The 72,089-nt window shown below is 44.7% G+C and overlaps 3 protein-coding genes and 1 long non-coding RNA gene across 7 annotated transcripts; 2 read left to right on the plus strand and 2 right to left on the minus strand.

The window, feature by feature from the left end:
* Window positions 1–1,134: 1,134 nt before the first annotated feature.
* Window positions 1,135–11,194, plus strand: LOC120639567 (UNC93-like protein 1). Of its 4 annotated transcripts, none has more exons than XM_039915433.1 (3): window positions 2,180–3,560; window positions 3,689–3,937; window positions 10,901–11,194. In XM_039915433.1, exons 1-2 carry the CDS (start codon window positions 2,353–2,355, stop codon window positions 3,918–3,920), a joined length of 1,440 nt encoding a protein of 479 aa, XP_039771367.1. In that variant the 5' UTR covers window positions 2,180–2,352; the 3' UTR covers window positions 3,921–3,937; window positions 10,901–11,194. The 4 variants fall into 4 exon arrangements, with proteins under 4 accessions (XP_039771364.1, XP_039771367.1, XP_039771366.1 ...); XM_039915432.1 differs by lacking the exon at window positions 10,901–11,194 and adding an exon at window positions 6,030–6,417; XM_039915431.1 differs by lacking the exon at window positions 10,901–11,194 and adding an exon at window positions 4,518–4,945.
* Window positions 11,195–14,345: 3,151 nt separating this feature from the next.
* On the plus strand, window positions 14,346–17,600 carry LOC120639568 (aluminum-activated malate transporter 1-like). The gene is made up of 5 exons (XM_039915434.1): window positions 14,346–15,163; window positions 15,249–15,521; window positions 16,517–16,629; window positions 16,748–16,897; window positions 16,986–17,600. Exons 1-5 carry the CDS (start codon window positions 14,707–14,709, stop codon window positions 17,343–17,345), a joined length of 1,353 nt encoding a protein of 450 aa, XP_039771368.1. The 5' UTR covers window positions 14,346–14,706; the 3' UTR covers window positions 17,346–17,600.
* Window positions 17,601–21,608: 4,008 nt separating this feature from the next.
* LOC120639569 lies at window positions 21,609–22,493 on the minus strand. The gene is made up of 2 exons (XR_005661490.1): window positions 22,152–22,493; window positions 21,609–21,989 (listed from the first exon to the last, which is right to left on the minus strand). It is a non-coding gene; the product is annotated as an uncharacterized LOC120639569 (long non-coding RNA).
* Window positions 22,494–30,450: 7,957 nt separating this feature from the next.
* On the minus strand, window positions 30,451–31,579 carry LOC120639570 (21 kDa protein-like). The gene has a single exon (XM_039915435.1). The coding sequence runs from the start codon at window positions 31,326–31,328 to the stop codon at window positions 30,720–30,722; it is 609 nt and encodes a 202-aa protein (XP_039771369.1). The 5' UTR covers window positions 31,329–31,579; the 3' UTR covers window positions 30,451–30,719.
* Window positions 31,580–72,089: the final 40,510 nt, after the last annotated feature.

The following is a 72,089-nucleotide window of genomic DNA, read 5'->3' on the forward strand; positions in this document are numbered from 1 at the left end:
CGGCGGCAGTGGAGTAGAAGCATGGGGGAATGTTAATCACATATCTTCCTCCGTCACAGTAGGAGCTGATGGTGGCACTAGCGGATACAAGATGACCACCAAGGCATCAAAGTACACAAATCGATCTCCACCACTAATAAACCTCTGAACGAAGAAATTGATTATCTGAAAAAGAAAATAAACTTGAAATATTTGGCTGTTCAGATCATTTATGTCACAAGCAAGACTGAAAGTTGTTGAGGGTCTGACTGAGTGTCCCAAATACATCCAGTGCCACTACTTAGAAAGGTTCATTCGGTTCAACAAGGCATACCTGGCTCTGCTCCCGAAGAAGGACCCTGCCTTGCACCCTAGCTAAGGATTACCGGCCAATCTCCCTACAAAACTGCATCATGAAGATCTGCACAAAAGGCATGACCTTCAGATTGCAACTGTGCTGTTCCCTCTCTAGTCCACTGTGACCAAATAAGTTCCTTGAAAGGGAGAAGCATAGCTGAAAACTTCATTTATGCTGCTGACATTGTGCAAGCATGACATAAACAGGCCCCGGCCATAGCTCCTAAGCTTGATTTCAGAAAGGCCTTTGATTCAGTCAGCTGGCAAGCTCTTGATGATATTTTGGTAGCCAAGGGTTTTTCCGAGTGTGCTCCGATCCCCAAACATCACAAAACTTTGCATTGACAACCTTGCATCAATATATTGTTATTTTAACCGATGCATAATATATGTCCAGGCCGGCACCTTGCCTGCCGTATTTTCTCATAAAAAAAGAAAGCTTCATTCACGAAATTATATATGGTACTGTCTTCACCATCGTGAATGATGCATTATCACAAACAGTTTTTTTTTTTTGAAATGACCCAATTTGTGACAACCACACACGTGCAATAATCTTGAGGGTTCGATTCCAAATAAACCATCAGCGGTGCATTACAAATGACTATAAATATCTAAATGTTAGTGGTAACTCCAACAGTTTCCCATCTCACTTCCTTATCCTTATTTTTTTGGAAAAAGTGAAAAAAACATTCTCCAATAATTTTCTATCTCAATTTCCCATCTTCTAACAATTGGCAAATCCAGCTCTCCCGTGCGTAAAAATACGCATGCCATCGCACCTCCCGATCCCGTTTTTCGTCGCGAACTTCTTTCTGCGCCCAGGTGCCGCTCGCGCCGCACTTCTCCTTCACCGGCCGGGATCTCGGCCAGATGAGCCCCGCGAGCGCCGCGAAGGTCCGCTGCACCTGCAGGCTTCTTAATCCTGTCGGCGTCGGCGCTGACCCTGTCGACTCCGGGGAGTAGCGCGGCATCGTCGGGGAGATGGCGGCCTACCGGAAGGGCGAGGTGGCGTACGCCATGACGCTAGCGTGGACAGCCGTCTCGTGGGCTCGTGGCAGCTCTACACGATGGGGTTCATGGGGCTGGTCCTGGCACCAACGGGATCAGGCAGCAGGGGCATCGCCGCCTCCCCTTTTGGGCTTCCGCCCTCCGCACGGACCGCGACCTCACCCCGGGCGGCGCCGTGCGCAGGAACGCCAGCAGCAGGCACGCGGCGGCCGCAAGGTTCACGGAGAAGGCCGCGGGCCCCTCCTGGCTCCTGCTCGAGGAGGAGGACATGGCCGTGGTGGTGGCGGCGGCCTCTACAGAAAGCGCTCCCCTTTCTCCGACGCTGCCAATCTCTACTTCCGGAGCTCTACGTCGTGCACTTCCGTGGCCGACTTTCTCGTCTCCTACGTCGCCTCCGCCGGCCGCGCGTGGGCGCTGCACTGGGGACACCACCTCGCCACATCCTTCCGGGACCTCCACGCTGAGCTCGCCGCCATGGTTGCCTGCGCAAGGGACATATAGTGCCGGCCACATTTTTTTATTGTTGGGGAAATAAAATGAGAAACTGTTGGAAATAGATATTTTTTTCCTCTCCCCATATTTATTTGCGGAGTTGGCAAATATTAAATTTTAGAGAGAAAATATAAGGAACTCTTGGAGATACTGGTAGTAGTTATTATCATCAATAGCTTTATAGACAAATAGTCAATTCCAGGCACTCTTGATCTGTACACAAAACCCATATATTAATAGTTTTTTGTGGATGTGGTATCTTCGATGACAATGCAATGCAACTTTTAGTCCCATTCATGTGCTTCCACAGATTAGACTATTTTCGTCCCTTCCTAGCAGCTAGCTAGTCTGCTGAATTTTTGACGGCCGGCGTGCCTAACTCTATATGTATAGTATTATTATATATAGGTGTGCTAGGATATGATCCTTTCACAGACTGTAGAGGAGCATTGTAACAGTAAAGCTCCAGGCCGGTTTGATCAATAATAATTAAGAGTAGTGAATAATCAATATATGATGCAACCGCCGCAGGTGGAGGCGGCGGAGGGACTGTCGGCGTCGTCACCGGCGCCGGCGGCGAAGCCAGGAGGGCTCCTCCGCTGCAACTCCCCACTGGCGCAGGTGTGCCTAATAGGCCTGGTATGCTTCTGCTTGCCCGGCATGTACAGCGCGCTCAACGGCCTTGGCGGCGGCGGGCAGGCGGACCACACCGTCGCCGATAACGCCAACACCGCCCTCTACTCCTGCTTCGCCGTCTTCGGCGTCCTCGGCGGCGCGATCCACAACCTCCTGGGCCCGCGCACGACGCTCTTCCTGGGCTCCCTCACCTACCCGCTCTACGTGGCATCCTTCCTCTACTACAACCACCGGCCCGGGTCCCAGGTGTTCCCCGTCGTCGCCGGCGCGCTCCTCGGCGTGGGCGCGGGGCTCCTCTGGGCGGCGCAGGGCGCCATCATGACCTCCTACCCGCCGCCCAGCCGCCGGGGCACCTACATCTCCCTCTTCTGGTGCCTCTTCAGCCTCGGCAGCGCCCTCGGCGGGCTCCTCCCCCTGTCGCTCAACTACCGCCGCGGGAGCAAGCAGGTCGCCGCCGCCGCCAGCGTCAACGACGGCACCTACATCGCCTTCATGGCCGTGATGTTCGTCGGCGTGGCGCTCACCCTCCTCTTCCTGCCGCCGCACAAGATCGTCCGCGACGACGGCAGCAGGCCGGCTACCGGGGACGCCACCCACTCCTCCTCCGCGGCCACCGAGGCCGGCGAGGTCCTCCGGCTCTTCGCCGACTGGAAGATGCTGCTGGTGGTCGTCCCGGCATGGGGCAGCAACTTCTTCTACACCTACCAGTTCAACAACGTGAACGGCCTCCTCTTCACGCTCCGCACCAGGGGCCTCAACAACGTCGTCTACTGGGCAGCGCAGATGCTGGGCTCCCTCGGCCTCGGATGCCTCCTCGACTTCGGCTTCGCCAGCCGCAGGAAGAGGGGGCTCGTCGGCGTCGCCGTCTTCGCCGCGCTCGGCACCGCCGTCTGGGGAGGGGGATTCGCCAACCAGCTCAGGTACACGGACGGCGAGTGGCCCGACCTCATCGATTTCAAGGACGGCCGCCGCTACGCCGGGCCGTTCCTGCTCTACTGCAGCTACGGCCTGCTGGATGCCATGTTCCAGAGCCTCATCTACTGGATCATCGGCGCACTCACAAACGACTCACAGGTCCTCAGCAGGTATTAATTAATTGTACACATCGCCTTTATTATTAATTTGTTTCATCTATCTACTGTATCGATCGATCTTGTATTCTTGTTCATGATCATGACTACTTCTACTTCATGTGTGTTTGCGGCCGGCGAAGGTATTCCGGGTTCTACAAGGGCGTGCAGAGTGCTGGAGCGGCTGTGTCATGGCAAGTCGACGTCCACAAGACGCCCCTGATGACGCAGCTGATTCTGAACTGGGGGCTCATCACTGTCAGCTACCCCTTGCTTGCCCTGCTGGTGCTCTTGGCTGTCAAGGACGAGGACGGTTCGGCATCATCCTCGATCGAGGACTGCAAGGATAACGAACCGCCAACCACCTTCCACTGATCCTGGATCAAAAACCTGTGAGTAGGGGTGGCCCTAGTGCTCACAATCCAACATTTTTTTAGGAAAACCAGCAATTTATAATCCAACATAGCCAAGGAGGCCTAATCTGCGAGCTGAAATCTTTGCAGTCGTCGAGCTTCTCTTCAGTTTCTATTTATTATGCTCCAAGATCTTGTAGTAAGGTAGCACATGTCCTTGCAGTTTTTGGTTGTAAGTGTCCTCAGGGTGCTGATCTCCTATGGGAGGGCGCACCGACTTCGGTCGAGGATTTGGTGGTCAACTAGTGTGAAACCCTCATCCTAAAAGAGTTTTACAACCTATAGCCAATTCTAGCAAAATACTACTCTAAGAATGTAAAGTGACACAAGTTGCAATATGAAATGCGGAAACGTAAAGAGGGGATGAGAGAAAGCAAACTCTTGACACAATGATGTATCCTGTGGTATTGGTAAGAAAATGCCACCCCTAGTCCACGTTGTTGAAGCACTCAATCAAGAGTATTGCTTCTTGGACACTAAGTCTCTTTCGGGGACATCTTGACTTGTCACAAAGGCAATGCCATCAAAGCTTACCCAAGTTTCTGGTCACCTTGGCCAGATTTTCCACCAAGGAGCTTCTCCATGAAGGATGGGGTCTTCACGTACCCCGCACACAGTCGTCAACGCCACTTCACACCAAGCCAGAGGACCGAAGAAGTGCCGGAGAGCCACGAAGACTCCAAGGATAGCCGGCGCACCAAGATAAAAGTGTTGTTCACTCTAGAACTAGTGCACGAGGCAGCAACACCTTGCTCTCTCACTCACTTAATAAGAGTTAACCTATCACTAACACTCTTAAAGGTGTGCTAAGGACTAAAGATGTGATCACTAATCACTTGGATGGCTTGGAGGTGTTCTTCAATGTGTATGAGACTTCTCTCGACTCTAGCAACTCCAAAATGGCCGGGGAAGGCATATAACTAGGCCACCACTCGAAGTAGCCATACTACAAGACGTGATACCTTCTATAACGATTTGGTTACGTCACAAGTAGGAGTTGTTTTGTCGTGATCCATGATCCGTGATGTCTTCATGACGAAAAATGCATTGTCACAAAAGGTCTGTGTCTAAGCACCTTATGTGATGAAACACTTAAAAAACATCATAAACTCAGTAACAAATACTTCGTCGTCACAAACAATTATGATGATCCAAACTGTCATAATATCAAACCAAAAATGTCACAAACTATTTATCTGCGGAGTTGCCATGTGTCTGCTGATGTGGCAGAATGACATGGCATGTGACGTGGCAGATGACGCTCCCAGAATTTTGTCTTGATTTGCTTTGTCATAGAATGAAATAACGTGGCATGTTACATGGCAGCTGATGTGGCATGTGACATGGCAGCTGACTTGGCAAAAAGGTTGTGACAAATTAGTTCGTCGTAAAATGTTTTGTGGCCTAATTAGGCCAACATAATTAATAGTTTTGATTTGCGCTACACCCAATGGCAGTCCCGATTTATTTATAGGTTCAATCCTACACATTTTTACTGATCCATCTATAGAACAAGCCATCCATTTTTTAGCACCGCTCTAAAATTTATCGGAGGCAATTGAGAAGAAATTAAGTTGTGGCCATAGCCCAATTTAAAACAAGCAATGAAAGGTTCAATCATCAAGTTGCTGGTCCATTAATCCATTCAACACAAGTACAGGTTCCATCATCAACAAAATCTCATGAAATAAAGAAACAAATTTAACCAGTAGCCAATGGTTTAAAGCAATGAATAAATATGGAACTCCTTTAACTCTAATCAAAGAAAGAAAATAGTTGAAGTTGCAGACCTAACCAAGTCCAAGTTCAAGTAGGTCACAAAAGTAGCAAAGCCCCATTTGATGCACGACAGCACGAGAACCATGATGACAAGCAGTCTCAGGGAGGAGGCACTTGGCCTTGGAAGGTTATAATTTGAGGAAGGATCCCACTACAATCTTGGACTGTCTTTTTCAAACTCTCAATCTCTTCCGATTGCTTTGCCATTGCTGCCTCAGATTGCTATGCCTGAGACTTTATGGTATCCTTCAACCTATCAACCTCTTGTGGTTGACTCAGATTCTTGTGCCAGCAACTTCAAGCTATCCATCTCCAGCTGGAGTTTAGCCTTTTCCTGCTTCTCCATCTCAAGCTGAGCTTGAAGTTCTTGCACCTTTGAAGACACGCCAACTCTGGTGCTTGACTTGGAGGAGGACGGAATGCCTACATTTTGTAAGAATTTACTTGACTGCGGCAAGACTTTGGAAACAGCATTACTAGAAGACTTGACATGTTGTCCATCATGTTCTGATTCATCAACAATTACTTCCATATCTTCCTAGCAAAATGAATAAATCAATGTCTTGCATATTGGACTCATGTTTATTATCACTAGGACTTTGCTGAGGATAGGGAAAAAAAGAATACAAGGACTTACAATTGCTTTCTTCACAGATTCAGTAAAACCAATTTTTCTACTACAATGCGTGTTGTATTTATTTTGTTTTCTGAAATGATGTGAACAAAATTAGTAGTACCATATAACTCCTAAATTTAAAGGAAGTACTTGCACCCAAACATCATAACCCTATCGGATCAAAGGATGTCTACAAATATCACATTTGAAGCAAATAAAAAATTATTAAAATATCTACTAAAACCTGCATGATAGAATGGACAGAAAGTAGACATATCGTAGACAACTCTACTAATAACTGGATGCAAGGATGTGAATAATCAATCACAAATGAAGGACAATTTCTAAAGAAAATAGTTTATGTCAACAGCTTAGGATCTGGTTGGCCCAAAAGGTTAGTGAGTTTGCTCATCTTTGTCAAAACATGCTAGTTTTTCTCTGAAAAGTGCAATGCTAGTTACTAGCCGTTATACCTTTTCTGCGTACAACATCGGTTCAACCGGTCAATAATAGCTTCTGCTATAGCTGTTGAGCTTCTGACAGGGTCTGCTGCTGACATAGAGGCCGTCGGTTAAACCGAGACATGGGTAGCAGTTTAACCGGTCACTCATGGCCTGCTTTATTCAGTCTTCATCTGCTGACTTATTCCGACATACCATCGGTTCAACCGGTGCTGAAGACATAGCTCCTGGGCACTTGACATGCTCTCTAGGCAATGCCAAGGTCAATGCACAGACACTTGTTTTGTGACCATTGGTTAAACCGGTGCTATAGGAATTTCTTCACTTGATCTTCATCTCCACAGTCCAATGCACCGGTGCATTCTTTCTCTATACCGTCGGTTTAACCGGCGCTTAATCTTGCTGGCACTTATCCAAATCGTCGCGCCGGTCAATTGGACACATTTGATTATATCCATGGGACCTAGAAATTCTATAAATATGATCTCACAAACTTGTTAGTCTCACTAATTATGTTGTCACACAATCATCAAATCACAAACAATGGCCTAATGAGGCCATGTTTCTTACACAATGTCGCTGTAGAGCAGAAATCAGGCAAGTTCCAAGAATTTATTACTGCTTAATTTGGTAAAATGTGATTGCTAATAATTTACTACTGCTGCTTTTGTGGGAATGGATCAAGCAGACAAAACTGCGTTCGGTTTGGAGATTAATTATATTATCCTCCGGGGCACGATGTTCTCCTCTCAGCTTGACCCGTGTCATTCAGATTTTGCCGGTTCTCATTCATGCAATTAATTAATAATTGCTTAAGTCGATTTTGTTACAACCTGTATGCATAAGCAAAATAACGTACAGTAGTATCCATGTTATATATGTCGTTATGATTTGGAGGAAATTTAATTGATACAAATTGCTTGAGTTCCCCCCTACTACGTTAATCTCCATGAGGTGCTACCGAATCTATTGTAACCACTAGACTATAAGACCTTTCACCGTTTAAGTTTATTTAGATCAATCAAAAAATATTCTTCCTCCCAAGTTATCCAATATTCATTTTCTTAAACATGCAAGATACTACTATTTTTTTTACCAAATTTGCTCATTTTTCCTATGGTGGACCAAAATTTGATTATCATAGATGACAATATACATTGACTCGTTATTTAGATATTTTGCTTTGCAATCCGGATGCCATTTAAACACAATTTTCCATAATTTCTTTATTCTACAAGTGAAATATTAGTTAATTTAACCCTTTTTTATGTACTTCGCTTTTGATACAAATAACAGTGAAACTATCATCACTTATTATTTTATCTTGAATTGAGCTATCTATGAGTTGTATGCGACAATGCAAGGACTCTAAGCCTTTTCTTACCAATTCTTATAAAATTCAAACTGTTAATTGTCCTTAGTTTTAAATCTGAATGTAACTAGGAATTGATTATATTTGATATATATATTCTTTGATTTAAATCAAATATAGACCATTACATTATATAATTAATCTAACTGGTAGATCATTTTACTTTTTCTAATTAACGTTGTAATTTCGAGGCTCTAAGTGGATTAACATGGTCCCCAAAAGCAGCCATGTCATTAATTAACTCTTGCTTCGCCGGCCCGGCCCAGCCCAATTTGCTGTCCCTACGTAGCTAGCTATGGCAGCCCCAACCCAATGGCCAAACCTCAATTGCTAGTTTTTTTCCACGGTATGCTAGTGATGCTCAAAAAATTAGGTTAAAGGAAAATAAGCATCAAGCCAAAATTCAAACCCATGAAAAATCCACAGTTTTGGAGGCCACAATCCAGTGGGCCTTAGGTGCACAATGACTCTGAGCCACCACCACTTGCCTCCCGAATCTGTCGCGTGGTGATGAGCTGCCCATTGTCATTAGGGGTGTATATTAGTGATCTTTAGATGCACCTCCAACTCTCTTTAGTTTAAAGATTTGTGTTACTTGTCCAAAATAGGATCTTAATTTAAAACTTCAGCACAAATATTTGAACTAAAAAGATTTGGAGATGCATCGAAGGAGGGTCACCAATTTACACAATGCAACTAAGTGTCACGGACCTTCTTCCGCAAGCTATCCCGCATATTTTGCCTCCCCATACTCAAAGAGCAAGACCTCTGCGAGATACGTCTTCCGATCCACCACTTTGAGAAATTGAGCGGGTCATGTTTCTTTAGCCAGTATATATGCTTGCTGGCGTTGCTTTTGGCACAAAGTTGCAGCTAAAGTAAGGCATCGGTTGTCTCCATGTCTGGCAAGGTAGTGTCCAATATAATGATCGTTTTTTTATAACATTATAATGATCGTTAGGTAAAGCCTGTTCGTTAAGAGATGCGCGGGAAGGCCGATCAAAGCGGCTGTCTGTCTCTTGTGCCGCAAAAAAAAATGCTTGTTCTCCATCTTCCATGTGTTACTTCATCGACGTTTTCCCCAAATCTCACCTAGACAATGCAATTCAGGTTGTTTAATTTGGAGCGGATGCGGACGTGAAACAGAGCTGTAGATGGACCGATATAGGCCTTCCAGTCCAGGCTTCCTTTGTAATAATCGGTGGTTTGTAAACTTCATATTATATCGATAAATACCAATCCTATTTCCTCAAAAAAATACCATAAGTCTATTTGCATCTTCACAAACATTGATTCAGACATCCACCTTAGGCTACTTCGTCTCCTACCTAGGAATCTAGGATTTGCCTCTCCCTGACTCCCCCACATAAGCTCCTTGTTTCTGACTGCAGGCAGCCACAATTTTTTTTTTGAAGCAACAGGAGGAGTTCAAGACTCCTACTGAATATATATATATTAAAACAAAGGGAAAAAGTCTTTACAACGCGAACTTCAGGAAACAAAGAAAGAAAGAGAAAAAAAATCAAAACTAAAACTAGGCTCAACCAAAGGAACTTATCCATTCTTCTAACTGTGGTTTGTGTTTCGCCTTGACTCGATGCATAAGCAACGCGAGTTCTTTTTTGAAAGTAGCCCGGCACTGCCCCAATGACGGTTGAATTCCTTGAAATATCAGTTCATTTCTTGCTGTCCATATGGTCCAACATAACAAGATGATTAAACTCATGAACATGGGTGAGCTGATTTTAGCCTTGATGCTTTCTATGTTTCCAAAAAATGAATCTGAATCCACCGGAGTTACTTGCAACATATTCCAGCAAGTTAAAGCTAGCGGGCATTGGAAGAACAGATGTTGCGAGGTTTCCTCAATGCCGTTATTACAGATAGCACAATCATACGATGGTAGAACCATATTCTTCCTTCTGAGAATATTTCGAGTACTTAATATGTCCACAATTAGAAGCTAGAAGAAGACCTTGTGCTTGTTTTGACAGCAAGATTTCCATAGCCACTTGAACTTCCTTTAACCAGTATCTTTCCGCTTCTGTTTGGCACACCAAACTCATCCAGAGTGGGCTGCCGGTTCTTATACAGAGATATTTTTTTGACCCGAAAACCGTGGGGAACAAGACCCCCCGGCAACATATATTAGAAAACCAGAGTACAAAAGTTTTAAAGAAACACTTACAAGGAAGATCTAATCAGGAGAGAGCTATACAGGAACTTTATACCGCAAGAGCAAAATGAGATTGAAACCAAGAAAGGAACTAACAAACTACCAAACTGAGAGGACTACAAGGAATCAAGCCAGGAGTGGATGCTTGATGCCATGCCGTTTTGATCTTTTGAGTGTGTAACTTCTCTTCTGAAAGAAACTTTCCACGCCACCACACTGGGAATCTTTCCATCAAAAATAATTATATAGAGATCTTTTATGTTACACAATACTGGTCCATACTAATATGTGTAACAGTTAGTATCCAACGGCTCAGATTAACTGTATACTACTGAAAAGTTAAACACTAGTATAGCTAGTATATGTGAGTAGTATAGGTCACTACTAGAAAACTGGACATTCATCCATTGCTGCCTACACCAACAAGAACATTCGTAAGACCATGCGACAAACGGCGATAATGCAGTTGGTTCAGGAGATGAGCTGCCAGTTAATCCACTACGTAAATGTCAAGACAATGAATTGTTGATTTGTGCAGGGACAAGAGGCCGAGGATGGGCTGGGATGCCGGCAGCCGATGGCCAGTCAGAAGAGGCCGAGGATGGACGCTGCCCCTCGCGGGAGGGCAAGACACGCGAGACTTCGAGAGGCACGCGACTTAAAGGAGAAAATAACGGACACGCGCGGGCATACAAGAAATAAGGAGGAAGTTAGGATTTTTTTCACAACATATGGGATGCTTGGGGCCGGGTCGCTGGATCGCAGGATATGCTGTGGCCCACCCGGCATACCCTGTAGATCTGCCTCTACATAGACCGCGCCTGCACATATTACTCGTGAAATGAGCGTGTGTGGGTTGGGGTGGGGGGGGGGGGAGGGGGTTTCACCCAACAATTCCGGTCGGTGTTAGTTATAGACTGGTACTAATTAAGCGGCACCTGTAGTATTGACCAAACAGTAGCCGCTTTGTATTAAAGAAGGATTACTTACTGGTACTAAAGTTCTCTAGCTGTATGTAGACTAACGGTATCATGAGAAAAAATACTAATGATGTTAGGATTTATTTTATTTGGAATTCTAATCCCATATCTTCATTTTCATTTATAACTGAAAAATAATGACAAAATTATTCTTACTAATAAATTGTTAGATCTCTGCTAGGCTATACTAAGTGGTGGTGTTGTGCAGTACTATATCATTTTTCGAGGCGGGCAAAAGGCATTAAGCGATACAATTTTTGCAACCACCTCGGACCGATGATTACGATTAATCGTGACATTAACCCAGGTGGTTTCTTGTCTGCCTCGGTGAGTAGAATTAAAAAAAAGAAAAAAACCCAATTGAAAAGGCTCGGCGAGCCCATCCACAGGCTCGGTGAGCCCATCTTTCACGCCACCGTTGTGTCTGCCCGCTGGAGGAGGCCATTGCTCACTGAATCCACCCGCGGCTTGCCCAATCTGGCCACCACGGGCGTGGATCCGGCCTCCAGCGATGGATCAGGCCACCACGCCGCGTATCCGGTCCGTCGGCGGCGAATCCGTGGTGGCCTCTCATTGTCCTCGCGCCATAGCCGGAGGAACTCCACGCCGCCCACTGGAGGAGCCTTGACCTGCGCTCTGGAGAAGAGGAGAGGGTGGGGTCGGGGTTGCCGCCACGCCGCCGTCGGGGCGCGTGACCTCGCCATCAATCCTCCCCGAGCACGGCAAGGCCCGCCGGCGCCCTAGCTTCCTCTCTCCCTCCGTGAGCGCGGCAAGGCCCGCCGGTGCCCTGGCTTCCTCCCACCCTCCGTGAGCGCGGCAAGGCCCGCCGGCACCCTGGCACGTCTCCGTGCCGAGCGGCTGGAGCCACATCCCCGAGAAGTACCGCATGGGCTGGGAGGGAGGGAGGAGAGAGCAAGTAGAGGAGAGGGCTGCGGGGTGGCTACGGGGGTGAAGGAGAGGGTTGAGTCCCCAAACTTGTCTCCAGATTTCGGTTGGGTCCCTAAACTCTCAAATTGTACATTTGAGTCCCTAAACTCTGTTAAGTGTTCCATTTGATGTCCCAAACGCGTCACGCAAGCGTCTGAAGCCGACATGGCCAGCCATGTGGCGCCACGGTGGCAATTATTTGCAAAAAAACTTGCATAGACTTGTCTTATCCTATTTACTTCTTTCCTCCTCCCTCTCCAATCTTCTCTCCTCTAGCTCACGCCGAGCCGAGCTCCCTCCACGCTGGTCGTGCCGGCCCCACGGCCCCGCCTTGCCCGCGGCAGCCGTGGTGGTCGTGCCGGCCGCCACCGCGCCTTCTCCCCCATTTGCAAGTCAGCCCGTTCATAGCCGTCGACTTGCTGCTCCCCCTGCTCTTCCCAGTGCAGGCATTCGCCTACTTCTTGAGAACGCTCTATCCTCCACTCAATGCCTGTGCCACACTTAGCTTTCCTCCTTGATGTAGTCCGGGTTGGCTAACGTGGCTCCGGCCGCGAGCACGGAGTTGTGGAGCACGAGCTCTCCCCTTGCTCCATGGGCCGCACGCCGTCCGTCGACCGCCACCGGCGTGTGATCCCAAGCAAGGTCCTCCCTTTGCCCCCATGGTCACGGCATGCGCCCCCGTAGCAGGATGTCAGGACTCATGCTTTGTTCGAGTCGTGCAGAGAAGAGGGGAGAGGGAGAGGGATAGGAAGAGGGAGGGGAATAGCGCCAGGGAGAGAGGAGCACTGGCTCGAGGCGGCTGCGCCCCCGGTGGTGGCGCCCCCGCCAAATCAAACTCCATCGCCATCGGAAGGCACCGCCGCCACCAAATCAAGCAGCAAAATCGATAGAGAAATCAGTGAAATCGCGCTCAAATCGAAGGAGGTGGAACAGGGGATAAAATAATAAGGTGGTGGATGCGGAGAAGATGACGAGCTCCACGCTGGTCGTGACAGCCCGCCACCGGACCACACTGCACATCGAGTTTCGGGGTGTTCGATGGCAAGGCGGCGGTGCCCCGTGGCCAACCCCGATGCGGTGCTCGATGTACTACTGCTCAAAGCCGACCGGTGCTTCGACTCGCTCTGGCGCGCCGGGTGTAGCTCCTAGGCATGGACGCGCTCGGGCTCGACTGCCGCCGCTGCAAGGAGCGGCCGCAGCCCGCCGTGAGGATACCGCCATCAAGGTAGATCGGCTCGTGCAGTCGGTGGCAACTGGCTTGGCGCGGCGTCGGCCGTGGGCAAGGCGCGGGGCGGCCGGCATGGACCAGCGCGGAGGGTGCTTGGCTCGGACCAAGCTAGAGAGATTGGAGAGGGATTGAGAAAAGGATCAAATGGGAGAAGACAAAAATATGCAGGGGTATTTTTGCAAATATTTGCCACCGTGGTGCCATATGGCATGCCACGTCAGCTTCAGACGCTTGCATGGCGCGTTTGGGACTTGAGATGAAACAATTACCAGAGTTTAGGGACCCATATGCATAATTTGAGAGTTCAGAGACCCAACCGAAATCTCGGGACAAGTTTGGGGACCTGAGATGCCATTTACTCTTGCTTGTATATGCCGGAGGTTATAGTGGGCTGGCGGCTATGTGTAGGCTGGGCGTTTGGGCCTGATTTACCGAGACGATTGTATTATAATGCCTGCCTTAGTTAATGATTTTGCGAAGCGGTTGTTTATAAACATCTCGGTAAATAAAAAGTGACCGACTTGGTTAATGCCTACCATTAATCGAGGCGGTTAAAATCTTTACCCGCCTCGGAAGTATTAAAAAAAGGTTGCAGTAAATTATATATATTTTATAGTAGTGTTGTTTACTACAATAAATCCGCTCTCCTCTTCATTCCCAAGACGGTTCCAGATGCTCTCAGTCACCATCGCTGGTCCTTGATTTAATTTGGACCGCTGAGAAAGGGCAGGCCGCGATCTCAGGCAGGTGCTACCTCAGCGCGGCTCTGGCCGCAACCGTACCGTACGGCGTATCTGATAACGTGTAGCCTGCTCGCCGCCCGGGTTGTTTCTGTTGATGATGCATGGCTAGCTTAGCTACTCCTAGCTCTAGCAGGCGTCCCCGGCCGACCACATGCACCTCAGGCACAGGGATTTTTAATTCCTCTCCGTCCAAAGGCGAGGCGAGGCCAGCTGGCAGCTAGCCTACCGGCCAGTACTAGGATACAATTACCTGATCAGTGTAGTCGCAGCAAGTCAGGAAGTCGGGCAGGTCCGATCTTGGGAAGGCACCTCCCATCACTCATCATCGATCTTTGCCATTTGCCGCCCACGCCTGCGGACGAGATCATCGGAGCCAAGCCTTTTTATAAGGACGCACTGATCGAGCTCAGGTTCCCATCATCGATCGCTTCATCAGTAGTTCTTCCCGCGAGCTAGCTAGCTGTCCATGGAAGCTCCGGCGGCGGAGAGCAGCAACAATCCTAATACCAATAATGGCGGTGGTGCTGAAGATGAGGGCGACGCCGGTGGCCGCTTCTCCTGGCGGCTGGTCTGGCTCTTGGCCGTCCGGTCCGCAGCAGAGAAGGTGGCCCAGATCGCGAGGGACGACCCCAGGCGGGTGGCGCACTCGCTCAAGGTCGGGCTGGCTCTCACGCTCGTCTCCGTGGTCTACTACGTCACGCCGCTCTTCAACGGCTTCGGCGGCTCCGCCATGTGGGCCGTGCTCACGGTCGTCATCGTCATGGAGTTCACCGTTGGTGCGACGCTGAGTAAAGGCCTGAACCGAGCTCTGGCGACGCTGGTGGCCAGCTCCCTCGTCATCGGAGCTCATGAGGTAGCCAGCCTCGTCGTCCCGAGTGAGAAGGCAGAGTCCATACTACTCGTCGTCTTCGTCTTCTTTGTAGGTAATTATTCCATGGTCACTACAACATCAGCAATTAATGTTGCATGCTTATCAACCTTGATGGTATGGCCGGTGCGGCGCTGCAGCGTCGGCAGCGACCTTCTCACGGTTCATCCCGGAGATCAAGGCGAGGTTCGACTACGGTGTCAGTATATTCATACTCACCTTCAGCCTCGTCGCCGTCTCCAGCTGCCGCGTCGAGGAGCTCATGCCCCTCGCGCTCCAGCGCACCACCACCATCTTGGCCGGCGTCGCCATCTGCCTCTGCACCACAATCTTGATCTGCCCGGTCTGGGCCGGCGAGGACCTGCACAAGCTCGCAGCCAACAACCTGGACAAGCTGGCCGAGTTCCTCGAAGGTACGATGCATTATTTATCAGACTAAACAAGATGGCTTCAAACTAATTTTTTATATTATCTCACTCTAAAGCAAATAATTAACACTCATTTTGAACCATCCAGAGAATATGTAGTATATACCTTATTTGCGGACCGAATGAGCATGGATATTTTTGAGAAAGGTGACTAAGGATAACTGAAATGCGCTAACCAGCTCAGCTAGCATCAGAGTGGGACAGCTCTGATTTATGTGCACGTGGATGAGAGAGAGAGAGAGTACTGTTTGCATTATTGGCGGATTTGTTCCCCTGGATGGTCACCACATGTCACCATGACAGATGGAGTAAATGCAGGAAGAGAGAAATGGTGGATTCCATGGCTTGTTGTTCCAGTGGCGGAGCTAGAATTAAAATCTACCTATGGCGGAGACGCGAAGCAGTGAAGGGCAGAGAACCGCGAAGGCAGCCGAGGGCGACTAACCAACGGGCGATGGCAACATGTACGCCAATTTTTGGCAGTTCTGCTTCGGGAAAATGGGTTGGTCATGGACTAACAGCTCAAAAGTCTAAATGTTTTATCTTCTTCTTCCTCCAGTTTCCAACCTAACAGACCTCTGTTTTCATGACGGTTGAGAAGTGGTTCGGGGAGATTCGTCGGCTACTAAGTGTGGCGGCAGCCATGGCTAGCCATTGTAGGTGGCTCCGCCATTGGCTTGTTCTTTTCCTACTTATTATTACATAATATATGATGGTGTGAATCTCGGTGGAAGTTGAACTCAAGCACGTTGAGGATGAGCGTAGTGGGAGTGGAATGATCTTTCTAAGTTGGAAAAATAATTACGTGGTAGTAGGATGAGAAATTAATTATAGTTAGCAACTGTAAATTGTCTTGAGAAAATATAGAAACTAGAACAGATCTGAGTTGGATTGGAGTGGCTAAAACGATCCAACATATATATGTATGTGCCGAAAGTTCCTTTTAGATAACAGATCCCTCTTTTTAATAATGTATACAGGAATGGAAACTGAATGCTTTGGAGAGAATGCTAGAAGCGAGAATCTGGAGGGCAAGGATTTCCTTCACGCGTACAAGAGCGTCCTCAGCTCCAAGGAGAAAGAGGACTCTTTGGTAAGCTCCTCTCACTTAGCAGAATGTGTGCAGTTGCTTTATATAAGTTAAAATACCGGAGCTCCTATTGCACAGCAATATATTCCACCAATAATAAATACAACTGCAAACATCGCAGTGCACAGTAGCCAAGTGGGAACCTATGCACGGCAAATTCCGCTTCCGCCACCCATGGAGTCAATACCAGAAACTTGGTAGTCTTTGTCGCCAATGTGCTTCTAAAATGGAGGCTCTTGCTTCCTATGTCGTCATCCTGACAAAATCTCAGGTAATTGCTAATGCCCGCAGTTCATAATCAAAAGACTATGGGACCAAGTTTGATGATCGACAACCTTTTATTTCCTGATAATATATAGTATCCCGAAGCCAGTCCAGAGCTATGCTTGAAGGTTCGGACAACATGCGGTCAAATGAGCTTGCACTCTGCTTGGGCTCTCAGAGAACTCTCATCAGCAGTTAGGTCAATGACTACACCATCTTCAGCAAACAATGACTTGTCTGCAGCCATGAAAGTGGCAAATAGCTGCGGAAATGAATTACTGGAAGATGCGGCACTATTGCAAGTGATGCATATAGCAGTTGTTGGATCCCTTCTATCAGACTTGGTCATGCAGGTAAACAAAATAACAGAATCAGTTCACAACCTAGCACGACTTGCACGCTTCAAAGACCCGGAAAAGACAGGAAATGATGTAGTTATCAATGTAAAAACTTGATAAACAGATGTTCTTATTATGTGATACAAATATGAGCATAATGACTTTTACAATTTGTTTTTCGCACTGGCACATGATTGTGACCTCAGGCCTGCCATTTGAGTTGATAGGTCTACAACAGAATCAGTTGATGAAGCGAAGCAACAAAGTAAACATGTAGGTTTATTCACCCGCACCAACTTGACGAGATGGTTCTCCCGAAGGCAATTCGTTGTATTTATTACCATAATAATATTGAGTTGAAGTCCACTTGAAGACATATAAGATGTCTTGGAAGTCTTTTGGTAGCCTTTTTTTTTTTGAGTGGAAGTCTTTTTTTTTCACAGTCACGGGGAAGCATCCCCACCTGAATTTCAATGATAGGGCTTTTGGCAGCCAAAATCCACAATACATTCTTAGAGTTTACAGCTAAAAACTATCACAACACACAAGAGGGAGAAGGTACAACACACCACAAAGCTACAAGGTCATGGATTGCTCCTCTAAAAAAAACAGAGGCATGTCATCTCCGAAGTAGCTACACACTAGTGATCTCAATTCCACGGGCGTCCGTAAAGCTCAAAGTCGAAATCTGACAGATGACAGCCGTGACTTGCATCATCTATGAGGCATATCCAGGATCCAAAATGACGAGACGCCAACGCCTTTTGAGGGGAGGAAACCTCTAAGGGTGAGAGTCGACGAGAGGACAACAAGGAGATCCAAGAGAGGGGGTCATAATCTCCGACCCGGCATTTAATGAGATGATGCAATCAAGAAGCATGGACGACCAGGAGGTATAGAGACTCATAGAAGACATTCACTAGCTACTGGCTTATGCAACCATCAGAGGGGGATGTTAGCGGAGGACCAAAGTAGAGCACTTGGTGTTGATGCCGGGAAGAATTTCTCCACGACTACGTCTACAGGTAGGACGCGATGTCACGCCGCTGGTCTAGTAGACTAGAGCTGAGCTTTCGCCCAGAGGGACATCATGGCTGCAGGGCAGAAAGCAATCATAACGCTTCCAGGAAGGTAAGTGACGCCCTCGGACGTTGCCATCATCAACACCGACAATGTGTCGGGCACGGCTTTTCGCACGGGCATGGCTTCAGGTGCAGGTGGATTATAGCAGCCTGAGCACCGTAGATGATGCATCACCGGAGAAGCACGAGCAAGACCCTCTAACCGCCAGAGCACCGAAGGTCACGCCGGCGCACACGCGGGGCTACCGGGCATTGCCATGGAGCACCCGTATGAGCTGTCGCAGATGCTGCGGCGTCCGCCTGGGCCTACATCGAGGTCGCGTGGCCACGCCAGCACGCACACCATCGCCAAGCGCCGATGCACGGTGAGCCGCCACCGCCGAGCCCGCGCGGCCGAACCAGTGCGCCCACAATGCCGCTAGGCACCACCGCACTGTTTGGCATGGGGCATTAGCAGATCCGGATGCCGACTATGTAGATCCTGTCGGCACCGATGAAGATCTAGCCGCCGGCCAAGTTGTCGCCCCACCTGTGGAGTCGCATGCTCCGCCCATTTGCCGAACGCAACATTGTCTGGGATCTCGAGATCTGGCCATGAAAAGGACGGTTCTGGGACCGGTGCTCCATGGACGACAGCAGGTCCAGGACGGAGCATGGCGAGGCTATGGGCAGAGACAAAGGAGGGAAACGGTGGGATGACGGAGAGGCCCCGCCGCCGCTGTCCTGGCACCCGCATGGGCTTCCGGCGGCGGCGAGGGGCAGAGAGGGTGCCGGAAGGCTGCGCGCCGGCAGCACGGTTTCCACCCGAGTCATCCTTGGGGGCTACGCGGGGGCATGGGTTCTCCCCAAGTTGGCTCTGTCTTGGAAGTATAGACATGACAGTGTACATCTTTGTGCAAAGAAGACAAGCATGCAAAATTTTCAAACTCCTAGAGCTACTCAAAAGCTAAGAAAAATAGCAAGCTACTTGAACTGGAGGAGCAGATAAGGGCAGGGCAGTGGAAGTAACAATAGTAGTGGGTGCACTACTACAGAACTGGTCATAGCAAACGGTCTATCACCAACGGTTCGAAACGAACCGGCGGTGATGTCCATCATCACCGCCGGTTGGTAACACGAACTGGCGGTGATGAGGTCACCGACCATCACCGCCTGTTCCATCCACGAGCCGGCGGTGATGAGGCACATCACCACAGGCCACGCCTGCCCCGCTCGCGTCCGCCCATAGCCCTCTTTTTTTTTAGCAGTAAAGGGCAGATGGCCCTCCCTCACCCTCACTCACGGCGCCGTCCACCTCCCCGTCCTCCCTCCTCCCGCGCCCTCCCATGGCAGCGGCGGCCGGCCCTTTGCCTCATCCTCCGCCCGCGCCCTCCCATGGCGCCGGCGGTGGTAGAGGCCTTTGCGGCGGCCATGGCGGCCGGATCCGCACAGAGCATGGCAGATTTGCAGCGGCCGGCCCTCCGTCGCCTCGTCCTCCCTCCTCTCGCAACGTCCCATGGCGGTGGCGCCGGCCCTCCTCCCTCCCTCGCCGTGGCGCTCCGAGCTCAGGTGGCGGCCGGATCCGGGCGCGCCTTGGTGCTCCGAGCTTCGGCGGCGGCCGGATCCGGGTGCTCCTAGCTCCGTGCGTGCAGGCGGCTCGGAGGAGCAGGGCTCACGGCGGCGCGGGCGCTTTGACGTTGGCCTCCCTCTGCGGCATCGCGCAGTGGGACAATGGTTCCAGCGAGCTCCGCAGGCTTTGAGTGTATTCTGTCATGTTTTGTTTCCATGATCAGTCTGTTATGTTATTCATTCCCGATTCAATCCTTGAGTTCATGGCTATATCAATTTTCTTAATATATGTTTGTGAAGTTTAAACCAATCTCATAGGTCATCCTTTTGGTCTTAGTATGTCTGCCTACTTGAAAATTCTGCTGCTATAATTATATATTATATATGTTATACAAATGATGCAATATTATTATATGAAAATATTTTTTTGATGGGAAAAAGGTCTTCACCAACGGTTCCAGATACGAACCGGCGGTGATGGGTGCACATCACCAACGGTTGGCGCACGCATCACCGCCGGTTTATGAAGAACCGGCGGTGATGAACCCCCTCCATCACCACTGGTTCTGGAACCGGCGGTGATGGCCCCGCTATCACCATCGACTTAAATCCAACGGTACCCAAAACCATTGGTGATGCACTTTTAGAACCGGCGGTGATAGGGGTGGCTGTAGTAGTGGTGATTACCTGAAAAATTGGGGTCTGGAATGGATTGATGGCTCTCAACAGGTATAGAGCTGAAACTTGTTACTCAATTTTATTTTCCTGCTAGATGTAGGAATTTAGTCTCTGATTGTCCTTTGAGCAAAACATCGTTTTAAGCATCTGATAACTCAATGGCTAGAAACAATTATGTAACTTTTTTATTTTCTTCATCGATTTCTTTATTTCCTGAGCTCTTCTTGTAAAACTTGCTCTTTTTATCATAATCGGTAGGGGGCAATCCTCCTCAAAAGAAATATGATTTTACTTCAGAATTCATATGTATGATATTGCTAGTTGATATGATTGTAGTAATAACAAATCGTTTTCACTAGATTTCAACTCAGACAGCAGTGATATCTTGGAGGACTCGTTCACAGTATGACTCAGCCTTTTTAGACCCAACAATTTATTTAATGTGTGCTCTTCTCAAGTACCTATGAAATTCCCATGTTCCTAAAGAATCTTTCTTAATGCATCGAGAGTAAATTTGAGAAGTTTTTAGCATGTTTATGCACCTTCTATACATTGAGGATGTTAACATTGAGCTAGACAGAAGAAATTAACGCGCTTTTTTCATTTTTATATTTTAAAAAAACAAAATTTCAAAAATATATGCCGAATAGGGAAATTTTCAAAAATGGGTGTCTGTCGCCCATCCAGTTGGCGGCAGGACCTAAATGTTAAAAAAAATTATATTTATGTCCTAGCGCCCAGGGCGCATTAAATAGTGAACTTGTAAAATTAATATAAAATCGTAGAAAAATTATAAAAATACAAAATAAACTGTTCTGGATTCTATGAAACAATATATACAACTTTTGTTACATAAAGTTTTTCATTTTATCAATGTATCTTGCTCTATTTTAAATACCAGTTTAATACATTTTTATTTAAATCTCAAGATCCATCCTTTGTGTTATGAAGAAATTAGTATTAGTAATCAATTTATATAATAGTTAATTAGTTTAGTCATTAGGCGGTTACCTTTCTCGAAAGGGCCAACTCACGAGGGGGCCATTCATGAAGGGGCATGTCCCTTCGAGAATAAGCACCATTTCCCTCTTGTACATATATAAGAAGTGGTCTAAACCATCAATAAAGACAATCAATCATTCCAATCACTTTTACTTCTAACACGTTATCAGCACGAACTGCTCTCCGCTGAGATTGAGAAACGAAAAGAAGAAGCAAGCAATGACGCCGGCGACGAGCGGTTACCAACATGCGCTGCGTCCAAGACGACCAGATTTCCTTCGATGTCTTCGTCACCAACGGCGGCCACTTGCCGGCGGCAACAACATGAACGTCCACTCCGACATCGATATGCCTGTGTCACCAACTCACCATGACAGGAAGAACGGCCGGCTGCTCGCTGGCGACATGCTCTGACCAACAAGCCACGGAGATAACTGGACTCCATCACAATCTGATTATTTACATTTTGTTTACTCTTCTTGCATCGTTAATTAAGTACATGCAGGAAAATCATGAGACGACGGAGAATGAATAACAGACGCGTCGTCTTCGTTGGAATTGGCAATCACGTCGTCCGGCCTCAATCAGATTAATGTGGAAAAGAGGAACGCACCGTCGATCTTGAACGAAGACGGCGCATCCGTGCCAATACAGCCGACAGGGAGGACATGCGAGTCCCTCCATCAGACAACCTCGGCGATTCCCGGCGATTCCCGCAGGGCACCCTCACCATCGGTGGCCGGCACCACCAGAGAACCGGTGACGCTCGGCACGCCGTAGAGACGCAGACAGGGGCACACACGACGCCGGCGGCGGCACCAAAAGGCGGCGGCATTCGTGCGTGGCGCACGAGGGCGCTGGGCGCGGCCCGCGGCGGCGCTCACTTGCGCAAGCGGAAGGGCGAAGCGGCGCACTCGGCAACAGGCGGCAGCGGCAGCATCAAGGGGCGGCGGTGGCGCCCCCATAGGAGGCGGCGACGGTTCCAGGGAGCAGGTTCCCTACCGCACCCCCTCCCTACCCCTTAATCGGGCTGAGCCAGGCCGCGGCCTCTGGCAGGCCGACCACTCGCAGGCCTAGCCAGGGTACCGAGCCTCCTGTTTTTGCACAGTATTTTTTTTTTCCTCCTATGATTTACATGGTAATTCAAATAAGTAGATTACTACTATATTGTTTCCTTATGGTTAGCCCTAGACTAGATACAACATTGCAATATATTGCATTTATAATTGAAAATATAAATGCTTGTTTTAGACCTTGTGTTTAAATGACTTTATGATGCAAATTATTTATCTAGAGTAAATAGATAGTTTTTGAGACCTATGAGTCTTTAAAAATTGCATCATAATATATTATATCGTGGAAATTTTAACTGTTTAATATTTACATATATTTTTCTGTGTCTACGATTTTCTGTTTTCGTCATGGACTGACAGAATTTGTATGGTAGAATCGTTACTTCTGTACATTATTTGCTTTTGAGACCAGAAAATTGTATATGTAAACATAAATAGTTTATCAATTTTGTTGGTTGCCAATTATTTTAATTGCAACAAAATCGGATCCTCTTAATTAAGTGATGCTTAATTAATGATGGTTGTATTTAGGCACATATTAGCCTAGTCTAGAAAGGAAAAATGGCAGCCACACCATTTTTGCTAGTAAGGCTAACATAAAAAGTGGATTTTTGTTTTAATCCCTACGGAATTTGCGCAAATTATGCCACTATCCATCTATAGCACTATGTGCTTAGTAAATTTTCTGTTTTAATATTTGAATTAAATAGTATCAATATGGTAGAGTACTTTGTTAACATTGTTAATTTGGTAATTTTTCTATAAGTAACATTTTAATATAGATTGTTACTCTTAATTAAAAATTTCTTAATTATTGAGGGGTTATGCAAAATTGTTATATCTATATTTTGGATATATTTGGGATCCTAACACAAGTAATGGAGTCCTAGGCATTGACTGCGTTTAATTCATATTGAATTATTCAGCCCAGAGACCGTGCCTATGGCAGGGATTATTCGCCCATTGCTGAGAGATCTACATCACGTTTATTTTAAACTTGATGATTACCTACATTGTGTTCTCCCAAATAAGTGTTTTGGAAATATACAAATGATACACTTTTATGGTGATTACCAGCATTCATTATTAAAGGTTACACACAGGTAGTAGAGTCTTAGGCATTGGCTGCGGTATATTCATGTGAATATATCAGCCTAGAGACCGTGCTTATAGCAGCAATTTATTTGCCTACTACTGAGAGATCTACTCTATGTTTCGGACATAGAAATCATCTACTATGTGTGTGCCATATTAATAATGATTGTCTATGAGGTATGCACATTTTGTGATAACCTCTAATTGTTGTGAGGTTTGAAGTTTTGTTGACTACCTCCAACTATCCAAAACAACGAGGAGATATGGATACCCCTAAATTTTGCATTGGATATTACAACATCACCGTAGTGATTTTTAACTTACCTTCGGTGTAAATTAATTAAATCAATGGTTGTCACATGTTGCGGATATTGACTTTAGAGGAGTTTGATGAACTCGCTCTAGATGGTATCACTATCCCACATGGACAGTGGACAATAGCATTGGTTTTATCCCATTGACTAAAAAAAATTTCATGAACCTCAATCTGGAGTTGTTCATTATACATCAAATATGTTGTAATACTTATTGTCAACACATAAGTATTGTACGTATCATATTATGAATTTGATACTTGACAATATTTATGGATTTCTATATATTAGATGAGAATTTCATTGAATTCTTGTCATATATAGATATAGATCATACGGGAATCATTCCAATGTGGGAATGATATGTGTCTAGTGGATTTTTTTTACCACAAACTCTATAATTGGGGAAGAAAAATGTTCCTAGTTCTTATGACAAGAAGAGGGAATATTTTTGGCCATCGTTGATGCAATGCAATGATAGTTTGGTTTGTTCTACCACTATCATTCTTCCTATGGATATGAGTTAACAATTGAGCATATTTAATTATATCCTAATTCGACTCATATCTTACCAAATTATACAGATATCCAAATGTGTTTTCATATGGAAACACAAGAAGACAACATTGGATACTGCATATAAGAAATGAGATAGGACTCATCTTTGTTGTATTATGCATACAACAATTCCCGTATAACATGTTGCGTATAAGAATTTTTCACATTTTTGATCCATTCAAGATTTGGAATGATCAACTGGCCATCCATAGGGATGCGTGAAAAATTATTGGCAATTATTTTGGTCCTGATTTCCCCAAAGTGTGGATACTGTAAGTACCACAGGGATATGGATTATAAGATTCTCTTATCTTAAAATCAGGTTGACTCTATTAGATTCTTGATCATATTCAAAAGAATATGTATGGGTCCGATACAAAGATTGTATGGACAGTTCAGGCATTTCATGGTTGTATAAATACATCTATGAGATGATCTAGAGTGTGTAAAGTTTACACACTCAGCCATGCATTTGGTAGATAATGCCTTTTGTTATGAGCATTATCCTGAACATTACTAAACCTTTGTACCTTCAATGACGATTACATGGTATAACATAAGTTTAGTTACATATCCAAAAAGATAAATACCACTCAACTCCCAATTGTAAATAAAGGGGGGAGCAGTATGGCCATAAAGCAATATTAGTCATGCTAGCAATAGAAGAATTTTCTTCTAAATTAGTAAATACAACTCAACCTTTGGTTGAAAGATACCTAGATGACATTTTATGTCTTGTGGACATTTATAATCCACAACCCAGCTCAGAGGTGCACCAAAATACTGATGCTGGGATATCGGAAAGCCCTGACTCTCGTTTAAGGAAGTCACGATGAGTCATTCAGGGTCCATTTTGAGTTTTGATAACCAGAGAATTATATCATATAAAGGCTACATGAGTCGACTCATACTTCTCTGAATAAATTATATACATTACTCAAAGTTATCCAGTTAATAAGACCATGGCAGAGTGCTTTGTCACTCTTACTGGAACTTGACGAGTAAAGTTATACATACAGAGATAGTCTTGCTCACCAAAAGAGATGTGTTTGGTAGTAAAGCCAACACCTAGACGTACCTTTACTGTGGGTACAAAAGTGTTTTCATCATAATGGATTGAGAACAATGAGGTGGTGAGATTAAAGCAAGACTAGTAGCACAAAGGGTTTACGCAAAGCCCAGAGCATTGATTTTCAAATGCAAGTTATTCTCCATAGTAAATTATAAAATTTCCGATACTAACTTTTGACTGGAAGTACAAAAGCATCTATCTTTGCAGTTGATAGATGTAGTGATTACATACGATCGCTTGATTTGGTATATTGTGAAACTTCCGGGAAGGAGTTCACATATCCAATACTTATATATAAAATCGCAACATATACCGTATATTACTTAAGTCGATATATGGCTTAAAACAGTTAAGTCGATTTTGGTACAATCGACTTTGTATGTATTCCTTATATTGAAGGGATACATGATTGATTACACGTCGTGTTCATTTCAGAATCCTTAATTGGAATTTCTAGTATTATATGATTGTCAATAAACTTGACATAATTGGTAATGAACACTTGTGAAGAACACGTTGTAATCTATAGACGGAGTTTAGAGATGGGAGATACGGTCTAAACCAAAATTTTATTTTGTGTTTACAATCCAAGTATCTTCTCCCAGGTTTTTGTAGTAAAGCTAACTATATCCATATCATATTGAATCATTTAATATGAAAGGGAATCCTATGGTGGTTCTACCTCATGATAGAAAACATATGAGGGGAGATTGTTTTATGCCATAGTGATTGAATTAAGATAATAGGACATGTGGTCCATTATCCCTGTGCTATTTATGCGCTAATATATATATTGCAAAAGTTCCCGGCCGGATATTGTCTTTGCAATAATTTGCTATCTAATAGTTGCGCTATTCTACCTAAGGCTGGTAGATTCAAGTTAAGAATATCTTTGATATCTTAAAATAGCACATACAGATTTGGCCGATTACGTGGATATCATGATTCTGTTTATCTATAAGATCCCCAAAATTCTAGATCATTGAAATAAGCTTTACATGAATATGGAAAGACTAATATATAATAGTCTTTAAGTACGTAGACATTTAATGGTCAATTCCATTAATCATTCTGATATTGTATTGTATAAGGCTACACATGAATGTGTATAGCTTGACAGAATGATATGTCACATACTGAAGTTATGTGGTATTGATTCTATTGAATCAAAGGTCATTATCTATAAAGGTAATGCAGCTTGTGTTGTTTAGATGGAGACAAGTTATACTAAATGCAATATTTTGCATTGAGATGGTTCTGTTTCATAGGTCATATGGGCATATGAACATTTGCAAACTAAGTACTTGTGATAATCTCGAAGAGATATTCACAAGGTCTACTATACTCCACATATGTGTAGAATATATTGGTATGAAAGGTTTGCAAGTTTCAGGGGGAGAGTCTCTCGTCTCTCTGATTAATAACTTGTTGAAAACATCATATTGCACTCTTTTCTTTGTATGAGTTTTCCCTTTGGGTTTCTCATATAAAGTTTTTAATGAAGCAATATCGACACAAGACTATGTCATATCATCCATTTTTCTCAAAGAGATTTTTGGTGGATGATATTGAGACATATGATACATTGTACTCTTTTCTTTATGTGAGTTTTTTCTTTTTGAGGTTTCTCATATAAAGTTTTTGATGAGGCAATATCAACATAAAATTATATGCTATGTCATCTAGTTTTCCCCACAGGGGTTTTTAGAAGATGATATTTGAAGCATATTGACCATAGGGTCAAGGTGTTATTAGACTAAGACTTTGGGTTATCTCAAGGGTCTACTGACATTTGTTATTGTATATTATGGTGTTTCTCCTTATTTTCCCACTGGGTTTGAAGGAGTTTTGCCTAATATACCCGAATTACTTTAGTTTTTCCCACAGGGTTTTCCAAAGATTCTCCTCACATTTTTCCTGAAAGGGTTTTTGGGGGAGTTATATATATCACATCTCCTGATTTTTTCCCATTGGGTTTTCAAGGAGTTATTTGATTGATTACAAGACCACAAGAAGATCAAATTGATTACAAAGAAGAAGAAAATTGATCAAGGGGGAGTGTTATGAAGAAATTAGTATTAGTGATCAATTTATATAATAGTTAATTAGTTTAGTCATTAGGCGGTTACCTTTCTCGAAAGGGCCAACTCACGAAGGGGCCATTCATGAAGGGGCATGTCCCTTCGAGAATAGGCACCCTTTCCCTCTTGTACATATATATAAGAAGTGGTCTAAACCATCAATAAAGACAATCAATCATTCCAATCACTTTTACTTCTAACACTTTGGATGCATGTCATCTTTGGCCAGAGTGTTGAATATGGTGAGCATAGACTTGTACAAAATTGGTAGGCCCAGAAAACATTTCTAGAATAAGTTTTTAAATTAGATCTTGCAATATGTCTAGTTTAAGTGGGTTATTTATCCATACTGGTATACTGAGTATTAGAAGGTATAACTTTTACAGTACCATTATTTTATTTACTAAGAGCTATAAAACAAGTTTGATAAATTTTAGATAAGCACAACTAGACCAAATGAATTATTTCAGATTTTTCTAGGTACAAGAACTATTTTTCTTGATTTAGATACATTGATCAAATGAAAAACATTATGTAACAAAAGTTGTAGATCTTATTTTATAGAATCCAGAACAGTTGAGTTTGTATTTTTCCGATTTTTCTACGATTTTATATCGATTTTACAAGTTCACTGTTTAATGCGCCCTAGGCGCCAGGACTAAAATGTAATTTTTTTTATATTTAGATCCTGTCGTCAACTGGATGGACGACAGGCACCCATTTTTAAAAATTTCCCTATTCGGCATATATTTTTGAAATTTTATTTTTTTGAATATAAAAATGAAAAAAGGCAGAAATTAACAATGCGCATTTCTGGGCTAGGGCCTCTGAGGGCCCATTCGGTTTGTGCTCCCTGCTGGCCCAGCCAAAATTTGTCTGTGCTTAAAACGTGGATGGTGCCAAATTTTATACAAAACAATGTTGGTGTTTGGTTTGTGACCGTGCGTTGAAACGTGTTTGATCTGCAGCCATGCTTAAACCTAGAAAAATATAGCCAAATAAGGTGTTATTCTGTATATATCGCCAAGAACAATAGCGCAAACAAATCATGAATCTGATGCACAATTTAGAAAATAAATACACCCTAGAAAATAAAAACCAAACTCGAAACCAAACTTGATAAGTTTTGGAGCCCTGAACCCAAAAACCATGAGTGAGAAATCATTTCCGAACCCAAAACCGCAAAACTCGAAACCACTGCCATCCTTAAGCAAGACGTATGCGCCCATGCTTACGTGTTGGATCCATTAACCCGACCTGCGATTAGTGGCAGCTGCGGGTCCAGAGAAAATGACCGGTCAGGGAGAAGAGAACGTAACCATGTGTACACACTGCTAGCTGACGCCAATAAATGGCACTTCTAGTCTGCTATACTACGGCCCTGTTTAGTTCTCTTTACATATAAACGCAAAAATTTTTTGCGACAGAATCTTACCAATTTGATGTATTAAATGAAATCTATTTACAAATTTTTTTGCACAGATGGGTTGTAAATCGCGAGATGAATCTAATGATGCTAATTAATACATGATTAAGCAATAATTAGCAGATGGTTACTTTAGCATCACTGTTGCAAATCATAGATTAAGTAGGCTCATTAGATTCGTCTCGTGATTTACAGCCCATCCATGCAAAAAGTTTTATAAATAGACTTCATTTATTACTTCAAATTAGTAAGATTCATTCGTAAAATTTTGCGTTTTTACATTTACTGGGTGGAAACCAGGGCCTACATCGCAATGGCGATATGGCAAATGGATCGAGGAAAGGGACATGTAACTGATGAGATGGCGATGGGTCTTTGTGCCTAGATCTGGATGTGACGTCCACGCCGGGGTGAGCACGCAAGCAGCAATGCATGCCAAATTGCAAATGCGATGATGCTGTGTGTGCCTACCTTTCAGGTAAAGCAGCTTGGATTGTATTTTGCGTTGGGTCTTTCCTTTTTGCTTGCAAAGTGAGTGTTGAGTGGCCCATGGATCCATCCATTCATCCCATGAGGTAATGGATGCTGGCCAACTTCAGAGGTTATTATAGTAATTCAATGACTAAAGGAGGAGTAAGAGAATGCTGAGCAGTTTAAGCAGTGGATAAGCACGAAGGTAAGCTAGCAATGGCTGCAGTGCTCCATGGTACGCATATATATTCACTTTCTCTGTAACTTTTACTCTAAACTGTAGCTACAACATAACATTGGAGAGAGCGGACTGCATGGTTTACTGCAAGCAGCGTCCGTGTGGGGAGAATTGCTAGCCTGGTAGTATGGTAGGCCGGGGTGCACCCCTGCAGGCTGCAGCACTCTGCTTGTGGCTGGATTGTGAATTGAAATCAATGAGGGAACCAACTGCCACCAACTTTGCTCATGTCGTGGCCCACAGATGTCCCCTGTGGCCCTGTTCCATGTGGGCATTTATTTACTCTGATCTCCTTTTTAGGAAAAAGGAATGCAGGCACGCAAACTTGTTAGAACTGTAATTTGACCTGCCGTCAGTTACCAGTCCTAGATCAGTCAGCAAAACCAGCAAACAATAAACTATAGAGTGCAAGTATTGTCGTATAACCGAAGAAACAAGAACAGAGCAGGGGTTGTATTCTTGGATGAGCAAATGGCCAACGGCTAGCAGTGCATAGTAGATGATTCTTGCCACTGATTTTTGTTTCAGTTTTGCAGACTGGGAATCACAGGCTTTATCATCCCTTCATGCCTAGTAATGCACCCTTGAAGCCACCAATTCAATGCCAAGATATTTAGATTAATCACAGCTTGGATTATTTCAGCAACCATAAGCGGATAAACTGCCAAAAAAAAAGTTCCTCACAGACAGGAACAAAGAAGCAGGAAATTAAATTGGGCGCCCTCTAGCTTTTAATCGTCATCAACCATCATCATCACTGAGACCGATCCATCAATCATACAGATTGCAGATACGGGCGATCGGATCGGACATGGAGGAGGAGGGCTGAAGAAGGAAAGATTTCGTCATGGAGCTACAGCAGCAGGCGGTGCGGCGCCGGGTCGAGCCTGTTGACGAGCGCGAGCGCGTTGCTGGTGGCCTCCGCGACGGCCACCACCCGCCTCTTGACGGCGCCGCCGTCCACCTTGCCGCGGGCCTGGGCGAGCGAGTCGAGGCAGGTGTCGGTGTCGGTGAGCGCGGCGCTGGCCCAGGTCTGCACGTTGGCGAGCGACCACGCGAAGCGCGGGGTGCCCGCGCGCCCCATCCGCTCCATCTCCGCCGCCGACCGCCGCAGCCGCTCCTCGGCGTCGCGCGCCAGCTCGGCGCAGTCCTCCATGGCGCCCTTGCCGGCCCGGATGTAGGCGGAGCAGTTGTGCGCGCGGTCGGCGCCCACCACCAGCGCCGCCCGCGCCAGGCGCCGCGGGCTGCGCCCCACGGTGGGCGCGCAGGGCACCAGGGTGCTCTCGCACACGCGCGGGTACCGCGTCGAGCGGCACGAGCGGCGCACGAAGTCCACCGCGATGGCCGGGGCGACCGCGGAGGCAGAAGGGGGCTTGGCCTTCGCCGGCGATGCCGCGGCCGAGGCGAGGACCAAGAGGCAGGCGAGCAGGGGAAGGTGGTGGTGGTGGTGGCGCCGCCTCATCTTCGGCTTTCTCTCCCTCTCCAAGGCAGGCAGGCAGACAGACTCCGGGAATGGCGAGCTGATTCGTTGTTGTTTCCTTTTTTTCTGGTTTTGATTTGATGATGGATGGCAACGCCAACGCGGGGCGGTGGAAACGCCACAGACGACCTGGAATGCGTTTGGAATTTGACCCTGCACGACACGAAACCACGCTCAAGTCTGAACCATGGAAGGAAGAAGCGCGCACCCCGGCCCGGCCGGTTCCTCGCCTAAATTCCGGTGCTCCTGCAATTTGTGCGTAAATAAAGTCGTTGGTGTGTTTTTACGACGGTTATTAATGCGGGTTTAAGTAGGAGCAAAACAGGGCAGGGAAAACAACTTTTATTACAAATCATAATATTTCAAGGTGGCGGATGAGAGCACATCTACCGAAGCAGCACATACCGAGGAGAGGAGAGGAGAGATTTTTGTTTCTTTATTGTCTTATGCTCCACCTCATCCAGCGATATTGCTGAGACGGTTAGAGAGTGCCTAAGTGGAAAGTACACTATACGATGATTGTCCTATCAATCTTTACGTCTTCGGTACCTCACTCAAGGGCATCCTCAGCTTCGCCATCCTTTCCAAGCATATCCCATGCATGTTCTTCAAAAAAAAAAGGCAACTAGAGGGAGAGCCCTCTCCGTGTATCTAATAAAGTGTGGACCCCACACTTTATCACTTCATCCCACACGCCTCCTTTGCACGCAGCTTCTTCTTCCTCGCGCATCGCCAAATCCGCCCCCCGACGCCCCCAACTCTCCGCCCCCGCCACTGCCGTCCGCCAGCTCCGGCGGCGACGCCGCCGCTGGAGCAACCGCCCACAACCCACAGCCGCCCGTGCCCACATACACCCAGTCGCCAGATCCTGCTCTGCCCCCGCCGGCGAGGACCGCACTCCACCCAACCCACCCCTCCCCTCCCCTCTCCTCCTCCCCTTCCCCTCTATTCAACAGGAACCACGCCACCACCATCGTCGTCATCTTCTTCATCTCCGACGAACGCCCCTGCCTCCAACACCGCCCACCGGTTGTCCATCACCACCCGGCCGGCGGCGCCATCGCCGCCGGCCTCGCCGCCCACAACCCGCCTCCTCCGTCAGGCCGCCCGCCGCCCACGGCCATCCCTTTATAGCCCGCCGGTCATGGATCCCTCCCCCAACCCCAACCCCAGAAACCCTAGAACCCTAACCTCGTCGGCCTCCACCGCCACCCCGGCCGGCGGCGACCCCCGCCGCCGACCGCCCCGCCCACCTCCCGCCCATCCCGTCACCGGAGAATAAGGTGTAGTAGAGTTATTTTCTCTCTCCATTTTGTTACTTTTTGTGTGTATTTCATAATGTAACAAGAGGGCTCTTCAGTTAGTGCTAAATGGAGAGGGCTCTCCGTGTAGCACTATTGAAAAAAAAATACCCCCTGCATGAAGCACAACTATTTGATTGGTGGCTGGAGTGGCCTTCGGTCTGCCTGGCTCGTTCTCCCCCTGTGCGAAATTCATGCGTGACACCAGTCTCATGCCATAGGCTTTATTTGGATGCTCTAACTGAGTTAGTGGTTAGTGGTAGTATCTAACTTACGACTAACTCTGAACTAACTCTAACTAAATAGGTCTAAAGATGGAAGTGTTAGATTGACAATAAATACACTTTTTCAATCATTTGATCTCTTTCCAGCAGGATTTGGTGTGGCTAGCTCTTATATGACCTCCTCCCTAGCTGCTCTCTCCAACTCTCCTCCCACGCCGCCCCATCTCTCTACCGAAGTTCCCTCCCCTCCACCTCTGTCTGACGCCGGAGGAGGGCATGGCGGCACGGGGCGGCGCGGCAGCCCTGCAGCACCGGCGGCATGGGGTGCCACGGTGGCCCTGCAGCGCCAGCGCACAGCGGGACAGCAGGAGGCGAACTTGGCCCTATAGTGGCGGCACACGGTGGCACGCAACAGCGCACGATGGCATGCTGGAGCAGGGCGCGGCGGCGCGCGCACGACGTCCCTGTAGTGTCGGAGCGTGGTGGTCCACGATGGCCCTACAGTGCTGGCACGTGATGGCCTGCAACGGGACGCGGTATAACGGTGCGCGACCTGGCAGTGCCGGCACGGGGCGGGGCGGCGAGTGGCGGGGCAGCACGCATCAACGAAGACTGGATCCATTCAAGGTGAGCAGACTCGGGGGCGGCGGCCCACCTGGTTCCGGTGAAGGGAGTGGTGGCCCCGACGCCCCTGAGGAGTGGATAGGGGAGCGGCGACACCCTGGGGAGCGAACGGGGAAGCAAAGTAGTGCCACACACGAATCTGAGGAGGGGAGAGAAAGGGGGAAAAGAGGGGCCCACCCCAATCTAACCCCAATAAGCACCCCTTGTGGGGGATAGCTTTTGGGATGGGTTAGATGCATCTAACCCAATCTAACCCACCTGTTTGGATGCTTTTGGGTTAGATGAGCCCCATTCTAACTCTAACCCATAGATCCAAACAGGGCCCTAACCAACCACTCATGATTAATCCCATATATATGATGGCGCAAATTTGCATGCTTTCCTTGTAAGGTGTGTTGGGCTTATATATGGCCAACGGGCCGGGCCGGCCCAGCATGGCCTAATGACCGCCGGGCCAACCAGGCAAGCCATGCCCTGTGGGCCGTGCTGCCCTGGGCTTCGTGCCTGGCCGACGGCCAGGCATGGCCTGTTGGGCCACTTTTCGTGCGGGGGTGGCCCGATGAGCACGACCAGTTTTGCAGGCCGGGCCGGCCTAAGGCCCACTATGAGAGAAGGGAAGGGGAAGGGAAAGCCGGGGCTGAGGAGGTGGAGCCGGAGGTGGCCGGCAGTGCTGCTCCTGCTATGCTGCGTGGAGGAGCCGGTGGTCCGCTGACTGCTGCCGCCGTGGTGCCGGAGCTGGTCGTTGCTGGAGGCCGGCACCCGCTGGTCCGCTGCTGCCGTGCTATGCGGAGAAGCCACCGTGAACACAGAGGAGGCGGCCACCGCTGCTGCGTGGAGGATGCCAGGTGAGGCCACTGGTGATGATGTTGTGGCGACCACCGACGTTGCTGGGGCGGGCATGCAACTAGCGACGGCGTGGTGGCGGCGCGGAGGGGACTGGCGAACCGCATGCGGCATATCCGCGTGGATGGCGCGACGGCGCAAGAGCTACGACTCACAACTCGCGAGTCACGGTCGTGGTGGCGGACTGGTGGCGAAGTGAGGAAGCGGCATGGCCATGTAGTGGGCTAGTAGGGGTGGTGCGCTTTTAGCAAATTAGCCGCCTGTAGGCCTACAGTTGTAGGCCTCCTGACCAGGTTGCTACCGGGCTGACTATTTTTGCGGGCCGTGCTCGTGCTGTACCACATGCCTGGGGTGCATCCCAGGCACGGCCTGTCGGTGTTTAACCACCAAGCTCTCCGAGGTATATCCCGAGGAGATTGATTGTAGGCAGGGATTCGCCAAGATCACAATGCGATGGTGCAAAGAACACAAAGATTTAGACAGGTTCAGGCGGCCATAGCATAATACCATATGTCCTGTGTGGTTGTTTGTATTAGCTTAGGTGTTGAGATATTTTGGAGGGGTTTCTGTCCGCCCTTATATAGTCTGAGGGGACAGGGTTACGTGGAAAGCCCTAGCCGAGTACTACTAGAGTCCTACTCCAACGAAGTCAGGTAGTTTCCTTGTACATCAACTGGTCCTACTGCTGTATGAGTAGTTACAGTAGAGGTAATGTATGTCCATGTGTTATCCATACTCTAGAATATTTCACGCCTATAAGCAGTCACGCAGCCCCGGGTCTGATAAGCCCCCGAGCTCTTCGTAGTCGAGTCTTGCAGGCATCGAGTACTTCTGAAGGCGTCTTCGAGTGCTTTGATTGCTTCTGGAGTTCATCATCCAATCCTGAAGTTCATCGAGTGCATGGAGTAATCTTCCGAGTACTTTCTTGGCTGCATCGAGGCTATGAGGTGCTCAACGCCCCGAATCTTCTTTCATATATGGTGCGCGATGTACTCGCGCTCCATATGGAGTAGCCCCTGAGCCTTAGGTTGAATTTATAGAATCAGGCTGAGGGTCAAATTAGTCTTCAAGAAATCTCCCAAATCTTCATTTGAAATTCAAATCTTTCTTGAAAAAAGTTGCCCTTTGTGACACATATCCCGTAGCCCTTGAGCCTTGAAACTAAATCCCATGATTTGGGGTTAAGGATCCTAAGTCATGACGTACTATTTAATGCTGCCATAACTGGTGCATGTCCTTTGAACTTCCCAATATTCATGAAATTGCCACTGACCAAATTATTTAACTATTGCAGGACCGATCTAGGGTTTCACATTTGTTCTTGCCATATGCAATTCGAATCGCCATTCACTAATGTCCTTAAAGCACTCTGCCCATTTGCTATTCATCCATTCTCCAACCATTCCGTCAGCCCCCGAGCTTATGGGAGAGAAGAAGCTCGTGACATTCCAGATGGCACCCAGGAAGTCAAGCCGCCAAGGAATGGGGAAGGAGGCTACGATGGCTGATGGCTGGAACAAAATTAAGTTATCAGAAACTGAAATTTCTTCTTTTGTCAGTCGTCAAGTATAATCATGACAAAGAACTCGATGATGATCCACAGCTGACGCTTGGTGATTTGAAGAAGTTCCAAGCAAATATACGTGAATTCTCCAAGTTTTCTACGGTGAGTAACAAATCCAATGCCATTCTCTTCTATATATGAAGGATTATAGGCTGATTGTGGTTGTTAATGCTACAATTGGCCAATCGGTCATATCTGAAGTCACAGAAGCTGAAGGAGACTGCTGCGGATCATCAAAGGATCAAATTGCTCGAAGAAAAAAATGACATCCTAAAAAAGGATAAAGCATCTCTCGAGCAGAAAGTTGAGTTGTTAAAGGAAGTAATTTAGAATAATCGAGGTAACTTCCTGTAATATTTGTGGTGATTATCATTGCCGAGTCATTGTCAATGTTGATAATTGATCTGTGCTTGCATCAGAAGGATCTGAAGACCACAAGAAAACTTTGGAAGATATCCAGAAAGAGCTGTTGGAGCTCAGGACAGCTACTCAATCTATAGTTGATCTTGACGGTCATTAAGTGCCAAATTTGACCATCAACTAGACTCATTAATAAAGAAAAACTATACACCTTACTCGTATATTTGTATTACTAACCTTGCTCTTAATGGATGACCCACCGGAAGATGCTGAGGGCGCACAATCGTCCACCAAACGTAGGTGCACTGTGCGGAAGGTCCATTCGAGGAATGCCTCCCAAGAAACCAATAGAAGCACTGATTCTGATTTTGTTGATGCTCGTTCAAAGAATCCAAAGGCAGCTGCTATAAAGTGTCAAGCCTATTTCTAGGACTGCTACCAAGCCTGTACCCACTACTGCTGCTGAGGTTCGCCCCCCTCCTCCCCCCCACATTTTGTCTTATGATAATGATTTTGTCTCAGCATTTTTGAGTTTTTTCTGTGTTCCTTCAGTAACTTAATTTCATGTATTTTTAGTTCATTGCCGAGGCAAAAACTATTCAGCTTTTTTGTTATGCGGAATCTGTTATAAATTAAATTCAGTAATACCATTTTGCTACATGCATTTTTTCAATATTTGTTTTTTCTAGTAATTTCTAAGCAGATTTATTTTAGTTCTTTTATGGTTTATTATTATTACTTAGAGAATATGAACTGAGTATTTTGTTATGTTTTTAATTTGTAATTTTGCCAGTTCTAGTACAATGGCTGTTTTTTGGTTAGGCTTGCCAATTAAGTCCAGTATTTTTTAGCTAGCAGCACCGTGTATTTTTCAAGTATTTTTCATAGGTTCCTTTTTTTTGTAATGATAGGAAAAGAAGGGAAACTATGTCACCATACGTTGTGCTCCCGGTTCCATTTTTGATATATTGGATGGCATGAGCAAGCCTATGAAGGATAAGTTGAAGGATTTGAGTTTTAAGGATTTTCTTGGGTTCTCATTAGATGCAATCGACGACAGTCGTTAGTCGTTTTCATCATGGACCGTCTCGAGGTTGATCCTCTTCGTATTGCTGTTGAAGGGAGGGAGTTGCCAATCACCCCGCACGTGGTCAAATTCGTGTTTGGCATTCCAAATGGCCCCAACACTCTCCTGGTTGTATCTGGCATAGAAAGGAACAATCACCAGATTGAGCTTAGGTGTATATGCGATGAAAAAGGAATGGAGAAATTGCACGATGAGAGGCAATTACAGAAACCTAAGACCAGGGGTTACAGTGATCTGAAGCCAAACGAGGTCCCCAGGTGGGTTATAGAAGAATTTGCAAAACATGGACATGGTGACGATTGGAGCATCACCTGCTTCTTCATGGCATTATTTGATGGATTGTTGTTCCCAACAACTAGCTTGTCGATAAGTGGTGACACCTATTTTTACTGCAAGAATATAAATGATGTTCACAAGTTTGATATTTGCTCGGCTGTTGTTGATGATATGGCAAAGAAGGTACCCAAATGGAAGAAATCGTCATCATCCAATTCGCCTTCAGTTCAGGGCTGCGTCGCACTTTTATTGGTATGACCGCTCCTTTTTTTTGTCCTTATAGTACTATTTTTTCTATTTAAGTAGTTTAGTAATTCTACTATTGCATAGCGGTATAACTTTTGTTTTAGTAATGCTAATAATGTTCAATAGTTTCATCAGTACTTTAGGTTTTCAGTATTGTCAGTAGTTCAGTAGTTACTGTAGTTTTAGCATTTTTAGCTGTTTCAGTAATTTTTCATTAAGCAAGCCGTTCAACATTTTTCAACAGTAATTTTCAGCATTTTTTAGCAGTTTCAGTAGTAATTTTCAGTACTCATTGAAGTTTTTCAGTAATTTAAAATGCAGCATTTCCTTTTTTTTCTTTAACATGTTGCTTTTTTCTTTATTAGATATATTACTTGGACAACCTTTTTTGTCCTTCGCACATGCTCAAAGATGCAAAAAAAAACTCCATATGCTGCATTGTTCAACAAAACAGTTGTCGACAAGCTTGCAAAGGCTGACAGGAAAAAATCCCAAGATGACGGGACCATCACATATGGCAATCTGCCAGTAAGTGATAATCTTTTCTCCACTTGAATGTCTTTTTCCTTGAACCCATTTTCTAATCAGTTTTTTCTACTTTCACTACTTTTTTTTAGTTTCGCAGCAAAGTAGGAACATGCTACGAAGATGTGCGTGGCGATGATGCTCCCAGTCCCGAGGAGGTTGCGGCCCCTCCACCAAAGCGTAGTCGTGCAATGACAAAGGAAGCTGCTGCCCCCATCGCACCCAGCGCCCCTAGAGTGAGCAAGCGCACACGATTAGTTGCGCCATCCACGCACACTGCGCACCCAACTGGAAATGCACCTGGGGGCACGTGTGATGTCACAGCTACCTCGATGCGTCTCTTGCCCCATTTCGCTAACTTCATCTCTCAGATTGGCAATGCCAAGCAGCAAAATGATGCCTTGAAAGCTCTGCATGAATGTGATAGAAGAATTGATGTGGGGATGAGGAAATTTGAGCAGGGCAGCAGACTTTTAGCCGAGGGGAAACTTGAAATCAACTAAGCACACAAGCATGCTGTTGATGAAATCAAGAGAATTTTTTGAGGCGTTGGAGCGATCAGTTCCCTACCTATTTGACTTTTTTTTAGCAGTTCCCCTTTTTTTTGTTCAGAATTTTTTCTAAAAGTTGTTTCTAGTAACTATAGGCTTACATTTTTTTTCATATTATTAGGGAATGTTTGGTCGCGGTGCTGATGTAATGCAAAAGGGTGTTGCGTCTAGTTCTACGGCACAACCACCACCAGCGGCAGAAGCACCCCCCCTAGGTGTGCACTCACACATAAGTTTTTCTTTTTAGTATTTTTTTGAGTGGTCTGATTCAGTGATTTGAGACAGTTCAGTAATTGTAGTTCTTTCAGTAACTCCATCACTTTAGTAATTATTGTTTTTCAGTAATTCCAATCTTTTCACTAGTAATTTGATTGTTGAATTTTTTCAGCAGTTCCCCTTTTTTTCAGAATTTTTTCTGAAAGTTGTTTCTAGTAACTATAGGCTTACATTTTTTTTCATATTATTAAGGAATGTTTGGTCGCGGTGCTGATGTAATGCAAAAGGGTGCTGCGTCTAGTTCTACAGCACAACCACCAGCAGCAGCACCACCACTACCACCCCCCTCCGGTGTGCACTCACACATAAGTTTTTCTTTTTTAGTTTTTTTTTGAGTGGTCTAATTTGTCAGTAATTTGAGACTGTTCAGTAATTGTAGTTCTTTCAGTAAGTCTATCACTTCAGTAATTATTGTTTTTCAGTAATTTCAATCTTTCAGTAGTTCCAATTCTTCAGTATCTTCCAAAATTTGATTGTTGGTCTTTCATAGGAAATGCAAGGGGAGCACCAGGCCAATTTTCAATTTGACACGATTATGCCACCCTCATCTCCTGTATCTGGCCATGGCCCCCCACTAGTATGTAATGTTTTTTCTTTTTTTCAGCAGGTAATATCACTAGTAAGTGATATTGTTGTATATTTTTTTCATGTTACATTTTTTTACTATTTTCTTTCTGCATGGGTGGGGGGTAGGGGGACATGAGGATGCCCGTGGATGATAGCGAAAGTGGTTAGGTTGACATGGAAAAGGGACATGGATCAAGCTCTGGGACACCGCCATCACCGCCGCCTACTATAGGGACTTCACTTTGATGTTTAGGACTTTTGTAATTCAGTCATAGTTCCGGATCAGTATTTTTTACCCTTCATATATGTTCAGTATTTTTTTATATTTCCAAGACATGTCCAGTATTTTAGTAAATTATAATACCCCAAGCATTCAGCATTTTTTTCACTTTTTAACCCATCCAGTAATCCAGCCAATTATTACTATTTTATAATCCCTCCCATCTAATTTTTTTAATCAAATTGATAAATCGGTGCCGGCCTTTGATGCAATGCCCTCATTTGAGCAGCAAAACACTCAATCCACACATGGTTCCGATGGTGTAGTTGAGCACTTGTTTGATCGGGAGACTTGGAATGACAAGTCAAGTTTGCTCCGTGAAATCAGCAAAACTCCGCTTTCAACAAATGATCAAGGCAGAATGATGAAACTTGGTGCGTGCAAGGGGCATGGATCCAGCTCTGGGACATCAGTTCCTCCTCCTCCTCCACCACCCCCTGCTGTATGGACTTTCACTCCATGTGTAGCAGTTTTTTTAATTCATACTATGTCCAGTATTCTATTTGATTCTTGCAAGTTATGTCCAATAATTTAGTAAATTATAATACCCACCCCTTCAGCTTTTTGCTTTAATCATGTTCATTATTTTTGCAGTAATTTAGTAACCCAGTAATTCAGTATCCTTTCCAGACTCCTTATACATGATCTATTCAGTAATTCAGCAACATGCCGTTATAGCATTTTTTTACTAACAACTTTATTATGTGATCCAATATTTTGCATAGTCAATTTTTTTGCTTTATTATGCGATCCAGTACTTTTTTGATCCAGTAATGCAGCATTTTTTTCACTATTGTATACTTGTGTCTTTATTTTGTTTTTCAATTTTCAAACCACTATTACTATTTTGTAATTTTCCTTTTTTCCGTCATTTTTCTGTTGCCAGATTGGTGAACCGGTCCACGAGGAAGGTGATGCACCCAGTCTGACAGCACCTTCACCTCACCCACCGATGTTTGACAAGTCGCCACATTCGCTCAATAAATTTTCTCCGACCTTTGATGCAACACCCTCATTTGACCATCGAAATACTCAACCCACAAATGGTTCTGGTGGTGTGGGTGAGCATTTGTTTGATCGGGAGTCTTGGAATGATATGTCAAGTATCCTCCGCGAAATCAATGAAACTCAGAGATCAACAAATGATCAAAGCGGAATTTGTGAATCACTAACAAGGCCATGCCATAAGATAACCAAGGTCATTTTCTAACACCCCCTCCCCCCCCTCCGCTTTATTTTTTTACACATAGGAGAGTGCTTTTATGAGGACTTTTTTTTATTTTCTCTTTTTGTAGGGTGACATGTCAAAAGAAACAATCTATGATTCAACCCCAATGCACACCTATAAGAGGCGGTATCCGCAAAAAAAGATGGACATACTAGAGGAGTATCGGCCCCCTGCCGAGTTAGGATGTGAATTGGTCACATTCCAACTGACTAACAATTACAACTAGAAGCCCCCATCAAAGCCCCAATTTTATATCACCAGCCACCTAATGTCAGAAAAGCAATGAAACTTCAAGACATGATCTTGGCATCACCTTCGAGCAAAGAGTTGTGCACGTAAGACTCTCCACTAGTAATCCGGGGATATTTCCCTTTTTTTCTCGCCCATTAATTTTTTTAACATTTTTATTTTTTGTATATGATGCAGGCGCAGGTTTCTGAAAGCAAAACAAGAGTACCATATCCACTTAATTGATACCTATCTCGAGGATAGATCAAACATTTGTGATTCTTTTGCGGACAATATGCCATGTAAATACTCATTCATCCAGTTCTTCGGGATGTGCTTGATGCTAGATGAGAAAGAACTAAACCCCAATTCTGCTGGATATAGGATCATCCTACCACCCTCACTTACGGTATGTCTGCAGTAATACAGTACTAGTCACAAAATTCAGAAAAGCCCCATTTCCCTAGCAACTGTAATTTATCCCAGCAACCTGTAATGCATACATATTTTTTCAGTATTCTCTCTAACCCCATAGTAGTATATATCATGCACCATCCAGTATATATAATTTCAGTTATTTTCTTAGCCTAGCAGACCCCTGTAATTCAGTTATCAAGTAATTCAGTAACTCACTAATTCAGTATCCTGCATGACTCCTTATACTATATATCACGCTCATTTCAGTAATTCGACAACATGCCATTTCAGTAATTCAGCAACATGCCGTTACATCATTTTTTTAACAACTTTTACTGACTGAACAACAAAAATTGGATATGATACTGTATGAACAGTATTGCACAGGGTTCCTGTACTCACCTGAAGTCGCACTTTCATATTTGGACGGTGCTTTCGACCCAGAAGAAATACTGCATGCTAAAGTTGTAAGCAATGCATTTTTTTCCAATTACGTTTGTTTTTTTAACAAGCCCATACGTTTGTTTTCATTTTTTACAATTCATTTCTGACTCTTTTTTCTACCATTTTTTCCTAGGTTTTCCTACCTGTTCTACAGAAAATGCACTGGTCAGTATATTGTGTGAACTTGGTACACGGACAAATTGATATTCTCGACCCATCCCCGTGGACTGACCAACAACAAAAAGAGTTCCATGGAGGCATATCTCATCAGATACGCAAGAGGCTTAATGATATTTTTTTGGGCTCCATGGACTGACCAACAACAAAAAGAGCTCCAACACCTAGGCGAGCAAAGGCCCAGCCTTGGCTCGGGCATGCACGCGAGCAGTTCTAGAAGGGCCAAAAGTCGGTCTTGGCCGGTCCTGCTGTACGCACGACGGAGAGGCCGTGGCAAGGCCGTGGCGGGCCGCAGCGGCGAGATTAGGCGGTGGCAGTCAACACACGGTGCCGAGGTGGGCAATGGCTCCGCCTGGGCTCCACAATGCCCGCCAGTGTGTGGACCATGTCTGGCGTGGCCACGGCGGCGGTGGCAGCAGGCGACGACGGCCGCGATGCAGTGGCGTCGCGCCGGCGAGGCCTGGCGGTGGGACTGCGACGCACAAGGTGAGGCCTTGGCACGGGTGTGTGCGCTGGCGCGCGGGCACCATGTTTGCCTTGACCGCGGCGTGGCCTAGCCGAGCAGGCTCGGCGTGGCAATGCTAGGTAGGGGAAGGCGATGGCGGTTGCGGGTTACGACGGCGAAGCAGCGAGGGGCTCCTGCAGGTACACGCAACAGGACAAGGGGATCATAGGGCTTGCTAGGGTTGGTTCATCGGCGGCCAAAGGCTTGCCGGTACAATAGTAGGGCAGGCGAGGTGGACGGCGGCGCTCACCTAGTGGGCTCGAGGTCGGGGTGCTCGGTGCGGCGATGATTCGGTGCAGGGACCTGTCGAGGCCGTGTCGTGCCGAGCTGCAACGCTGTTGCAGGGGTACTGCCGCCGGCGTGACGGAGCTCTGGCAGCGGCGGCGACTCCCTTCTTCTTCTCATTCCCTACTCTGTTTCTTCCCCTTCTTCTCCTCTCTTGGCGGTGGCGGTGGAAGGGGAAACCCCTGGGGCTCTAGGGTTTCGTGGAGACAGCCTTTGGGTTTATGTAGGCGGGGCGCTAGGGTTTTTGCCCGGACGCCGAAAAGGAACGGCGGTGATGGGACAGACGTGGTGGGGGATGCGTGGCAGCATCAGGGTGGCTCCGTGGCTAGGGTTTTTGAGCACGAGATGGAGTGGATCGGCGTGCGGCGGTCAAGGCCGACAGCGGCGGCAGGCGGTGGCGTCAGCAGCGCCAGGGACCGGCGGGAGACGTGCCTGCTCAGCGTCGCGGTGCGGGATGGCACGCGGAGGGGAAAAAGCAGAGGAGCGCGGGTGGTTGTGAGGAGGAATGGAAAGCTGACAGGCAGGATCCGCCTGTCAGTGACCCTGGGCAGCGAACGGGCGAGGGAAAGGGGTAGCGGGCCGGCAGGGTTAGCTGGACCGAGGTGTAGCAAGCCGGCGCGGCTCGTGGGCGCGCGCGACTCGGGCCGAAGCGGCGGGTTTTGGGCCGGAGAGGGGAAAAGGCTAGCGGGCCGGTTGGGTTAGGTGGGTTTTGGCCTGGTTTGAGTTAGAGTTTAGGTTAGCTTTTGTATTTGATTTGAATGGCCTAATTCAAATCAAATACCACCCAATTCAATCAAAAACCTTTCAAACCAAATTGAAACAAGTAGAGCCAAATAAACTCCAAATAAAATCAAATATGGCACACTAGCATTTAGGTCCTTGTGTTAGAATTACAAATTAAATCCTAAGGATTTGAGGAAGGGTAGCATTATTCCTTAAGTGATCCTAGCTAATAACACTTTCACGCAAAAAGTTTTTGAAAACTCATATTTTTGAAGAACATGACATTCCGTAAAATTATGGGATGTTACAGTTTGGGTCTGGACACACACGGAAAGCAGTGCTTGATTTGAGCCTACTCGCGAACACCTTGTACACAGCCCTGGTGTACACTCTGCTAAGCTGATTGTTGTAGCCATAAAATGTTGAGGCAACAACTGGGGCCTGCAACAGCAAAAATCATTTTGTTAACACACAAATTACTGGAAGTTCTCATTTTTTTCTACCCCTTTTTTCTGAATATTTTTGGACTTGGGTTCTTACCTACGAATTGAACTCCTCTGCCTCTTTCTCCTTATTATGTGCCAAAAGTTCCAAGAATGACTTCGCAAACTCATGTATTGCCGTTCAATTGTCACAATAACCATGCTTGACAGCAGAATTCACACTCTCACTCCTTTGTGTCGAGTTCATCGTCCCGCAGAATATCTCTTTGAAATAAGCACCCACCCACATGTTTCTTTCATCATACAACTTCATCAGCACTTTGGACTCATGAACTTCATATTTGTCAAGCATTGCAGCCCAGGCTTGCTCGAATTCAATTGGTCTGAGTGGATGATTGATAACAGATGTTAAGGTTTCAGACAGCCTGGGATATTGAGTATTAAGCTGATTCAGCTCATTCCGAAACTTGTTCGTGAGCCAGGGGCAATATTTGTGGTATGTCTTTTTAATTACCAAATTTATTGCCTTTCCAATCAAAGAATCTTGATCTGCGTCAAACATTCAACATTAGCATTTTATCAGTATTTCGGTAATTCAAATTTCATAGCAGTAATTCTACAAACAAATTCACTAAACAATGCACTTCAGTAATATTTTTGAGTACATGGACAACATAGATCGAGTACCTCAGTAATCCTTTTATATTTCTGAAGTAATCCAAGCAAATCCATGTACGCAATAATGGTGGATTTTCAAAATACACTTTTATTAATATTTGAGTACATGGACATACATACATCGACTACCCCAGTAATTCTTTTTTCATTTTTTCATTAATCTGAGCAAATCCATGTACGCAATAATGGTGGATTTCAAAATGAAGCAACAATCCATTCAGTAATCCTTATTTTTTTTAGTAATCCGAGCAAAACTCAAGCAAGCAATGAACCAACAATCGTTTGAATTCATTAATGGTTACCTACAAGGCACAAGTCATAGCATACATACCAGTAAAGATAACAATAGGATCCTTGCCCCCATACAAGCTCTTAATTGCTTGAACAACCACTCAAAGGTATCTGCTATTTCGTCTCTCAACAATGCCTGACCAAAAACAACATTTTGCAACTTGTTGTTGAATCCAACAAACATAGCTAGAGGCATGCTATATTGATTGGCTCGGTACGTCGTGTCAAAGGTCACCACGCTAGAGTAATATGCATACACACGGAACCCCCCCCCCCCCCGCCCCAAGTCAGTAATTCAGTACATGTGTAGTTTTTTTTGTTCAACCCCCAAACTGAGTATCCCAGTAAAGCTTGATCAATAATTCAGTACCATCATAGTCACCCTATTGACTGGCATGGCTCCAAAAGACATTCTTTATGATGTTCTTATCATCAAGTTGGAACTCATAAAAGAATTGTTGATTATTTGCTTTGCACTCTCTAAAGAAGGCCATGAGCTTCAAAATATCATCCATCCGTTCTTCTCGAACATGTGCAGCTCTCCTGTGAGGAGTGGGTTGTGTACAACATCATCATTTATTCAGTGTCAAAATATTTTTCTACATGCCAAAGAAAAGAATAGCCACAGGAAAAGTCACCTATTCTGAATATCTCTCTCAGTCAAATGTAGATTCTCAGCCCCACCCGCAACACTACGTAGGACATGCATAACGTTGGGGTGAGGGACTTGACTAGCATGCATTGTGTCAACCAGGTTCATCACAGATGGATCTTCAACCTTGTGTGCCCTCATATGCTTCATCATGCTTGGTGAAGGATTCAGCTTGTGGTTATGTTCGAAAACAATGCGTGTAAAAAAGACACGCCCTCCATCTCGCGCTTTCCTTGCGCACACCATTGCTTTGCTGCCATCACATTTCGAAGTCTTTGATGTCTTACGGTCGCCATCCTCAACCTTTCTGTTATGCTTCCCTTCCAACGAGCAACATAAATCCTTTCCATCTGTCCCCCTTTTCCTGTTCTTCTTCACTGGATAGCCAGCAAGCCAAGCGTACTTTCTGTAGAACAAAAATGCATGTTCCAAAGACTGAAATCTCATCTCAAAATTTGGAACAACTTCAGGATCCAAATCCTCGCCCTGCCATGACAATATGTCAAAAAATTACCAACAGAAACACATCCAATAATTCAGTAATATGAGCATTTTTCATAGCCACTAAATAAATGCAGCAGGGAAGTCACACGTCTTTTTTTAAAACACTCACATGTGTGTAAGTTTGGTTGACATCAGGCGTAATCATCTTTGTAGGCGCAACATACGGCGGTGGCGTCATAACAGCTGGATACCTCATATCATGTCTTAGCCAGGGAGGGCTAGATCTCAATGGTTGGGCATTCATCACCCCCCGCAGGGACTGAATCCGGGGAAGGCTGCGGAGCTGTCGCCGATGGAGGTATAGATACTTGAGATGCCATCACATGCCTACTAACAAGGCTGATTGCTGGGCTCGAGCGATTCATTGCAATATCAGCACTCTCCATATCCGTATTGGTGCTACAAAGTAAAAGAAAAAATAATGGCACATCACTACATTACTACTGAACACAATACTATTTTTGGAACATCTTACAAATGCAAAAATATGCAGGACCCACTGGATCAAAATATTAGGCACATTGAATACTGAACATCTGCTTCAAATAATAGGCACTGAATACTGAAACAGCTGGATGAAATACTAGCCACTGAATACTGAACATGCGGAATACTGAACACTGAATAATGTGTAATAGGCCAAATACTGAATACTACCCACTGGATCAAAATATTAGGCAGATGAAATACTGAACACACTAAATAAATTCAGTAATAGGCCAAATACTGAACAATGTGTAAGGCACAAATAGAAGATTTCATGGTCTTCAATAATTTTCCAGATTCCAATGTAAGGTTTTCATAAACTTGCAATCCACCAAAAATCCTCCACGAATCGACCAAAATGTCAACAAATTACTAGCGCAGAGAGATTATGGGTGATGAGAGAGCTCAATTACCGATCTCACTCCACCAATCCCAGCAGATTCGGCCTCCCCGCGGCGCGCTGCTTGCTGCTCGTTGCCGCTCCGCGCCTGTGCTTCCGCGCGGCAGGCCTCTCGGGGCCACCGCGCCGCCGCCGCTCGCTCCGCCATAGAAACTACGCAGGAACCCCTCGTGCTCGCCGCTCACCGTGCTGCTTGCTGCTCGCCCCTCGCCGCTTGCCGCGGAACGCCTCGTGCTCGCCGCTCGCCACGCTCCGCGCGTCTCGCCGCTCGATGCCGCAGAAGCTACTGCGTCAGAAGGGAGTGACTCGAGCTCACCACTCGCCGCACTACGTGCATCTCGCGGCTCGCGCTCGCGATGTCTAGTTGGTGAACAGGCGGTGAGGCCGGAACAAATGGACGGAAGGTGGTGTAGTTGGGCCGGGCTGCTTAGGGGGCTTGTGTTTGGGTATAATGCACCTGGGTGCATTCGGTACATAGAATGTACTCTAGCCGCATGCGCATCAGGCTCAACCATCTACTCCATTGGAACAAACATGCATGTGTGTTTTCTAATTGACTTTTACCACCTGCCAACCATTCTAAGCCACGTAGCACAAAAATTCAATTAGACTGCATGCATGCATGCATGCATGGGTGAAATCTTTTATTGGTTCGATTCTTTGAAACAAAATTTCTCCTAAACCATAACTCTGATTGACAAACCGTTTGTTGCGTCTTACTCATAAAAATGTGCTTAACAAAACTATATCCAATATCAATATATTTTATTTCTTTTATATGATTGCATCTATGTGTACCACCAGTTTCAACTTTGTATATTATCGAGTTGCAACTAGTTATTACTATGTGTACTATTTGCATCTGATCTCTACAATTAAGTTCATCTGTAATTCTGGATGCAACCAAAGTAGAAATTGACTTGCAAACTAAGTAGTAACCAATTGCACATAACTGATTGCTACTAGTAGTAATTAGGTTGCAACTGGGACGATAACTATATTGCAACTAGTAGTAATTAGGAGTTGCAACAAGTAGTACTTGGTTGCAACTAACAAGTAACAGATTGCAACTAGTAGTAGCTGGGATGCAAATGAGTAGTAATTGATTTTTAACTAGTAGTAACCAATTGCAACTAATAGTAATTGGCTTCCAGAAAGTAGTACCTGGTTGCACAAGTAGTAATTGGGAAGTAATGGTTTACAACTTTCACTAACTAGGTCCGTAACTAGCTTGTAACTAGTAGCAATTGGGTCAAAACAAGGTTCTAAGTGGCTGCAACAAGCGCTAACCCCACTACAGCCAAGTTGCAATTGTGCTATGATGGCAACTCATAGTACATTGACGTTGCAATTACGTAATTGAAAAAAACAAGTTCATCAAATATAGTCTTTATGGATCTCGTTTTGTTAAGCACATTTTTTCAAACAACCTGATGCAAATGGATCTAAAATCGGAGCTACAGTTTAAGAGATATTGCATTTTTCCTATCCGAATCAACAAAAGATTCTCTGCATGCGTGCTTCCTGTTGGGTGGCGGGGTTGAGGTGTGGTTGGTTGGTTCCATCTAATTTTGCATGCATGAGGCTGGACTAGCATGTATGCGAGACCGGTGGAGGGTCTGTGCATTTGGTATAGCAAATGCTTGTATTTTAGCCTCATCGTGTGTGTGTGTGTATATATATATATATATATTGGACATGGCTAATCTCTACCCTTGATATGGAATAGTTATTCCATACCGTCGCGCCCGCGTGCCCAGGCTCCCGCCATCTGCGCCGGTTTTTCATCCGCAAAGCACACCCCACCCATCTCCGCCCAACCGGTCCTGTATGCACGCTGCACTCCAACGCACACGTGACACGTTCCCTTCTCTACAGCTGTACGCCCCCTTTTCTCATGCTTTTTTCCTAGCGTGTGAGCAGATTGTATAGACGGATTATGAACTTAATTGGTTGCCACGTGTCTTGCAGGTGAGCCCAGATAATTCACGTGCTGTAAGGATATAGAAACATGCAAGGACTCGATACAATTATACAAAAATTTTCACACGCCTAGGGGACTGGAAAACAAAAAGGTTTTGCAGTTGCCGGACACAGTAATACTAGGGCAATTGAAAAGCATTTTGTTTGTATTGGCAGGTGAATGCGTCAACTCTGGATTAAACTAAATTTTCCAATACTTGTTCTAACATACTTGAACATCTATGATGGTATACACATTAGGTATGTAACCATACATAAAGTATGTGTACATACTTGTTTTATATACTAATAATAAGATATAATTATATATATTTAAAAAATAGGACTGCTTTTGAAATTTTTCATGTATATACCTTTGAAGTATGTTAGAATAAGTCTCTGTGATCTTGCTCCGGCAGGTATACACAGGCAGTTTTACAGATGCATCCATCATCTAGACCCCATCTTCCCATAGAACCTTCATATCCTCTATGAGTGGCTCTAGGAACACATCTATATCATTGCCTGGCTGTTTCGGGCCAGAAATATCATGGTGAGTGATACCTACACTTCTAACATAGATAGGTTGGTTGTAGACGGTGAGGATGACCGGCCAAGTGTTGTGGGAGCTGCAGAGGTCACTGAACGGATTCATCCCATCGGTACTTAGTGTTCAACATGATGTTCCTCGCCTCATCCCCAAAATCCTTTGTGAACTTGGCATTGAAACTCTTCCATTGCTTGCCATCAGAGGGGTGTCGTAGCTTGCCATCGTCCTTGATGTGTCCTGCCGATGCATGCTAGGACATCAGCTTGACATCCTCTGGGTTCTCGAATAGTGCACGCAGATTATCGATCACAGGCAGGTACCACACTGAAATCAGGACTTTTCCTCTACATGTAGCCCTCTTCTTCCTTATCCTCAGGAAACGGGGTCTGCTTGGCTGTCTTCTTCTTCTTCTTCTTCTTGGGTCCCTCGTCATCCACGTTCGTGCGACAACCCGTATTCCTCTTGTATTGACTCATGCCGTAGTGTGGATAGCTCTACAAGTTCTCATACTTGTCCCGATACAAGATACAGTGGTTAGTGCATGCATGTAACTTTTTAAGCTGCAACGACACTGGCCAGATCATCTTCTTCGCTCGATAGGTATTGGTGGGCACCTTGTTACTCTCTGGGTATGTGTCAAAAAGCATACGTAACAGGTCATTGAAGCAAGTGTCGGACCACCCATGACGAGACTTCAGCATCAGCAGCTAGAGGTTAAAACACAACACTGCCCAATGCTTCGGACAATCCTTATACATCGGATCAATTGCTGCTTGCTTCATCTCCTTGAAATTCTTCAGCCACTTCGGATTCCCAAACAGAACATCATCTTGATCCATACGGTTAGCATGGTTCTAAAAAATCTCTACATCTTCGGGCCCCAACAAATCGCCCTGCTCATTACCATCCCCATCCCCATCACCATCACTACCTGCCATGTCTTGGAGAACTTCATTAATGTTGACGTAATCGCGATTCGCACTATTGCCGCCCACTTTTTCTGCTAATGATGAGGGTGGTTGTCCTTTTTCATTCACCGACGAGGGCGTCGAAGAGTTTTGTTCAGATGCACCGGTGACGCTTGGATCCACTTCACCATGAAACTTCTAGATGGTGTAATTCTCAACAAAATCATGGCGGATCAAGTGAGATTGCACCACGTTATCTTCCTAGAGAAGATTTGTTCTTGCAGCTCTTTCACAAAGAAATGGTGCGCTCCCGACCTAGACTCACACAATGCTTTTTCGCAGCGGCAACAAATTTTCTCGCATGATGCAGGAAAGACAGATCGTTGTCAACTCTCGGTAACTTGTACATCCACTCTTTCTTGTCCATGAACGCGATCTTGCACAAACACATAGAGAGAAACCAAAGTCATTTGGTGAGGGAAAAAGGTTTATTTTGTGAATTGTGAACTGTCTTAAACTACGGGATATTTTTGCCAAAAAAATAAAATTCACACAAGGCGGTTTTTGAGAAACTAAAGTCATATAAGCAAATCAATATAAGTAAAAATGCATTCGAGTAGCTACAGATCCAGTTTTCTCTCTCCTCCATTTAGATCTGGATCTAGATCTAGAAAAAAAACACCTAAATCATGTAAAAGAGAGAAGAAGAGAGTTGTAGAGTAAGAAATTAACCTCTTCCGGTGGTCCCCTTCACCAAATCCAAGGGCAAAATCTCCCCTTCTAAAATGGCCAATTTTTGTATTTTGAGCTCAAAACACAAGAAAATGGAGGAGCCGCGGAGAAGAAGGGGGTTGGGTGCTGGTTATATAAGGGAAACTTAACCGAGCGGGCAGCATAAGGGAACCGCCTCAGTTAATTGTCCATTAACCAAGGCGGTTGTGTTACGGTGCGCCGCCTTAGTTAAAACTTAACCGAGGCGGTTGATGTAACAAAACCGCCTTTGTTATAATGGACGATTAACCGAAGCGGTTGCACGACCGGCGGCAGGCCACCATTAAACTCCGAGCCCTTTCTAAAAGGTCGCGATTAATGCAGTTTTGAAGTAGTGTGATTCCCAATGTTTGTATAACTGGTCACACTAAGTCTTCTTCAGCCGCCCTTCACTTGCACGATCTAATGAACCGATGCGTTCTTTTTCCATATCGTCAGTTTAACCGGTGCTCTTTTTCCTGAATAACCTGAGCATCCATTGCTCAGACTGATGCATCGACACATGCAATAAGCATGCTATCGGTTTAATTGGTGCATTCATTTCTGCTGACTTTGTCCAACTCCATCGATGCATGCAATAATCATGCTGTCGGTTTAATCGGTGCATTCATTTCTGCTGACTTTGTTCAACTCGTCATGACTGTCATTTGGACACCTCAAATATATTCTCTCTCTGAATTTTCACTATGCATTGGATATTTTTACAGTGAAATTGACATCTTGGACATGATTTGGACTCCATCCATGGGACATAGAAATCCTAAAAATATGATCTCACAAACTCATTGGACCCATTGATTATGTTGTCACACAATCACCAAATTTTAAAAAAGTGGCAATTACACCTATCTATTGCAACAAAATTAGTGTTGTGGCAATGGTTTCTGTGGCAGTAGGGTAAAAATCTAGTAGTGTTGCATACACAGTGTTGACCTCGGGCCCGAGGTAGCAGAGAAATTGTTGAGTGTCTTCGGCCATAGCTCTAGAAGTTGATGATGCGGGGTTGACTGTTCTCGTTACCGAGAGTGAGATTTGAGGAGGTACGGAGATGGGGTTGAACTCTTCTCTAAAGTGACTCTAGATTATGAGTGAAATATTGCGGCAAATCAGAACCAATCGTACACTACCCTATTTTCACATTAAAGAGAAAACAAAACTAAATTGTCATGTTTAAATAATGAACACCTATTAAGAGATTAGTCATAAACTTTATCGATTCAGTTAACCTGTGCTTTCCCATGCAATGGCGTAAAAAATGCTTGTTGGCATTTACTAGCATCGCTACTTGGTTTGTGTTCCTAGAAATGATGCCAGAAAAAGTTTGGGTATTTCTTACATTATGAATGAATCTGCAAGTGCACAGGATACCGTTGTAGCATTTTATCCAGGAGTATTCCAGTGTTGTCAATTTATATTTCCGCAGGGAAGGTGGCGGTTAGATAAGTTGATGAATAATTCTTGATTGGATTTTCAATTGTATAAACAGGAGCAAGATGACATATGGATAAAGAGGTAATGTAACACACAAGTTAATCGAGCTCAAACTCATGAAAAGGTAAGGCAGGGAGAAAAGAAGAAGAAAGCTTTCCGGGTTTTTATCCACTCCTAGTTAAGTATACAGCTTGTATTATATATTTACACCATACACATGATTATCCCAAGCTCTAAGCTCCCTGGGATTACCAGTAGAACAACACAGGGTTGGCGGAGAGCTGCCAGCCGACTCGGTCACTTTATGGACTTCCTACCCGGCTCCTAACTAAACATGTAGGATTACAGAGACCAGGCAGGGTTGTCACCACCTTCCGGCTACCTCTACAAACTATAGGAAAGGCGACATCTAGCAACACATTATAATCCAGCCACCATGTCTAAATTAATTAGTCATACTCTGGTATCTCGCGTGGAGCCCCCACCCTTTGGATGGATAGGCATCATACTAGAGCAAACATTCGAATACTGGTACCAGTGACGTGGCACTAGATTTACTCTTCCAATCATGCAAAGTATAAAGTATGAATACAAACTAATCATGAAGTACATGTCTGATACCGTGAGTATAAATCATGCAAATATAAATATCTTGAATATAAGTCTATTAACGATATCTGAGAATTAGAAAGAAAAATAAGAGCTATCGAATGTCCTAAGGAACCTCGCAGACCAGAATATGAGCTACTTGAGCCTAAACTCTAGTAGCCTATGGCCTATGCAAGAGAGAAATTAGAGAATGAGCAACTTGTTTTGTGTCTTCATTTAAGCCCCCCACCCCGCTTTATAGGTGTGATCCATGGAGTCTTGGGCCAGCATTAGGGCTCTTGCACTTGGAATCGCCATTGAGGACCAACGAGGGAGCTACACATGGAGGTGGAAGGTCGGTGGCACCAAACTAAGGTCAATGGGCCGGACCCATGGTTCAGCAACCCCACCTGGTAGCCAACCAACTTACCCTTTGGCACTGTGGCTGACAAGTGGGTCCTTATGTCTACTAGTAAGCATGCCCGTGCTAACGCCACGGATAAATTTTACATACAAAAATAACACATGATCCATAATCCAAAAATGAGAAATATATATTTTCACAGAAAGGATATATAACATAGTTATTATGCGGAGGGTAAAGTCTGTTTTCAACCCTCAACTATAACGATCGTCCGATTTTGAACCCAGAACTACAAAACCGGACATCCTACACCAGCGAACTATCGAAACCGTGAAGATTATACACCGATGATGTAATATACAGTTATTGTGTTGTACATAACCACATCTATTAATCATTCATTGACGATGAGTATAAAATGCACTCATGCTCATGAAGGAATATTTCACATGTTGCTTTATGCATACGATTGATTATGGAAAGGATCACTTGCTGGATATCTGAAACACCAGACTCCAAACAGGCAAGCTAGTTTTGTAAGAAAAGACCATGCAACATTAAAAAGAAAAGCGAGAATCAAAGCAATGTAAACCTTATCTCTAACCAGAAGAGACTGTTTTTGGACGATCAACCTTGAAATAGTACTCTTTCATCAACATTTTCAACATGGATTGTTGCATCTCCAGGTGGATTCAGCAAAAACCACATGTTCATAGCTCCAATACAAGTTTTTCAGGCTCCTGCAAATTTATAGCAAAATCAGAATTGTTGTATTACTATATAATCGGGTTATTCAATAATGCACTTCAAAATTGAATATCAGATTGCACTAACCTTCACATTCATGATGGTTGAGTTGACCACAACTGATGCTACCAAATTATTGTCTGAGAAAAGAGCATAATGATAAAGATCGGGACTTTCCAAGTTCTCATTATTAGGGAACTTTCTCTTCTCTGGAGAGAGAAGGTTATAGTCTATTGTTAGGCTCATGGAAGGTGCTCTGCTTCTTTAAGCTCCGAATCTCCTCATCAGCTAACAGAAGCATCGCTCTTAAATGCTCGGTAATAGCCTTGCAATCATACAATAAATCCCTAGACAGAACTTGACCCATTTCTTTGATTCTCTCCAACGTACTGCAAATTTTAGAGAAGAGATGAATCAGTTGATAAGAAAATTTGACCAAAGAACAGCTAGAGCAGGCACCACTTCTTTGGAAGTTCAACAACGGCAGTAGCTTCACCAAGGGAGCGCTGGCTTTCCTTAAGCCTTGTAGCAGTTCCTGACAAAGATCGAGCTTGTCCCTGGATTTGGCAGCTGGCCGCGCGGTGCACAGTAGCTCGGGCCCCCGCCGCCGCCGTTTCTCTCACTGAGGGTCGTGTGTGTGCGACCGCGGGCTGCGGCGGGGGGTTGTCCAGTGGACGCCGGGGATCGCTGTGTGGGCTGCGGGTGCTGGGGGAGACCACGGCTGCGGCCGAGTCGCGGCAGGGTTCGGCGTACGGCCCTATGGTCTTGGGGGAAACGGCGGCGGCGGGGATGGCCATCTGGCGATCGGCAGCTGGTGCTGGGAGATAGCGGCGGAAGCCGAGTCACGGCGGGGATCGGCGGCGGCGGCGGCGGCCCAGTCGTGGTGGGCGAGCGGCAGGAAGACGGAGCGATCCGAGAAAAAAAGAGAAGGTGCCGGTCAGAGAGAAGGCGGACGGCGCATAAAAAAAAGTTGCGCACGATGGGTTTTGAACCCTCTCTACTGCGGTTTAGAGGTGGGGGCATGGTGGAGTGCATTGGGGCCGGGATGATCCGGCAATTTTGGAGCGTTGATTCGCGTTGAAGCCTTTGAGAAGTAATGGTAGCCCTAGATTTTGATGTTGTGTCTTTTTCTGGGTATATTAGAATGAGTGCACAAGTTTAGGCCATCTCTGTTGGAAGCAAAAGTTTTGGTGGACGCAACAAAGATATTTCCGTGCTTTAGTAGAGGGATGTGTGGACCGGCGCTATCCTAAGTCAGTTGTTGTGTTTGTGTCCCCTTTGATCCATGGGAGCCTGAACGGCACGCTCTATTTTGTCAAGGTTTTGTGCCCTGGCTTCTGTGGTGCATGTAACCAGCATTTCTGCTCATTTCCCAACACTAAAATAGTTTTCAGGGCATATGCAATTTTAGCATTATTTTGGATAAGTATGCACGTAAGAAATGCAAACTCTTTTCATTTTCTTATCAAATTGACACCTGAAAACTGTCTACAGCAAGCGTCAGCATAAACTATCTTTCATAGTGCTAGATTTGTTTTTCTATAGAATAAACTAAACATCATAAAATTAGTATACTACTTAGTCATAATAACTCAAAGAACACATGCTTACTCATTCCGTCTCTCAAACCTAACCACTACAACCAGCATCCCTAAATATAGCAACTTTTTTATTGTCCAAAGTCAAGCATTTTTTATTTCTACTATTGAATAGCAAAAGTGAAAGTGCATCTAGGACCCTTCTGGGTTTTGACGATTGAATGGCACAAAAAATTAAAGAACTAATGAGCTTGTTGAGTTTTGGACAGACTTTTGTTGTAAACAACACAACTACAAAAAATGATTTACCACGAAATTTTTAAAACACATCTGAGGCGGGAAGGTACTTCAACTGCCTCGGTTAATGGTACCGATTAACCGAGACGGTCATTTTTTATTAACCGAGGAGGTTAAAAAAACTAGCTCTAAAAATTGATTAACTGATGCGAGCAGCCTTAGAATGACCGTCTCAGTTAATATAAATTAACTGAGGCGGTTGTTCCAAACCAAACATTCTTCGAAAAATATCGAGGCGCAAAACGCCCAGTACCAGGTTTCCATATATATAACCGAGTTAGGGTTTGAGACTCTCAACCGCTGCAGGTTCCTCTCTCACTCCTTGCCCTTCCTCACTCCTCTCTTACCTGCTGCCGCTCCCTAGCCCCCTAACTCCTCTCTCACCCTCGGTGGCTACGCGGAGCGGCGACGGAGAAGCATGGGGGGCGCGGACCCTCTGGCGCCGGGCGGAGTGGCATGGGGGCGTGGCCCCTCCAGTGGTGGCTTGGCGCGTCAAGTGGGACGCGGCCCTCAGCTTGATCCGATGGAGGACGGTGGATCCGGGGCCAACGAGGCCGGATTCGGCGGCGGGGAGGTGGATCTGGCAGCGACAGCCCATGGATGGTTCAGCGGGCCCGTGGACAGGCTCGACAGGCCTGTCCACATGTTGTTTCCTTTTTCCTTTTTCCTATTTTATTTACTGTGGTGGGCAACTGGTCCGCCTCGGTAAATCGTTTGATTTTTTGTGCCCTTGAGAGCGAGGCAAACGGGCTTGCCCACATTGAAAAACTAACTTTGCCCGCCACACAAAAGATCATTGTAGTAGTGCGACAAAGGCAAGCTCAGATATATGAAATATGAAAAAGTAAAGTTATGACAAGCAAAGATTGGAGTAAGCAATATGAAAATTACATTAATATTGATCTTGTTTTCCAACATTGAAAGGATTGTTGATAAGGACTTAGTTGTTCAAGAAGTTCATATGGAAAGTTCTATGGTCACAACATCAATATGGAGAAAGATAGTAAAATGAAGAAATGGTAAAGAAATAGAATATATGTGTGCTTATTGATGTGAAGAGATTATTTATCATGAGCAATTGTGAACCCAAGGGATTGGAAATGGTAGTTTGCTAAGTCATATGGATGGTATTTGTAATTAAGAAAGAAGATTGTTGACAGAGTACATTCAAGATAAAAGTTTACTTGATCACAATATTGGTATGGAAGTATATAGTCAAAATTAAAGATTATGGTATTGAATAAATGGAATCCAATGAATACTTTGTTGACACAAATTTTGGCTTAGCCAAAAATCTGTAATATAAAGATAAAAAACAATTGAAACCCTTTCTCACCCATATCGGGCCTGCCCTACCCCTCACGCTAGACCCATCTGTCAGAGCCGAGGGAGGTGGGACGAAAGGTAGACCCATAGAAATTATATGTTCGAGAATGTTTCTGCCAAAAAGTATTTTTTTCTCACCACAAGTTTGCGTGTGTTTAGTTCTTTTGGTGTAAAGTTTTTGAAGTATACGAACATATATTTGATGCATTAAACGTAGACTAATAGCAAAACAAATTGCAGATTCCGCCTGTAAACTACGAGATGAATTTATTAAATCTAATTAATCTATCACTAGCAAATGTTTACAATAGCACTACATTGTCAAGCAATGGCGCAATTAGGCTCAAAAAATTCGTCTCGCAATTTACACATGAACTATGCAATTGGATTTTTTTTGTCCACATTTAATACTCCATGCATGTGTCCAAACATTCGATGTGACTTTTTTGGCCAAAAATTTTTGGGATCTAAACAAGGCTAACCGCTACTATAGAAAGGAGCTTTGATCCTTTATATTTGTAATGGGAAGTATTAGACCCGAGACCAAAGAGCCCTTTAGTCTCGGTTCCAAAGACTAGGGCTCTTTAGTCCCGGTCGGTGGCTCCAGCCGAGACTAAAGGGTCTAAATCTTTAGTCCCGGTTGGTACCACTAACCCGAATCAAAGCGTAACCCTTTAATCCCGCTTGGTGGCTCCAATCTGGACTAAAGAACTCTTTAGTCCCAGTTGGTACCACCAATCCGGACTAATGTGTTCTTTATGGGTTAATTCAGAAGGAAGGATCCCCTTGTCTCATAAACAACTTCCTTAACTGACCTGCCCGTATTTCGCAAGAAAACAGAGGTCTGCGCCCAGAAGAAAAAGGACTCCTAGGCTGATACTACTTCTTACCTGATACATGAATGCCACGTCACCTATTTCATGTCTTTTGTTCGGAGTTAGGTGTTCCTCCGACTTGGTAAAGGCTTCCTCAATTCCAACGTGTCAGGTCCAGACAAGCTGCGAGTCCCCACTAGTAGGGTTTGGGAACGAGATTCTAACACGCTCTTCGTTCGCGTCGTCCGTGCCCTATCACAACATCGACGAAGCAAGTTTAATTTTTAGTCAAAATAAGTCTAAACAGGATCAATATGGAGACGCTGCAAATTTGGATGAAAAAAAAAGAAGCAGCAAAAGTGATTTTTTGACTCAGATGTTAGGGTCGAGGGATGAAGGAGGAAGGGTATACTCACAAAAATCACATGTTCAAGAATGTTTATGCAAAAGAGTAATTTTTGACTCACGTGTTAGGGTCGGGGATGTAGGAGGAAGGATAGACCCATAGAAATCGTATATTCAAGAACGTTTATTAAAAAGTGAATTTTTTTTATCACATATTTCGCTTACCCGCCCGCACATACCCCTCCACCAAAGCAAAGCAGACGCTCACTGACCCCCACCATGCAGCCATCTTTTCCTTTCCCCTCCCCTCTCCTCCACACGGTTAACTGGTCGTAACCAATTAGGAGTCTTTTTTTTTCGAGTATAAATATAGAGGTGACCAGTGCTTGTAAAAGGGATATCTCGATTACATATCAATACAGTTCTTGGCCCAACGCAAAACCCTAGAAGTAGGAGTAATGTAGTTTTGGACGAGTTCTTCAGCAAGTATAGGCCGGACCGTGTCATCTTGATCTCCGGTTTGTTCATAAGCTTCATCTTTATTAGGTCTTCTAGGCTTTAATTACTGGCACATCGCTGTAATTTCATCATGTTAACAAATTATTTTTTCGATTCATAGCATGTCCCATTAGGTTGCATCATTTAACCTCTTGCTAGATCTGATAGAATCAAAGTTATCTTGACCTTGCTCATATCTATCGGCTTATATATGATGTTGAATCCGTTGCTAAGATGCTCATTAGCCGATAGCTTCTTGTCTGGCCTTATTTAAGCTTGTACTGCACTTGTATCTTGTCGCAACTAGATTCATCATCTTGTGGCTTTTAATTGATCACCTTGCTGCCATTGCTGTCTTGGTTATATAGGTCCGATCAGATTGGTGGTGATGGTGGATTAAGTGTAATCGACTTGTTGGTTCTTTTGCGATAAGATAAATAATTAGTAATTGCTCTATCATGATTGAAACGAAGAAGTTGTAGCTGCATTTGATCTTTGAACCTCATAGTCCAAAGGTGAAAGGTTGGCTGAACACCCTCAAAGATCACTGCATTTCAAAGCTTCCAAATTTCCCAAGTGGCAATCAAAAAAATTTCCATGTAGAAAGGGAGTGGGAATGAGTCCCTTGCTTGAAAAAAGACTCCTAATTGGTTACGACCAGTTAACCGTCACAAACTTGCTAAGTAAGAAAAATCTAATAGGAAATCTTAAGATACACGGACTCTAATTTTCTTTTTGCAGAGTCCTTGCTAATAAAGATTTTCCGACCGACTCGTATTTTCGTTTGGCACATGCCCTTCCTTGAAATACATCCTGGAATCTGCTGTATTCACAAAATTATCATCTTCCTCCCGTATACTCCATTGGCCATAAAATTACCTTGATATATACAAGGGATGGAGATAGATGTATATATGCTCTTAATTATATAGAAATGGAGAAAACAAACATACAAATAAATGAGCCATACACACAGTGCAGCCAGAACTCAAGTAGATAGATACATATATACAAAGATGGATAGATAGTTGGTAGATAGATACAGTCATCATATCAGATCATATATATGCATGGATGAATAATAGTAGCGGATGGATGGAAAGGAAAGGCTTTGGGCCACAAGAAAGAAAAAGAAAAAGAAAAAAGGTCTGTGGCTGTGGCCATGCCCGGCGGTCTCGGTGGCAGCACAGGTGCCTTGTAACTGATCCACCCCCACGCGCACATACCTCTATCTTTTGGATTCTCGTTCTGGGTGCAGGTGCACGGAGGGGATTTGCTTGATAATGTGTGGGGTGTGGGCGTCGTGCAGGCTCCGATCGAATCAAATATGAGGCAACCAATGGATCGGAGCGAGCCTCCCCTTGTGCATTATTCCTGTGTCTGTCGTGCCACAATCCGTTATTCAGCTGAGGATCTAATGGACTAGATACGTAGATATGTCTATAGCTTTACCTAAAGCAAAAATTCAAAGGTCATCGACTCCAGACCTCTCCCGTTGCATCTTACACTTTCCCTCACTTTTGTGTCACTATATATGGCCATTGCTATCATAGTCTAGAATATGCGTGCCTATCTGTCGTCGCCTCCATGGAGCTCCTCCGCTACCCAGCAAAGTTATAATTCTCTTTCTAAATAAGCAACCAACGATGTCTTCAGTCATGAACCGTTATAAAACTTCGACCAGGAACCTACATGGTAAATATAGAATAATATTTAATTTACAGGTGCACAACGGACATGTCCTATAAACATTAAGGAATATTTGTTGGTATAATCTGTGAAACTGACACTACTACAAAACAGACCTTTGTTCTAGGCCATTTGTCCCGGCAGCCTTTCGGCCCGGGACAATAGGTGGCTTTTGTCCCGGGCCCAACGGCTAGCCGGGCCAGCGGGGGACAGGGGCCTTTTGTCCCGGTTGGAGCCACCAACCGGGATAAAAGGCCCCCCTTTTGTCCCGGTTGATGTCTCCAACCGGGACAAAACTCCTTGGCCCCCTTATCCCCTTCCCTCTCCCCCCGCCCGAGCCATTCAGCTCACTTGTTTTTGCTGTTCTTGGCTCGGGAGAGGGGAGTTCTTGCTCATTTCTTCACCACATTTGTGAAAAGATCTTTAATTCTCCTGTCCAAACATTGGCGCTAAAGATTGGGGGCTTGTTTTTTTCTTCTTCCTTGGCTTGTATAGCTCATTTCATAATTTAGAAATAGAGAAAATGTGTAGCTAGCTCATTTCATGGACATTTAGATTGCATATGTAGGTGTGATTTTCTTTTAGATTAGATGAGTATGTGGATAGTAGAAATTTTTGGAATGAGTGTAGACACTTCATGCGATGTAGTTGTATATATGACCATATTGTAGATAGTTGATTTTTGTATTCATGAATGAATTAATGAAATGAGTATATTAGAATTTTTTGTATTATGAATGGATTATTTTGACACTCTAGTGTTGCATTCGTTCATGCTCACACTCTAGTGATGGATTATTTGTATATTTTTTATATGATTTCATTGTTATTTGCAAGAGTTATTAATCTGATCATTGTAATTGTAATAGTAAATAATATTTGCATTGTAATGGTAAGAATTTATAATTTTGTGGAAAATAAAGGTATTTTTCAGTAAAATATGGCTTCAGCAGCTGGAGGGAGTGGCGCCGGTAGGGGTGATCGTTGTCCTTCTGGAGCGAAGGGCACAACTCGAGTAGGTCGTCGGTCCAAAAAACCTAGTGCTTTTCATAGGGCAGCGCTCCGTTATTTGGAAAAAGAATATAGAGAATGCATGGCAAGGGGCGAGGAACCTCTGTTTGATCTTGAGGATTTATTGCGGCGTTACGGTTCGTCACCACCAAACTCGGAGGTTTCAGCCCCGCCATCTTCTTCTACGCCAGCAAGAAATCCGTTAGAGCATTCTGCGTTCCAACGCAAGGACGGTTGAAAACCTATGTGTTGTTGTCCGAATTTTTAAGTTTCATGTTGAGTACCCCTTTGTTAAGTTCTGTAATGGATTAAGTACTCCTTTTAATTAATCAAAATGTATGATGGATATTGCAGATCTTTTAATTATTCATGTTATGTTACATTTAGTTTAATTTAGTTTTGATATATTTTATTTATTCGATAGGTGTAAAGAATTCAAATCGATTTCTTTAAAATGCAGATGGACCGGCAATGGATGTACAATGCTGACCGACATTCGAAAGAATTCATTGATGGCCTGCATTATTTTTTGTCTGTGGCTGAGGCAAACAAGCAGAATGGTTTTATGTGCTGCCCGTGTGTTCATTGCAACAATAACAAGGATTACTCATCTTCAAGAATCCTACACAACCACATTTTCGCAAATGGTTTCATGGAGAAGTATGTTTGTTGGACGAAGCACGGAGAACAGGGGGTTACCATGGAAGACAATGAAGAAGAAGATTTTGACGACCACTTTCCCGGGAATGCTGGAATCGGTGCATTCGATGACGATATTCCCATGGAAGAACCCGAAGTAGATGTAGCAGAAAATGATCCCACCGATGATCTGGGGCAGGCATTGCACAATGTGCAGGCAGACTGTGAGAGTGAAACGGAGAGGTTGAAGTTCCAAAAGTTGTTCGAGGACCACCGTAAGTTTTTGTACCCAGATTGTCAAAATGGATTGAAGAAATTTGGCACCGCCTTGGAGTTTCTGCAATGGAAGGCGACAAATAGTGTATCCGACAAGGGATTTGGTGAATTACTCAAACTTGTTAAAAAATGCTTCCTAAGGACAACGAATTGCCTACCACAACGTATGAAGCCAAACAACTTGTTTAGCCTCTAGGTTTGGAAGTGCAAAAGACACATGCATGCCCCAACAACTGCATCATCTACCGAGGCGAGTACGAGAATTTGGATGCATGTCCCGTATGCAGTGCATTGCGTTACAAGATTAGAAAAGATGATCCTGAAGAAGTCGAGGGGGAGCCTCCCCGGAAGAGAGTTCCTGCGAAGGTCATGTGGTATTCGCCTATAATACCTCGTTTGAAGCGTCTGTTTAGAAATAAAGATAATGCTAAGTTGATGCGATGGCACAAAGAGGAACGCAAAAAAGACTCGATGTTGAGACACCCTGCTGATGGGTCGCAGTGGAGAAAAATAGATAGAACGTACCCTGAATTTAATTTGGATGCGAGAAACATGAGGTTCAGTTTGAGTACGGATGACATGAATCCTTTCGGTGAGATGAGCAGTGGTCATAGCACTTGGCCTATGACTCTTTGTATGTACAATCTTCCACCATGGCTCTACATGAAACGAAAGTTCATCATGATGCCAGTGCTTATCCCGGGTCCAAAGCAGCCCGGAAATAACATTGATGTGTACCTAAGATCATTGGTCGAAGAACTCTTATTGCTCTGAGGCGATAAAGGTGTACGGATGTGGGATGAATACAAACAGGAAAAATTCAACCTACGAGCATTGCTGTTCGTAACGATCAATGACTGGCCTGCTCTTAGTAACTTGTCAGGACATTCGAACAAGGGATACAAAGCATGCACACACTGTTTAGATGATACCGATAATATATGGTTGACTCACTGTAAGAAGGTTGTATACATGGGTCATCGTCGGTTTCTTCCCATCATGCATGCGGTACGAAAGAAGGGCAAGCATTTCGAAGGCCAAGCGGATCACCAAACAAAACCGATGCACCGTAGTGGTAAAGACGTCTTCAACATGGTAAAAGATCTAGAAGTTATTTTTGGAAAAGGATCTGGTAGCCAACCTGTTCCGAACGAAAACGGAATGGTGCCCATGTGGAAGAAGAAATCTATATTTTGGGAGCTACAATATTGGGAAGTCTTAGATGTTTGTCATGCAATTGATGTGATGCACCTCACGAAGAATTTTTGCGTCAACCTGATAGCATTCTTGGGAGTGTACGGAAAGACAAAAGATACAGTAGAAGCACGTCAAGAATTGCAACGTATGGAAGAACGAGATGCCATACATCCACAACAGCGAGATAATGGACGACAATACTTAAGTCCTGCCAGCTATACTCTTAGCAAGGAAGAGAAAGAAACCATGTTTGACTGCTTGAACAGTATAAAGGTTCCATCTGGATACTCATCCAATATAAAAGGAATCTTAAATTTGGCAGAGAAGAAATTTACAAATCTCAAGTCCCATGACTGCCATGTGCTTATGACCGAACTTCTTCCGGTTGTGCTGCGGGGGATTCTACCTGATAACGTCTGGTTAACCATCGTGAAGCTATGTGCCTTCCTCAATGCAGTTTCTCAGAAGATAATTGACCCGGAGAATTTGATAAAGCTGCAAAATGATGTGGTTCAATGTCTTGTTGGCTTTAAGCTAATATCTCCACCATCTTTCTTCAACATCATGACACATCTTCTAGTGCACCTTGTGAAAGGGATTGATATCCTCGGACCAGTATTTCTACACAACATGTTCCCATTCGAAAGATTCATGGGGGTACTCAAGAAATGTGTTCGTAATCGAGCTTGTCCAGAAGGAAGCATCGCCATTGCCTACGGAACTGAGGAGGTCATTGACTTTTGTGTTGACTTTATTGATGACCTTAAACCGATTGGAGTCCCTGAATCGCGATATGAGGGGAGACTAACTAGAAAGGGTACATTATGAAAGAAATCATATGTCTGCACAGATGATTTCCCATTCAAGAAAGTGCATTATACAGTTCTTCAACAATCATCCTTGGTTGACCCATATATCGAGTAACACAAGAAAATTCTGCTCTCCAAATTCCTGGAAAAGTCTGAGGCATGGATTACACGTGAGCACATGAACACTTTCTGCAGCTGGTTGCGGAAGCATCTAATGCATAACATGGATATAAGTGAACAATTGTTCTTATTGCCTAGGGGGGCCATCTTGGAATATCTTAACATACCAAGGGTACGAGATAAATGGAAACACATTTTATACGATAGCCCAAGATAAAAAGAGTACCAACCAAAACAGCGGTGTTCATATGGATGCCACGGACAATAATGAAAAAAGGACACATATTACGGCTGCATTGAAGAGATATGGGAGCTGGATTACAGTCCCAATTTCAAGGTTCCTCTATTTCGTTGTCAATGGGTTAAACTATCTGGAGGAGGGGTAACAAAAGATGAGTATGGGATGACAATAGTTGATCTCAACAATCTTGGTTATAGAGATGAGCCATTTGTCCTAGCCCAGGATGTTGCTCAGGTTTTCTACATTAAGGACATGTCTAGCAAGCCAAAGAAGGGGATAAATAAGCAAAAGGATGAGCCTAAGTGACACATAGTTGGAGTGGAGGACAAGACAGACTTGTCAGAAGAATATAATAATTTTGTTGCCATTCCACCTTTCGAAGTAAATGCTGATCCAAGCATCTATCTCTCACACACTACTCATTAATATCATGAAATTGCTTAATTTATTGTAAAATTCACTTTTTAAACATTAATATCGTGATAGAATCCACTTTCTGTCGAAAAGCAACCGTTTGAAAAAATTTGTTCATCTAATATATTTTTGCATGTTCAAAATAACAAATATGATTTCAAAAAAGTTAGATATTTCGTTGACCCAATCACTTGAATGAAAATTAATTATTTTTGTTGCGTGTATTAAGTTTATATAGAGATAAAAAAAATTTATTCCATAATTTTTGGAATCAAAATTTATTAACTGAATTAACAAATGAAAGCCTATTTTAAAAGAGAAGTAAAAAGAAACAAAAACAAACATAAGATTTGGCGGGAATGAGGGAAAACGGGCCCCTTTTGTCCCGGGTGGTAGATCCACCCGGGACTAAAGGTGGGCCACGGGTTGGGAATTTTCCAAGCCCGCCCAAAAACACCTTTTGTCCTGGGTCGTGGTTTCACCCGGGACAAAAGGCCCCCCCATATATTTCCTTCCTCCTTCGCCCTTCACCCAAACACTTGGTTTCTTGATCTGCGCTTGGTGCCGCCGCCGTCCCCTGCTCCCCCCACCGCGCGAGCCCAACGTCCCCGAGCACCACCGCCGTCGACTTCGCCGCCCAGAGCCCCGCCGCACGAGGCCAACGTCCCCGAGCGCCGTCGTCCCTGTGAGCGCCGCCGCCGTCGACGTCTGCCATCCCGGCCCGGCCCCCGCCGCGTGAGCCCAATGTCCCCGAGTGCCGCCGACCTCACGCCACCGCCCAGAGCCCCGCGTGCTCCCCGAGCACGCCGTCGTCCTCCTCCTCCCCGACTTCGTGTACTCCACCGCCGTGCCGTCATCCCCCTCCCCGGCGTGTAGTCCTCCTCCCTCGCCTCAGGGCTCCGACTCCGCCTCGGCGTGTCCTCGCCCCTCGCATCCGGCTCCGGCTCCGCCTCCCCGACGTGTGCTCTGGCTCGCCCCGCCGTCGCCTGTGCGCGCCCTCGCTGTACGTGCGCCGCCCTGCCCTGCCACTGCAGCACCCGGCCGGCGCCGCCGGCCGGCGCTGCCCTAACCCTAATGTGGATTATTTGTTTAGAAATTGGTTTAAATATGGATTATTTGTTTAAATTTGAAAATGTGGATTATTTGTTTAGAAATTATATTGTAAAATATAGATTATTTGTTAATTTGTTTAATTTTGATGACAATTAGGGTGTTAATTACTTTGAAATTATATTATTTAGAGTTCATGTTATTTAGAGTGAAATCATAATTTGTTGTTTAGAGTGAAATCATAATTTGTTGTGTAAATTAAGGTATATTTACAAATTTTTAAATGTATGAATGTATATGTATGTATGTGTAAAGTGAGTTTAAATTTCTTTTAAATATTTCATGTATATTTCTTGAATTACTTAGAGAATATTTCTCGACTTCATCCATCATCGTTACTTAGTGAAAAAACCGTCTAGAATATTTCTTATATAGATGATTTCAAGTTTATTTCTTGAATTACTTAGAGAATATTACTCGACCTCGTCCATCGATCGCTACTCAGTGAAAAAACCATATAGAAGCCAGCAAAGAAGAAAGAATGATGAGCGGGGGCACTTGCGAAGGCTAGAGGAATGGCTCATGACAACGATCAAAGACTAGAGGAAGAGGTTCAACGCCAAGTGGCCATAGCAATGAGCTAGCAACAGCAAGCGCAAACGGTGCCTCCAGAGCCTAATGTCGCAGCCGATCATATGTCTCAGCGGAAAAGCAGTTGCGCTTCCACAGACGTCGCCGTCAAGCCAACGGGGATCCAGGCCGCAGTTGAAGCGACGGCCCCGCAGTGATTTTCAGTGGATGAGTTCACCCAGCGGACACCTTGTGACCTGCAGACTGCCATTAAGAACTTAATGTTCACTGTTGCGTACGGTACCGCCATGCCAACCCAACCAGGCGACGTGTACCACGGGCAGCAAATTCCAGCAGGATATACAGGAGTTGGCGTGGAGCAGGTGTGCCAGGGTTGGGAGACGCTCGAGCTTGATATTCCTAGAGGCGATGGGGAGAGGACACTAGCAGAAGCCATTCATGGCTACATCCTATGGGATAAGCGCTACATTATCCTAAAGTCGGATGATCAAACACCAAGACCGGCATCTCAGCATGCCTCTCCAAGGCCATCATCTCCGCAAACCCCCAAGGGCAGCACTTTCTCAGCAAGGTTCACCGACACATTCTCCATCACCATCATCTCATGCGCTGATGAACACTCAAGCGTCACCGTCGCCTCCATGGTCACCCCCTCCGCCGCCGGCAAAGAAGCAGAAACAGCCGCCATCAAAGAAGGTAGCTGCACCGGCTAAGGAGCCTCCAAAGAAGAAGGAAAAGAAGAAGAAAACCAAGGAGGCTCCTATTAAACCCAGGGACATGAGCCTTGAAGAATGCGATCGGATAACTCAAGAAAGAGTTAAAGAGCACTTCAAGCTGAAGCCGAAGCCGGAGCCCGAGAAAGTGATAAATCCGATAGATTTGAAAAAATTTTAAGGGAATGTGTGAAGCAAATAAGAGAAATTTTATTCCGAGAGATCCCCCTTCAGACTACGAACGCACAATTATCAAAACTACTGAGAAAAAGAAGAGACAATCAAAGTCGTCATCGTCCGACGTTCCACAGCTCGGAGCCCAAAAGAAACAATCAATAGAGCCTCTCGTAGTGGGACAGACGACGTAACAACAAGACTTTGTTACATTTTTGAAAGAATCAAACCTGACGGCGGCTAAGATTGCAGGGGGAGAAGATATTCCAAAGGCCGATGTGGTCGTCAAATGGACGTATGAGCTGGGCAAATCTCTTGTACCCCCCGAAGTAGTGTCCGTGCTTCCAACGCAAATGTATAAGCTGCACCAGCACTACATGCGTGCGATGGCCGATTGCATCTTCATGCAGAGCGCAAAGATTAAAGATGACGATTTCTTAGGGGGGGAGGCCATTATATGGATAAACTGGGAAGAAATTTACCAATTATTCCATCAGGAGGACCTCGACATCTCTATGGTCGGCTTGTGAGTTCTGTAAGTATTTTACTCTCCTTACGTATTGTTTTACATGATCTCAACATACTGATTCCTTGATTTATTCGGTATCATATAGAATGGAGATACAAACTTGCAGGAGAAAGGGATACTCTCACCTCGGCTTCGTCGACCCAATTACTTGTAATTGGAGGATTCTACGCGACACTTTCGATGAGCTATACCAAAACTTGTTCAAGTACATACGCGTTCATCACAACAAGCAAATGATATTGTTTCCTTACAACTTTGCGTGAGTGATTCCTTCCGTCTAACTCTTTCTATTCTGTAATCGAATTGTTTAAACCTTAACTACCAAGAACTGCCTCCGTATAATCTTGCAGTGAACATTGGGTCTTAATTGTCATAATTCCTGAGAAGAGCTTACTCGTGGTTATGGACTCATTGAGGAGAAATCCAGAACAATACGAAAATCTTCTTAACATGATGAAAAAGTAATTCTACCACTACTCCATCGATGACTGATAATTTGAATCACTTTGCTACTTGACTATAATTGTTCTAATCATACACAGGATTTGGAAACAATTCGCTAAAAATCATCCAGGCAAATTTGACAAGGAATTGAAGATCAAGACAGATTTTGCGGTACGCACTTGGATGATTCGTTGCACGATTCATTAGTTTTATTATATATTCATGTAAATACCTGATAATTTCTTCTCTCTTAAGGTGTATGAGGCAGAAACAGGGCACTAATTTATGCGCATACTATGTATGCAAGAACATCCATGGTCTGGTAGGTCCTCCAAGGGCCTGGAAAGATTGGGAGGAGGAACTTATTAATATTTGAACTCGTATTTTAATTAGTCGAAATTAATTATCCCTTTTTTCCATAGGTCGAGGAGATGCACGATAAACTCATATTGGAGGAAAAGATTATGGCGATTCAAGAACAATTGTTCGGATTTATTGTTGAGCAAGTCCTCGATCCAAAAGGCGAATTCTACTATGATGGACTATCTAATATTGACAATCTCAGCAAACATGATAATATACGTGTATATATATAATTAAGAATGAATATACCTATATAAATATATATGTGTGTGTATGTATTATATTTCTATTTATGAGTATGTATGTATTATATATTTAAGCCCTCCAATAATATATATGTGTATATATATATGTTTATATATGGAAACTATCTAGGACAAATATTATATAAGTAACTATATATATGTATATATTAGTGGAGATCTTACACACTGAATTCTAATACATAAGTTTAATTGAAATGTAAAAGTATAATCGAAATAGAAAAACAATTGAGAAAAGAGGAACAGAAAAAAAAATGACCTTTTGTCCCGGTTGGTAACACCAAACGGGACAAAAGGGTGCGCCAGGCACATGGCGCTGGCAGCACCTTTTGTCCCGGTTGGTGTTACCAACCAAGACAAAAGGGTGCTTTTTGTCCTGGTTGCCAGACCCGGGACAAAAGGGAATGGTGTTCCCGGTTGGGAAACCGGGATAACAGAGGTTTCCCAACTGGGACAAATTAGCGTTTCTGTAGTAGTGTGAGCTGCTCAGTTGGTCTCCCCCTCACTATAATTGCATTGTGGGCAGGCCGCCTATTATGGTTCGAACCTTGGTCTCGAAGCGACTAATCAAGCCCCTGGTCAGTAATAATATTTTGTATTATAGCCAAAATAATGTGATAAAATATCCTCTATTTCAGTTTTCTTGTAAGGACGTCTACGTATAGCCTGCAAGCAAAATTTCTTTTTAACCAACTTTTAGGATGGAAAATTGCTTCTGCAGTGTGCTAATAAAGGTTGCTGGGTTTCATACAGCCTTCCCTACACCATCTTAATTAAATCATCTAACCCACAGTCCTTTTACTTCTAGGAAGTTTGATTTTATATAGATTCGATCACCGCCACATACACAATCTAAGTGCTGCTCCATCTCCACAGCCTCCATACCATTATTATTCACGCATAGGATCTCTGTTGTGCATGTTGGCACTTTTACATATCAAACATATCCACCCAACTCAAGGATCGGAGTCAGATGTCGGAGCTTGCAAAAAGGTCACATCGATCCATCAGTTGAGGCACCGTTTGGTTCCAGAGATTTTTTTTCACATCAAAAGGAATCTTACTATTTTAGAGTATAAAAAAATCTGTTTATAAATTTTTTTGACAGCTGAGTGCTAATTCGCGAGATGAATCTAATGAGTCTAATTAATCAATAATTTGCTGCAATGATTCTACAGTAACCATCTGCTAATCATGAATTAATATTTCTCATTAGATTCGTCTCGCAGTTTAGCCTAGGGTTCTGCAGTTAGTTTTATAATTAACTTTTATTTAATACTTCTAAATACTAAGTTTCTCTTTGATGTGACATGGACTAAAGTTTAGGCCCTAGAACCAAACAACCCCTGAGTTATGCGCTCACATGTTATCATTTTCTTCGGCATCTTCTTTAGTTTCTTTTGATGTCATCCGCACAATTCTAACAGTGTCCTCCAGCAATAATTGTGGATGGATAAAGCTGGTCTCATAACTAAGGAGCCAGCTTGCTAGCATACATGCATACAGCCTGCACGTGGGCAGAAGCACATCTAGAGGAGATCACTAGGAATAGCACCAAATAATAATAGCTAGTTTTGTGCCTCGTGGAAGAGTTGATAAGCGGCGGAGAAGCGCTTTTCTGATGCAGCATATGCTAGCTTCTCCGCGCAATTCTTGATTGGATGTTGATGAAGAATCCTGTTGTTAAATTAGTATGCAGCAATGAATAGATACTATGATTGCATGCTAGAAATGGTCAAAGAACCAAAACTTATGAAGTGATAGAGCACAAACTGGGTGCAGCTAATAGGAATCTATGATGCGCGGCTGAGCGAGACGGACAAATAGGGAGGCGCCAACTTATCTCCTGGGCACCACAAAAAAGGTGGCGCGGAATCATCCACGTCAGAAATGCA

Source organism: Panicum virgatum, chromosome 7K (assembly GCF_016808335.1).
Source record: "Panicum virgatum strain AP13 chromosome 7K, P.virgatum_v5, whole genome shotgun sequence".
Classification (NCBI taxonomy): Eukaryota; Viridiplantae; Streptophyta; class Magnoliopsida; order Poales; family Poaceae; genus Panicum; species Panicum virgatum.

Excerpts from the sequence above, each read along its gene's own strand:
- LOC120639568 (XM_039915434.1), top strand. The coding sequence starts at position 14,707 with ATGGAAGCTCCGGCGGCGGAGAGCAGCAACAATCCTAATACCAATAAT. Across the intron at positions 15,164-15,248 it reads CGTCTTCGTCTTCTTTGTAG|CGTCGGCAGCGACCTTCTCA; the intron begins GTAATTATTCCA and ends GCGGCGCTGCAG. Across the intron at positions 16,898-16,985 it reads TCATCCTGACAAAATCTCAG|TATCCCGAAGCCAGTCCAGA; the intron begins GTAATTGCTAAT and ends GATAATATATAG.
- LOC120639567 (XM_039915430.1), top strand. The coding sequence starts at position 2,353 with ATGATGCAACCGCCGCAGGTGGAGGCGGCGGAGGGACTGTCGGCGTCG. Across the intron at positions 3,561-3,688 it reads GACTCACAGGTCCTCAGCAG|GTATTCCGGGTTCTACAAGG; the intron begins GTATTAATTAAT and ends CGGCCGGCGAAG.
- LOC120639570 (XM_039915435.1), bottom strand. The coding sequence starts at position 31,328 with ATGAGGCGGCGCCACCACCACCACCACCTTCCCCTGCTCGCCTGCCTC.